Source organism: Indicator indicator, chromosome 15, assembly GCF_027791375.1.
Source record: "Indicator indicator isolate 239-I01 chromosome 15, UM_Iind_1.1, whole genome shotgun sequence".
Lineage (NCBI taxonomy): Eukaryota > Metazoa > Chordata > Aves > Piciformes > Indicatoridae > Indicator > Indicator indicator.
The window spans coordinates 24,871,076-24,941,301 of record NC_072024.1 but is presented as its reverse complement, the minus strand read 5'-3'; the positions used below and the strand labels follow the sequence as shown (position 1 = coordinate 24,941,301).

The 70,226-nt window shown below is 48.9% G+C and overlaps 2 protein-coding genes across 2 annotated transcripts; one reads left to right on the top strand and one right to left on the bottom strand.

Moving 5' to 3' along the window:
• Window positions 1-6,084: 6,084 nt before the first annotated feature.
• On the top strand, window positions 6,085-22,570 carry CARD19 (caspase recruitment domain family member 19). The gene is made up of 7 exons (XM_054387237.1): window positions 6,085-6,205; window positions 6,259-6,489; window positions 12,348-12,490; window positions 14,191-14,344; window positions 18,457-18,516; window positions 20,634-20,705; window positions 22,313-22,570. The coding sequence occupies exons 1-7, from the start codon at window positions 6,085-6,087 to the stop codon at window positions 22,423-22,425; spliced, it is 894 nt and encodes a 297-aa protein (XP_054243212.1). The 3' UTR covers window positions 22,426-22,570.
• A 21,237-nt stretch (window positions 22,571-43,807) lies between these two features.
• NINJ1 (ninjurin 1) lies at window positions 43,808-64,022 on the bottom strand. Its single transcript, XM_054387519.1, has 3 exons — window positions 63,951-64,022; window positions 49,597-49,831; window positions 43,808-43,962 (listed from the first exon to the last, which is right to left on the bottom strand). Exons 1-3 carry the CDS (start codon window positions 64,020-64,022, stop codon window positions 43,808-43,810), a joined length of 462 nt encoding a protein of 153 aa, XP_054243494.1.
• Between the last annotated feature and the right edge of the window lie 6,204 nt (window positions 64,023-70,226).

Sequence of the window (70,226 nt, the reverse complement as noted above, 5' to 3'; positions counted from 1 at the left end):
AAGTACAGCTGGTGTAGAGCTGAGCAGAAGCAGCTTCTTCCCTGCATCTCTGGTGCACTGTGTCTCTGTGTGTCTGTGTGTGTCTCTCTGTGTCTGTGTGTGTCTCTCTGTGTCTCTCTGTGTGTCTGTGCGTGTCTCTGTGTGTCTGTGTGTGCTTGTGTGTGTCTGTGTGTCTCTCTGTCTCCCTGTGTGTCTGTGTGTGTCTCTGTGTGTCTCCCTGTGTGTCTCTGTGTGTCTCTCTGTGGGTCTGTGTGTCTCTCCGTGTGTCTGTGTGTGGCTGTGTGTGTCTGTGTGTGCTTGTGTGTGTCTGTGTGTCTCTCTGTCTCTCCGTGTGTCTGTGTGTGCTTGTGTGTGTCTGTGTGTGTCTCTCTGTGTGTCTGTGCACGTCTCTGTGTGTCTGTGTGTGCTTGTGTGTGTCTCTGTGTGTCTCCCTGTGTGTCTCTGTGTGTCTCTCTGTGGGTCTGTGTGTCTCTCTGTGGGTCTGTGTGTCTCTCTCTGTGTCTCTGTGTGTCTGTGTGTGTCTCTGTATGTTTGTGTGTGCAGACTGCCTGTGTGTTTCAAGGTCAAGGTTAAATGGAAATGCTCACAGCAGTGCTTCCCACTTGCAGTAGGTTGTCTCTATAGCCTGGCGCTTGCAGTGGTTTCTGATCCATGCCCAGACGCTGGCCCTTCACTCCTGAAGCCCATGGGTGACATGCTAGCAGCACACCATCCTTTCATAGATTCACAAGGTTGGAAGGGACCTCAGGGATCATCTAGCCCAGCCTTTCTGTCCTTCTTGGCCCATGGTGGTCAGGTGAGGCCCTGAGCTGGCAGGGTGATGACTGCCATGTGAGGACACTGGAGACAAAGAGACTTTGTTCTCCCCTTAGAGCTCTGATAAATGTCAGTTTGCCAAATCTGTCACATATTTAGTTACACACCCACTTCCACACCCATGAGGATGCTCTAAAGCTCTAAAGGCTTTATTTTCTTCCTGCCCTCAAAGAATTAAAATGTTTTAATTATTTTAGGACAAAAGGGGGAAAAAAAGTAGTATTTTTTTCTTGTGTGTATAGTTTGATTATTATTTTGCAGCTCAGATATTGAGCTAAGAGTGGGTTTGAACCTGTATGTGAAGCTGACTGTTCCTTATGTTATGTACAACTTAACAGCCAACACAGTCACTTTACCAGGAAGATTTATGATCCACCTACAAGGCCTATTCTATCTGCTACCCTCTCCATTGTGCCAGCACAAGAAGCATACAACTTTTATATTATTTGCCTCATCTTCTTGTTTTACTAATCCCACCACCATTTCCAAGGATAGAGTACAGTACAGCAGAACCAGGGGGTGTGCCATTCACTCATGCATTGAATACAAGAAGTTAAAACTGCCCAGGGATTTCCACACCTGTGCATGCTCCAGGCTGTGATTTCACCCAGGTCAGCTCTGTTGATATCTAACAATCAGGAATACAGAGCTGAGAACTTGCAGCACAGCTTCTGCCTTTGTGTTTGGAGTCAGAGAAGTGTTTTGCTTCATCTCCTTCTTCCTTTCTAAGAAATAAAGGGTGATTATTCCAACAGCAATGGTATGAATCAGACTGAAAATTACCCATTCCATATAAAAGCCATCCTAGGAATTATTAGCAGAAAAGAAAAGAAAAAGATCCATAATAAACATCTTGGTTTTCAGAGCTGATGACACATGGCATCTAAACTCACCAGCAGGCTGTGGTTGGCTCCTGGAGCTCAGGCAGCCCTGTGTTGGCACTTCCAGCTCTTAGCTTGGACATCCCTGCATTGGTACTGCCAGCTGTGTGCCCCACCAGCCCCACATTGGCACTGCCAGCTCTGAGCTCAGGCAGCCCTTTATTGGCACTGCCGGCTCTGAGCTCGGGCAGCCCTGCATTGGCACTGCCGGCTCTGAGCTCAGGCAGCCCTTTATTGGCACTGCCGGCTCTGAGCTCGGGCAGCCCTGCATTGGCACTGCCAGATGTGTGCCCCGCCAGCCCCGCGTTGGCACTGCCCGCTCTGAGCTCAGGCAGCCGTGACTCGCATCCCCGGCAGGCCTCTGCTCGCTGCGCACAGCCGGACTCGCACCTCCCAGGGTACTTTCGCTTCTCCAAGTTGGGAGTGACCTCTGCTCCTGCAGGCAAGGAGGACCGCAGCGCAGCTGCCCCGCACGGTGCGCGGCACGGCCCCGTGAAGCCTATGGATGATGCTGTATCGGACATGTAAGTGTTTGGAACGGGAAACTCGAGGAGATGGGAAACTCGGGACGGGAATGCTCGGGTAAATTGCAGGGACACAAGCCTGGAGCCGCCGGCCCGGGCAGCGACTCTGACGGGAGTGGCCAGCCGCTTGCTGCCTTCCCTCTGTGTTTGTCCTTTTTACAGTCTGTTGTTATAAATGATTAGCTAAAAGTTGCTGAAGGGAGCTTAGTGTGTAAGCTGAGCTTTGAAGAAGTATCTCATTGTATTGTCCTAAACACAAAGAGAGACTTTGTTAACGTGACTGCCTGCACCATCTGGATTTAATTTGTTCTTAAAGAGATCCAGCCCTCTTCAGCGGTGGGAAAATCAGAACCCGTATTGTGTTTTAACAATTAGAGAAAACACTGCATGCCGATGCTGTCAGGACAAGGCTAATATTTAGTAAACCAAATAATTCACGCAAATAAACAAATCGGTCGGGTTAGCAGCGGGGAACAGCAATGGCTTTTGAGATCAGCTAACCAGGAAATGCAGCTGCTGCCCTTCAGGCGCTGGGAAAGAAACCACAGCTGAGCAGTGCACTCCGCTCAGGAGGCAGCAATCCGACATGAATCACAGTTTCGGAAACGAGCTGGGCTCTGCCGATGCCCCCAGCCGCCGCCAGCAGAAAGCGAGGGCTTCTCCCAGTGCTGCCCAGTCTGTGAGCCCTGCAGAAGCAGCGTTACTGGCCGCAAAGGCTCCACAGCGCCGTGTCACAGAGCTCAACGCCGTTAACGAGCATGTGTGCTGCGCTCTTTGACTGTCACGGATCGCACCGTGGGAGGGGATCTGGTGGCCCAGCTCCATCCGTGTGTGTGCTTCCCCGGGGACGTGTCCCATGCATGCAGAGGAGTGTCCGTCTCCATTGCGACTCCCCAAGGAGTCTTCCAAGGCAAGACTGACAGTGATATGACTGTAGAAGTCCTGCATTCCATGGGCATGAGTAGGAGATCTATTTAACTCTTCATTCTTGTATCATTATCTGAGTCTGTAGGACAAAAATACGCCCAGGCTGTGTGGCACTGTACACCACTGCATTCCTGAATGATTGCATTCCACTTCCACTTCACTCGCAGTGCCTGGAAACAGGCTGCTGAAAAAGTGTAAGATTTTTATCAGAGACTTCCATCTGAGTGACATTAAGACAACCAGGTTGCAGTGTTGTGGTTTAGATTTGGGTAGTGATTCCACGAAAACTTATTAGCAGAGCACAAAACCAAGTGGCCATAAATCCAAATCCTCAGCATGCTGTACTGCTGCTGCTTCTTAGTACCAGTACTTAGTACACCTGTGCTGTAATATTTTAATATACATATGAAATAATCTTAAAAAGATATGAATGAAAGGAGTTATGAAACAACAATTTCCTTTCCACAAGGTGCCTGTTTCTGTCACTGCCATACATTGCCAAAAATCACTGGGGTGCAGGCACGATCAGGGTCTCTATGTGCAATAATTTTTAAATCTCTGTTCATGCTGTTCATAAAATCTGGATTCTGGAGGTTAAATGGAGGAAACTCAGGATGTTTATTCATCTTCCCAAGGACAAGCACTGTAAACGTGACAGCATTTGGTAGTACTGAAAATATTTCAGTTAGGATTTTTTTTCCTCTCGTTCTTACACTTCCTAGAGATTAAAGAAGCTGCTTTCATCTCCAGTATGGAGGTACAGACCAGCATTTTCCAGGGTAAATATTGAGATGGAGGTGTTTCATTTGTTAATGGAATGCAAATGATCTTAGAGCAGTTCTGACTTCACTGAAAGGGCTCTCAGACATTAGAACAGGCTGCTCAGGACAGTGCTGGAGTCACCATCCTTGGGGGTGTTCAAGTGCCCTGTGGACCTGGTGCTTAGGGACATGGTTTGGTGTTGACCCTTCAGTGCTGGGTCGAAGGTTGGACTGGATGAACTTAGAGGTCTCTTCCAACCAGATACATTCTGTGATTCTGGCTGTGCTCACCAGGAAGGTCTCTGTGATGAGCTCCTCAGAGCCATGGCACTGGGGTGTGCAATGTGGCACTGGGATGGAATGCTGCTCTCTTTGGAGAGCGATGCTAGGCTAGAAACTCCATCCTCACAGGGAAGGTCAGACAGCAAAACCAGAGGTGAGAGTATGCAGTTATCCAGGAGAAAGCTTCAGGACTGTGTGGCTAGCCCTGCTAGCCCAGATGCTCCACCAGGACATGCTGGAAATGCTCTGTATGTCCCAAACACCATCTCTGGGGTTGTGCTGGGTATGACACTTCCCCTGTGGTACCAGGAAGTGCAAACTTCCAGCAAATATTCTTTTCACTTTGTTTTAAACTCATAGGCTAGCTGTAGCCCTGTCTCACAAGAGGGTGTACAGTGTGTATCCAAGACCAAAGTCCTTGCTAAATCTGTTTCTGCCTCCTGTTTGGGAATTTGTGCTTCACATGTCCTGGCCTTCAGTGGGGACACATTGAATGCCAGCTTCAGTGCTACAAGTTCCTGAGACGCCACACTAACCCAGAGCAAGGGCCTGGATGTTTTAACCATGATGGTTACCCAGTCCCTGTTTAACCAGTCACAGTATATTAGTATAGCTTTTCTGTGTCCTTGAGTTAAGATGGCACAGAGGCAAACCAGAGCAAACCATTCAGGATCTTGTGGACTAGTGGTCGTCCATGCCCTGAGCTCAGGACTTGCTACTTAAGCACACTTTTAATACAAGGTGTCTGTGCAAGGGCAGTTGGGTTGCTGAAGCCTTTAACCTATCAGACTGGAGGTCACTCTTCTTTCTGTGATTTTAATTCCTCTTCAGTATAAACACTTTCTTCCTGATGTCAGCACCTTGTGTCTTTGCCATACTAGAAATCTGCCTTTCCTAATACATTCAAGATTGTGCAGTAAGGACCTTCCAGCCCTAGACTAATCACAACCAACAAAGCCAAGGTTCAGCCTTGCACCTCAGCAGCACTTACACCTAAGAGGGCACATTGTCCTCCATGCCTGAGTAATTTCATGTTGATGAAATTTTGTGCAAATGGGAGATTGAGAAAGTGTAGATTCCCTTGTACTTCTTTCTTCATGGAGTTATTATATATGAGGAGACCTTCTTGTGGCCTTCCAGTATCCGAAACAGGTTGCCCAGGGAGGTGGTGGAAGCCTCATCCCTGGAGGTTTTTGCAGCCAGGCTGGATGTGCCTCTGAGCAACCTGCTCTAGTGTGAGGTGTCCCTGCCCATGGCAGGGGGGTTGGAACTAGATGATCCTTGAGGTCCCTTTCAGCCCTGACAATTCTGTGAATCTATGATTCTATCCCAATTAATCCAATGCATCACTGCAAGCCTGGCTGAGGAAGAGGAGCCATGCCTGCTCCTTGGACTCCAGAAGCCACCTGCCAAATTTGCCATGCACCTTGCAAGTGCATTTGAGCAAACATGTGCAGTGCTGTGGCAGGAGAAGAAAGCATACATTGCATAGGGACGTGAGGAAATATAACCAGGGAATTCTGAAAAGTTAAATTACTTGTGGCAAAGTACACTGTGGCATTACCAGTGGAAGCATGGCATGGCAGTGACCTGTTTCATACCCCACAGCTGTCCCCTTTCAAACTGCAGGAGGCCCTGAAGGGCCAGGCCAATGTCACGGCTCTATGAGGGCGTTCGCGTCTCCAAAGCTGTCAAGGCGAGAGCAGAGCCACGAGCCGCGGTGCGGAAGCAGGTGAAGCGGCCCCGGGCGCGCCGCTTCCCTTCGCCGCCTCCAGCAGCGCCTCCTCCGCGCCCGGGAGGCGGTGCTCGGCGGACCGCACCGCCCCGGCCCCCGCCCGGCCGCCGTCCCCAGCAGGAAGGCCCGCAGCCAGCCGGCGGCCGGGTAGGGCCGCCATGGCCGGTGAGTGCAGGGTGCGGAGAGTACCAGGGCGGCAGGGAGAGCCCCGAGGCACCGCCAGCGGGGCCGCCTCAGGCAGGAGGCGGCAGCGCTTCGCGCTGATCTCCGTGGCGGCAGGCGCTGGGGCGCTGCCGCGCGTTGCGCAAGGGCGGGTGTTTTGGTACGTTCAGCGTCACGTACTCGGGCCGCGGCCAGCGCGGCTGCTGTGAGGGGATTTAACTGCGGGAGCCGTGCCTCGGTGCTGGGTTTTGCGGTGGCCGTACTGTGGGTGGCAGCGCGGCGCCACTCCGGTGTCAGGGAGCGGACAGTGCCCGGCCGTGCTGCCTCCAGCTTCAGCGCCGGCTCTGGGCAGCGCTGCAACTGGGCCTTGCGGTTCAGGACGCGGCGGCGGGTTTTGCGGAGTTCGGGGTTGTGTGACCCTCCTGAAGGCAGGAGTGTAATGTGAGTGCTTTGAGGTGCTGTGCCAGACCTTGACGCACTGCCCGCGTGTTATGTGGCAGCGAAACGAAGTCGGCTGCTTCTGTCCAGTATCCATCTTCCGCTCCTTAAGGTCCTGCCTCCTGCACCAGTGGTGCGCGCAGCGTGCCTGACCACCGATGGGCCGTGGTGTCTTAGCCGGCCTAGAAAACTTGCAGAGCTGGGAATGTCTCTGCACAAATGTTACACTCCAGCGGCAAAAGCATTTTAGTAGCTGAGCACTGTTTTATTATTTGCTGTGTTCTGTTTTTCAAACATATTTCAGCTAGAGATGAAATATTTTACAGCTACCTGAAAGGAGGATGTAGTGAGGTGGGGGTCTGCCTCATTGCCCAAGTAACAAGCAAGAGGAAATAGCCTCAAGTTGCATCAGGGAAGGGTTAGGTTGGATGTTAGGAAAAAATAATTCTCCAAAAGGGTTGTCAAGCCCTGAAACAGGCTGCCCAGGGCACTAATGGAGGCATCATCCCTGAAGGATGTACAGATGTGCTGAGGGACATGGTTTAGTAGTGACTTGGCAAGTGTATTTCACCTCTGTATTGCCATGTCCATCCCAGAGGAGCAAACCAGTTGCTCATCATCAGGGGTGCCTCTGGTAACCTGTGCAATCTGATCATCTCAGACCAGTTCTCTGCAGCCAGATTTCATCTTAAATCCTCAGAATCCCTGTTTTAGGCTCTTCAAAGAGAAAAGCCAGAAACTGTGTTACACTAAGGTTTTGTTGAGACTCTTTCATCTGTTTCCTGAGATTTGCATGGACTTACATAGATGTCAGATCAGATGTCATTGGGGATTTGCTTGTCAGCTGGCCTTTAAGAAGCTCATTCAGGAGTTTTACAGGAAGCTGAGGCTTGTGTTTGTGTTGTACAGCAGATATCATTGAGGTTTCTGGAATGGGTGTTTGCAAATCATGTGTGTTGTCATGGAGCAAGCCAGAGAGAGGTGTTGGGGTTTGTGTCTGCAGTATTCAACCTTATCTACTTGTGATGATCCTGCCTGTTTGCTTGGTAAATTGAAGGAGGCTTTAGGGTTAGGAGAAAACAAATAAAAGATGAAGCCATAAAAAAGATGGGGTGGTGTCAGAGACAGTATCAAGAGTCCTTACATCAACATAGGTGGAGTTACTAATGGGCAGGTCTGCCTGCCTGACTTAAGGTGTTGGCAGTATTGATGCTCCCAGGGCCTAGGTCTGTATGAGGGCAATTGCAGTGTGCTGAGGAGGGGCTGATCACAGCCCACGAATTTGAACTGCAGCCCAATTTGTTAATTTGCTATGATAAACATGAGGTGGCAATGCCAACCCCAGCCTAAAGTGGCAGGCCTCTAGGGCCATGTGGTTTTATCCAGAAGGGCAGTGAAAGCAGATCACTGAGGATTGTATGCTGGGGAGGCTGCAAGAAGCAAAACCCTGCTTGATAGTCCTTGTATAGAAAAAGAGATGGGGGCTTTTATGCTAACAATAACTAAGTAATTACAAAGGGATTTCTGACAGCTGCTGTAGCCTGGCTGTTGTGCTTTGTGGTGTCAATGTGCTGGTGACTGGTGATGCCCTTCAGGGACCAGATGCCCCGGCACAGGCATTTGAAGCAGAGTGCCAGCAGCACAGCACTCACCTGACTGCTGCCAAGGTCTGGCATACCAGTGCCTAGGTTAGGAGTTGTCTTTGACAAAGTCTCTGTGAACACACTCTGCTGGTGAGTTAGGAAGGGTGGCTCTGTCACCCTTGACGGTTTCCTGCAGGTGCTGTGGAAGGCAGTCTGGCACCTTATGCCTGCATGCAGTCAGATTTTTTTATGAGCCTTGTTGCTCCAAAAGCAGAACACATTTCCGCAGCCTTAAAATCCCAGCACTTAGTGTAATGGCTGGGTCGTTCTGCAGCTTTTGCCAGCAACTGAATTGCCCATCTGGAAGGAAGAACAGCATTATATGAAGGGTTGCAATGGAAGTGATATTCATCTGCAAGCAAAAAATGATGAGTGTTGCTTTGTTACTGTCATTTGCTGCTTACACACTGGTCAGCAATCATTTCATGTATTTTATTCTCTATTTTATTTTCTCTCTGGCTACACATAACCACTCATCTCTTGCCTTTCTTTGATACCTCTTAATTCCACCTGCCCTTCCTTCCATTCCATGCACCCAGCCAAGGGCATGCTCTGTGTGTCGCTGTGCTGTGCTTTGTGCCAGAGGCTTTTTGTGCTCTGGAGGAGAGAAGGAAGCGGTTTGTGTGTGGTGTGTCATGGGTTTAGAGCAGTGCTAAGTCAATACCATGAAATCATGAGTCATGTTTTCCTCTCAGCCATGTTTTCAAAGACAATTCTGGAGCTTCCCATCAGGCTCTTTGACAAGTTTGCATTTCCTGTGAGTAAGGAAACATTGAGCTTTGTTTAAGCATCCCTTAGATTGGCTTCAGTGAGTGGTAGCCAATCTCAGCTGTCCTTGCTGCCTCTCTTAAGGGAGGCTCAGCTCAGTCCACTGCCAGCCCTCCGTCCATGTTGAAAGCCTGAAGACTCCTCCTTTGGAGCTCCATGCCTGAGCAAACCTGAGGCTGGGTCCAAAGCCTGTGGACAGGATTAAGCCCAGTGAGTTGGATGTTCTGGTGGAGGAGAAGGTGTAACTGCAGGAACATCAAATTACATATTCAGAGCTAGGTGCAATCCTCCTGCCGTCTGAGGGTGTTAAAATGCCTGTCACTGGCATGCCTGTGCTGCTAGCTCTGCTGAACTGATCCAGTCCCCAGTTTTGCTGCTCTGAACTTTCTAGGCCAAGCACTGGCTAGCAACAGGACGGTTCTTTAGTGCTGGGGTGACTCCTGCTTAAAAGCAAAATCCTCTTGGCATAAAGGTTTTCTGTTTTCCTTACAATAACTGCCATCTCTTTGATGCAGTCAGATAAAAGGTGGATATGCAAAATGCCCCAACCAACCACTCCCCAAATTCTCAAGGCCTGGCAGCACCTGAGCAGCCTTGCTGCAGTTGTGAAATACCTGCTTTGGGGTTTCTGTTATTTCAAAAGGTAAATAATTAGAGTGTTCAATATTAAGAAGCTGCTGCTCCTGAACAATGATTATAAAACCTCAGAGCAAGGACATGTTTGCCTCCCTGTAACTGGGCCATGACTGGCAGTGTGTGCAAGCAAGTGTGTGCTGTGACCAAGCTGCCAGAGCCCCTGTGGCAAGCTAGGCACTGGAGCATTGTGTGGTGGCTTCACATGCACGTGTGCTTGCCAGATAGCCTTATCGCTCCAGGGCAGGGTGCCACCTTCCAGCTGCTAGGATTGGTGAGGCTTTGTTTGTTGACTTGCTTTGCATTTAGTAGTTGGAGTACAATTCTGCACTGGGAGTGGGGAGGTTTCACTTCACTTCACCAGAAGCGTGAAGTCAGTTCCTTGTGTGGTTTGGGCAGAGGCTTCTCAGAGTTAAGAGGCAAACCAAAAGATTTTGGAAGAGAGAGGTGAGATAGTGAGAGTTACATCTGCTGTGCTTTTATTTGAGGTAGTGTTGAGCTTGATAACTGCTTTTCAGGAAATTGTAAACCTTACGCTCCATCCTAAATACTGACTTGGAGCCATTTGGAGGAGGTGACAAGTACAGGAAGTGAAAGTCTGTGAGGATGGGGAGGAAGCAGGCTGTGCCCTGGGTGCTTCTGAAAAATGGAGCTGGTGATGAAGCATCCTGTAGGTGCCTGAGCCAGGCTTACAAGCTGTCCTTGGCAGGCACAGGCTATCTAGCAGCAGCCAGAGAGGGCAGGAGTCTCGTGTCCTTCTCTTCTCCTGCCCTTTGGCTTAGATGGAAGCAAAGACAACATCCCTGGAATGTCACAGAGGCTGACACCCTGTGACACAGTGTGCCAGCAGAGAGCCTGTGCTCAGAGTGGTGATGGTAAGGGAAGAGTACCCTGAGGAGGTAGAGTCCTCCTGACTGCTCAGAAAGTGATCTTGGCTTAAATGGGATCAGCTGGTCACAGTTAACTTCACTGGTGTAAGTGCTGCTGATAGACCTCTCTCTGCCTGCTTGTCTGCACAGGATTGGCAGTGACAGTCAGGAAGGAGGGCAGGAGGCGACACTCTCAGCCTTGTATTGCCCTTTGTATGCTGACTCTGCTGGATCCTCGTCGGCTGTTAGCCCTTGCTGTGGTTCATTGTTTGAATGCCACAGTGGTATTTGAAGTTTAATTGCTCTTCTAGTTGTAAGACCCCAGTCTAATGCATGTTTGGTGTAAGTTTGCAGAAGGTACAGAATTGTTGGTGACATTGAAGAGTCACTACAGATCATGTAGCTGAGGCAGAAGAAGGAGCAGGATGCTGCAGGGAGTGACATTTGGTTCCCCAAAAAAGTATTTGCATGAACAACTTCATAGTCTCCGGGTCCTTGCCTCAGCCTTTTCTGCATGCTAATGAGTTCCTCTGAAGAGAAGTTTGGTCTCAGCCCTGAATCAGAGCATGTGGAGCTTCCTGCAACAAGAGGGAGGTGCACAGTGAGTGTGGCAGCGCCCTGTGTTTATGATAGTGCACTAAAAATCTGCCCTGACAGGGAGCTCTGGAAAAGGCAGGCAGTACAAACACGTGGGACTCAGATGGTGTAGAAATGTAACTGAAACACTCTTGTGCCTGTAGGCTCACAGTTCTCTGTGCACTATCTCAGGTTGGAAAGGACCTCAGAGATCAACCCCGCTGCCATGGGCAGGAACACCTCTCAACTATCCCAGGCTGCTCAAGGCCTCATTCAACCTGGGTGGTTGGGTTGAAATACCCCCAGGGAGGAGGCATCCACAACCTCTCTGGGCAACCTGTGCCAGAGTCTCACCACCATCCTACTGAAGAATTTCTTCCTCAGCTCCAGTCTAACCCTGCTCTCCCTCAGCTTCAAACCATTCCCCCTTGGCCTGTCTCTAGATACCCTCATGAAAAGTCCCTCTGCAACCTTCCTGCAGGATCCCTTCAGGTACTGGAAGCCAGCTTTAAGGTCCCTGTGGAACCTTCTCCTCTCCAGGCTGAACACCCCCAGCTCCCTCAGCCTGTCACAGCAGAGTTGTTCCAGCCCTTGGATCATCTTTGTGGCCTCCTCTGGACTCACTCCAGCAGTTCTGTGTCCTTGTGCTGGGGACAGCAGAACTGTCCACACTTCAATAGATGTGTGACCCTAGTCATGAACTAGAAGGAACAAGGGCTGTGCAGAGGGGCTGTGTGTCATGGCTTCATCCTTTTCTCTGAATTGCAGGGCATAAAGGGCTGATGGCTCTGTTTTTTCTGGTAGCTAAACCACCATCACACCTATGCATTTCCTTTAAATGGGGAATGTGCTGCTGCTGTTCTGTGTTTGTTTTCTGTGCTGCTAGGGTATAAAGTACTGGCACATGAACACTTACTTCAGACATGGCCATAGACATTCTCTTCTCTAGATCTGATAAGAGCACAGTCACCCTGCAGCCAGCCTGTGCCCAGATCTTAATCCAGGGACTTGAGAAGCATCTCAAGGGAAGGCTTAAACTCCATCATCTGACTAGATGATGATACAAAATTAATCTTCAATAGTTGATTAAATGCCCATCAGTGCCTGACATCTAAATAGAGCCTGGGAGGAGACAGACAGCAGAGTTCAGATGTCTGTACCTTCAAGTGATGGTCTCTGAAAACACGTCTGTGTTGTGTTTCCCTAACAGCTTTCTAAGGTGAGGTGGTGGTGGTGGTGATTCTGAGCTCTTTCAGTGCTGCTAGGAGACTGAGCATGCCAATGAAGGAGTGGTTTGCTAGCTGCTGGCTGAGGTTGGTTGTGTCTCTGCAGATCAGTCGTACTGGCAGCGGCTGCAGCACGACAAGGACTTCATTACAAGCAGCAGCCGACTGAATGAGCAAGTGGTGGATAAAATTATTCTGCAGCTCAACAGAGTCTACCCCCAAATCCTTACCAATGCAGAAGCAGAAAAGGTAACTTGATGAATTTTTTTGCTCTTATCTCTGAGTGTTGCATTGCTTTTGTAGGTCAGTAGCTCAGCTGACCTCTTCCTTGTTTGACTCTCAGTGCCACATGCAGCCAGTCTTCCTTCCTCAGCTCAGACTTGCTGAACAGCTGCTATCTGAGATCTCATGTCAGAGGAGAGGTCACAGGGCTGGCGCATTCTCTGCCAAGTGGTCCTGGGAGAGGGCACTTTCTTCAGCAGCAGCAGCCTAATGCCAGGGCCCCTGCCATGACGTTGGATGCTGCTCATGAGGAGCTCGCTATCTTGTAACCATCGTGTCACAGGACTGCCCTCGGTGCCTGACCAAATGCCCTGCATGCCAGCCTGGCTGTGCAGTGTCATGTCAGATGCATCTGGCTGTGCCCACAGAACCACCTACATTAGCTTCATCAGGGTTAGTTGCTGCTTGGTGTGATTGCTAACTCTGAGTATTGGTAGAGGAGGGAGGTGTTGGTCCCACCACTAAGTGTGGAGCTGTGGGAAATGGATGGAATTAGTAACATCTTCCAGTGGTGCTGCTGTGTCTGGAGCCAGGCTGCCCTCCCTGGCATGAAGCTGTTTTTAGGGAGAAAGATGTTTTTAATTTGTGCAAAGTTAAAAGCTTCTCAGATCCTACTTCTAACAGCTGGAACTTGGCCTCTGCAGCCTTCATTGTCTGCACAAGTCTCAGGGCTTTGGCATAGCAGTATTTGAACATTAGGAAAAATAGGGCTAAATAATCAAACTCCATGGGAATAGAGAGTGTTTTGGTGTTGTAGAGCAGTACTAGATCATCAGCTGAGCCAGTCTAGTCAGTTCCTGGCTGGTGATGTGTGGACACTCACAGTTAAAGACCATCTCGCTCCCTCAAGAGCTTCAAAATAAATGCAGAGGGAATCCATGAAATGTATCTTGTGACTTCTGCACTTGGCAGACAGAAATTAAATGCTTCTGCAGAGGTCCAGACAAGTTCCTGTCAGCACTGTTGGTTATGAAGCTTGCAGTCTCAGCTACTGGATAGTAGACCTCGTGGGAATTGGTCAGAGGAAGGAGTGCTGGATAAGGTGTGCTGCATTCCTGTTCCCCTTGGAGCAAGAATTGATCCTATGCAAGTGCAGTACAAAGGTTATCTACTGTGCTGCTCTGCAGTGCTTTGCTGAGAATGGCTTTGGATGTTTTCCAGAGCAGCTGAGATCACTTTGATGTGTCCTTTCCTTTCCTTGATAAGGTTTCCTAATATTCCTTACATCTTGGACTGCAGAGAAAAAGTCCTTCCTTCTGCAGCTGCTTGCACCCAGTGATGAGAATCTGTCCCTGTGCACTGGGTTTGCAGCAGCTCACTGTGCTGGAAACAATGAAACACTAACCTTGGGGTGATGAGCACTGCAGTGCTGCAACTTAAGACCAGCAGTCTAAACTACTTTTTGAGGTGATCATTACCAGGCAACTAAGGGAAAACTTAGAAACATAACACTGTGTAGAGCTAAGCATCTTGAAGACTGCTGTGTAATGCATGTGTGTCCTTTTTAGGTTTCCCTCTGGTTTGTTTGGTTTGGGTTTTTTTGGGGCCTCTCTTTTACCAAATATAAATCAGGTTCCTATCTTCATTCCCTGGTGTACTGTGAAGTGATATAAAACTGACCTCCAGCTGTTGTGATCTCTCTTCTGATGTATGCTTTTCTCTTACAGTTCAGGAATCCAAAGGCATCACTCCATACCAGACTTTCAGATCTGATAAAGCACCTTCAAAAGAAAGGGGATAGGCACTGTCAAGAGTTTTACAGGGCTTTGCAGATCAATGCTGAAGAGCTGTATAATGACCTGCCAAGCAGGAAGATCTTGAGTAAGTGGATTTGTAAGCTAAGTTGTGAATTTCTGCATGGGTGTATTACAGAACCTCATTCTGAATGACATTTAGGCTGTTTAAATAGTTTTTGGGGTATCCCTTAATTCATTCTGACTGGAATTTCCCCAAAGCCATCAAGGGCTTTAAGTTTAGGTTTAAGTGCAACGTGGAAGAGAGCAATATAACTGATGTGAAGTAAAGTTTCTCTTTCCATAACCATTGCTTATTACTGCCTTGCTTTTTTCCTCTAAGTTTATCCTGACTTGCAGCACATAAGGACATTACAAGCCTCCAACTGGTGAAGCTTAAGACTCTGGTGGCCCAAAAACTTGGCTTTTCTTCAGCCCTCCTTGTGTCTAACTAAACGTGAAGCAAACATTGCTAGGCCCTTGCAATGATGAGCTGCTATATTAATCCCACAGGACTTGTTCTGTGCAGCTGACAGACCTCTCAGTGTCCTCAAAGCTGCCCCCCAAACACACATGTCTGTGTTTCAGAGGGATTGAGGCTCAGACAGATTGGATTCTATGTTGCAAAGGAGCTGATTTCTGTAGGGAGATTTCTGATTTCTGTCAGCCTGGGATGATGCATATTGTGTGCTGGAGTTCAAGGGGTTTTTGTTGGTTTGGGTTTTTTTCCTATCTAATGAAGTGGAGTAAAGAACAATGGTGCCAAATGGGTGGGAAATACACTTGGGCATCCTGCATACTGAAGGGACTTGAGGAGCTTGAGGGAAAGTTGTCACATTTAGGTTAATGAAGATGCAAAGGGACTGCAGTTTAAGGAATCCTTATGAAGTATCTAGCAGCACTAGTGTTTCACCTGTCAGTTGATTTCTAGTTGGAAGATACTCCACAGTTAGAGGCCAGGGGAAATTCTGAATGTGCCCATAAAGTCTAGTGAGGTTCAAACCATAGGTGCATAGCCCTCTTTTATCTCTACAATGAAAATGGTGTGTTACATGGTGATTACCTTTGAAGATACTGCACTTTCTAGATCTGTTTCATCTTTGCATTTGAAGGTTTGTGTCTGCCCAGCACAGACACATACTGGTGGAAGACTGCACCATTTGTCTGCCTGCACAGGGAGATTCAACCTTACCCCAGGTCTCAACAACCATAGCCATTTCCTCCTGAAATGGGAAAGTCTGGGCCCATCTCTGCCTCAGGATCTCAGATGAGCACAGATCCCAATTGATTGAGCATGGCAGCAGCTTGAAGGCAATGCTTTTGATCCGATATTCACCTTGCAGAAGTCCTGCCCTTTGGGGAAACAAGCTCTTGAGTCAAATAGTCTTAGATCTATTGGATTTACTCAGCTAGAGCTCAAAGCAACAGGTTTTTCTGTCAGGCTAACTAGAAGGCAGCAGACAGCCTTTATTAAGAGCAACTTAAGAAGTCTTAGTGTAGTCACTTAGAATAAAATGTCAAGAATCTATGATGGTTTCAGAGTTTCAGCTCTGTTAATGCTCAGGAACATCATGTACAGGCATCTTACTGAAAAGGTATTTCAACAGCCACAGTAGCCAAGGCTGGACTGCATCCCACACAGACAGAGTCTGCACAGGGGGTATGTCCAAGTTCAGTGGCACACTTGGACAAGCATAGCTGTGACCAAGCTCATCCACAGCCATCAAACTTCCCTTGGAAGGTGTGCAGATGCTGCCCAGATGAGCTTTCAGGCTGTCTTGTGCTGTTGTCATGCCTGGGCAGATCAGCTGAAAGGAAACTGATGCAGGGCTTCACTTTCAGCTGGAGCATAAACATGCACCTGGTTTTGTGAGCGTTTTTACTCAGGCAGCCACATGAGTAGTCAGGGTTGGTGCTTCTCATGTTCAGACTGTGCATGACAAGCACATGCACTAGGAGTGCATCCCAGAAAAAAAACAAAGCTCTTTGGGGTGGCCCAAAATTGTTGTTGCATTATGTGAAGGGACTCTTAAAGTCATTAAATTCTCTCTATCTTTGTTACCATCCTCAGAATGATAATGATTTAGGTAAGTTCAAATACTATCACATGGTGAGATTCTGCACCTTCCCTAAGGTGACCTGAGCAGGTCATGAGTTAATGGGACAGTTGTGTTTATCTTGGCTGCTTCTTGTGAGTTCTGTAACTAAGGCAGATGCCTGCATTCTGGATTGAATACAGATCTGTGCAGCATTGGAAGCAAAAACCACAAGTAATTTTATCCTTCAGGAAAAGCTTCCTTTTCAGTAAGAAGTGAATTTGAACATTTTGCATGTTACAAGGCATTATCCTTCCCGCCTCTAACATGTACAGTTTTGATGTTACTCACAGCAGTAGTTGTTAAATTTGTCAGGTTTAGCAGAGAGCATTTACAGAACTAGCATTAGAGTTTGTAGGTGTGAGGAAGAATGAGACTCCTGAGATGAGGCCTTTGTTCTAAGTGCAGGTAGAACTGAAACAAGCAATGTTCTAAACACCTGGAGAGATTCCTGGGGAGGACACTGAGGAACTGTGGCCAGCACAGAGTTCTGTAATAGATGACATGCTGCTGTACATAGGAAAAATGATGCAGAGGAAGTCCTTTCAAAGAAAGAAACAGCTTAAAAATTTGTGTTAGACCAAAATGTCTTTGCTTCAAGTATAACATTGCAAGTGAAATGTTCGGCAGTATCTGGAATTCCCACTAGAGGGTGGGTAAGGCACATGCACCCACAACTTCAGAGCTGTTAAAGCTGAGCAGGAGCTTCCAGGTGACTCTAAATGTTCTTCTCTCAACACTGACTTACAATCACAGAATGGTCTGGTTTGGAAGGGACCTCCAAAGGTCATCCAGTCCAACCCCTTCTGCAGTGAGCAGGGACATCCTCAACTAGATCAGGCTGCCCAGACCTAGACTGGAAAGGTAAAGGATCATCTTGAGTCCCACACTGTCTTAGCACAAGTGCAGAGATTTTGCTGTGCTCCCTCATGCAGTGTGAGGATTGCTTGGCTGGAACACATAGGGAGAACATTCCTCAAAGAAGGCAGGAGCTGTAAATTTGGCATTGATACAGAGCACACTATGGAGGCTTTGCAGCAGCCCTTCCTGCTTCAGTGGCTCTCCAGCTTTGCAGCAAAGTGCCTCAGATATTTCTGTTCTGTCCCCCCATGGAGAGAGACCTGTTGAGCGTGGGACAGGGACGTTCATCCTCACAGCAGGTGCCCATTGCTGACTTGGTATGCAGGGCAGTTTGCCAAGCACCTCCCCTAGCTCCAGTTTGTCTTCTAGAAGAAGCAAATCAGTTGAAACCAGTCTCAAAGTCTTCCCTATTGACAGCCAAATTTGAAGCTCTCACTTTTTATATTTTTAAGATTTTTATTCTTTTTTTTTTTTTTTTTTTTTTAAAAAAAAATTAAAAAGTTTGGCCACAGAGAGGTTTGGCTAAAAGAGCTGGTTTGCAGATTCATGATGCATTAAAGACAAGACATTTCTGGTGACAACTTAGTGTTGCACACATGCTCTGCAATGTTATCCCTGTGGCTGTATGACAAAGGCACCTCTGAAAGAGCTGCCCAAGGCAGACACAGCTTTATGGTTGCTAACACTCTTAAGTTCCATTTGCAGAAGGAGAGGAAAGCATGATTTGCACCAAATGTTAGCATGTAGTGCCTACAGACTTTGAAAGCAGCTCTTTAGCTGAGACCAGAACTGAGCTAAATAATCTGTGCCAAGCAGTTTGTCCCAAGTGCTTCATCTGCTGGATGCACTCAGGCACAGAGATGTGCTCAAGAACAGCACTAAATGACATTCCAGAGGTGTTTCCCCATTAGAACATAGCTTAAAAATGGGTTTGGGTTATTACAGTGAACATTTCTGGCATTATGGAAGGCTTAGCTCCTGCTTTCCTCGCTCAGGAAGCAGAAGTGCTGTTGCTCCTGTGGTTAGTGCTTCACCTGGCCAGAGCTGCTGCAGCTAGCTAGAGCTGCATTCAGATTGTGTGCCCATGTCTTTGGGTCAGCACATATCCAGCTGTGACTAGAGTGAAGGGGGTCAAACTGGATATTTTCCTGAAATGAGTTGTTCTGCAGCGTTTTGCAGGTGCTGGTTGTGTTTGATTGCTTGAGCTGAGCACTAACTCTCCATGTGTTGCTTTTGTTTCTAGAAGCCGCAGACTCTGCAGAGATAGCCACTGACAAGGAGAAATATATGCTAAATGACAGGGGTAAATAAATGCACTCAGTCTCACTGGATGGAATGGCTTTGCAGATGATGATGCAATTTATTTTATCATGTAATTTGCATTTCATGTAACAAATTGTTTTATGATGTCTTTACTGTCACAAGTTAAGTGGAATTAATGGAGGGAAGCATAGTGCGTTGGCATGGGGGAGAGCAGTGCCAGGAGAGGCAGGAGGCTGTAGAGTTTAATCAGCACTTACAGTGGGGTTTCTTACTTGCACTGTGACAGCTAAACTCTTCATTTCCTATTTATTTCTTTGACACTTAGAATCACAGAATGGGCTGGGCTGGAAGGGACCTCCAAAGCTCATCCAGCCCAACCCCCCTGCACTCAGCAGGGACATCCTCCACTAGATCAGGTTGCCCAAAGCCCTGTCCAGCCTCACCTTGAATGTCTCCAGGGATGGGGCCTCAACCACCTCCCTGGGCAACCTGTTCCAGTGTTCCACCACCCTCATGATGCAGAACTTGTTCCTCACATCCAATCTCAGTCTGCTCTGCTCTAGTTTGAAGCCATTGCCAGTGGTCCTGTCACTGCAGGCCTTTCTAAATATCCTCTCTGCAGCCTTCTTGTAGGCCTCTTCAGGTACTGGGAGACTGCTGTTAAGTCTCCCCTTGAACAGTAAGATCTGCTCAGTGGCTGCTGCTGTCATTTTGCACAAGGCCATCGATGTTTTTATATAACTTTCAAATTTTTACTCTTTTTTTTAAGCTTTCGATTTAACACAAACCATTTGAAAGTAAGGACAGAAAGGAAGATGAGCAAGGGAGAGCTTCAGTATATTTTCCTGAGGAAAACATGTTAATTTTTTTTCTCTTCCCCTCTGCTCAGTGCCTGGATTAGAGGCAAAAGTTGTCTTCACTGGAAGATCTTTTGAAAAGGGATTGTGGATCTGAAGGAAAGCTGAGGGGTTTTCAAAGTTCCTGATGAACAGTTTTATCATTTAAGTTGATTTGATCTTTTATTTAGAACTTTGGATATAATTATGAAAGAAAAAAGCACTTTCTATCAGCCATGACCTTTTGCCAGTTTTCCCCTGAGAGAAGTCTGAAACAAGGAGTAGAAACAGCTGAGCTCAGTCTGTGCTTTTGCCTCTGTTTGGAATATTGACCCAAATTGCTGGCTGGATTTTTCACGTCGCCCTTGTGAAAGCAGCATAGCAGTACAGGAAGAACAGAGAAAGCACTGGGAAGTAAGGAAATGAAATAATTTCTGTCCTTACTGATGATGATGGCCTCAAATTGCAGATTGTCTGGCTGCTGGCCACCCTTGTTGGTAGATTACAGCTTGAGGGGCAACCAAGTCCTTGCTCTTTCGCTGTTTCTCTGATGTCAGCTGCACTCATTTGTTAGCCTGCAGCACATCTGCCCTTAAATTGACAGGGACAGTTTAATTGTAGCTATAGCCCTACTGAAGTAGTAAAAAGAAATGGAATATAAGAGAATGAAGAAGAAGATAGAAATCTTGATGAGGTTTTGTCTGTGGCTCAGTATGAATCAGAAAGGTTAACTGAGCAGCAGCATTACACTGCCTGTGATTCCAGGCAGGCACCAGAGGGAAATGTTTCCAGTGGGAGATGGGTTCTAGGAATGCATAGAGCCCTGCACTTCAACTTCCAGCAGAACTGCAAACAAGAGTATTGGCTTTTGTCATCAAAGTGGAATTCCTGGAGCCCTCTGTAGGGAAAACCTCATGTGGTGCACTGCTAGCCACAGGCAGTGCATTGACCCAGTGGGGGCTGCTCATGGAGTGAAATGCTGCACTGTGTGGTGAGGTCCCAGGGGTCTGGTTACTCTTTTGTTGTAGTATTTAAAGGGAGTTTTGCAGAAAGTTACAGAGTGAGGAAGAAACACCTAAGGAACCTTGCACTTTTCACAAGATACAGCTGGTGAGAAGAGGTGGACAGGTGGCAAAGCAACTGTAGTAAGAGTTAATTACAGTATAGTAAATGTGCTTCATAGCACATTTTTGTCAATGTGTTAGTGTCATCTGAATACACTTTATGATGCATATTAATAGCAATTGATGATTGAGCTGAGTTGGACTGCTGCTGCTCTGCTGTGTCTTCATGGCTCTCTCTCCTTTCTGGTTTTCCTCAGGCCCGGTGTTTTTCCTGGCATGTTTCAGCGTGGCTGCAGGATTTGCCTTGCTCTGGTACTGCTGTCACTCAGGTAATCTGTACCCAGCTTGCCCTCCTGGTTGCCTCACTGGAGCCCCTGGGCCTGCCGTGGTCAGAGGGTGGAGCTGGCCCAGGTGCCACCCTTCATTAAGGAGGGCACGCAGGGGGTGCCAGACATGCCGAGGGGTGAATGAGGGATGTGTGCTGCGCAGGATGCCACACACAGGGAGCTTGGTAGGCAGCAGTCATGTGAGCTCCTGTTGCTATAGCAATGGGTCAAGATTCCCAGCAGCCATGAGACAGACCCAGACCTTCTGACTTCCACAGCCCGTGGGAGCTGGTTGAAGTATGGCCACAGCCAGGGCTGGAGGACGCTGTCTCTGCTTGCTGAGGCCAGCCAGTCATAGCTGCTACTTCTGTTGCTGGCCCTGGGTATTAGCTCTCTCTGGCAGCTGAAAGGCTCAGCAAGCAGCAGAGCAGAGCTCCTGCTCCTCTTCACAGTCCTGCCTTGTGCTCACCCAGCACTGCAGAAAGTGTGTTGATATGTCCACATGGACTCACAGTGAAGCAGTGAGTCAGTGCTAGTGGGAGAGATCCAGGGGGAGAGAAGAGCTGATTCAGAGCTGTCACTTTCTCTCAAGTCTTTGCATGGTGCTGTGGGCAGTGCCAGTCTTCATGCCATAGATGGGGAGCAGAATCCAAACTCAGTTTGGTTTGGTGCCTTCCACTCCTCATTCCCCAGTCACAGTTGGATGTTCTTTACATGTTTTTCCCCAGAGCTGTAGGCTACAGCCACACCAGTTCCTGGTCATTTCAGGTGATGTGGGGGTCTGGGCTGTATTACCTCTCGCTCCCAGATCAAAGTCTCTCAACTGGACTGTCCATGAACTGAAGCTTTAAGGCTAGAAGGGAACCACTAGGTCTCCAAGGCTGTGTTCCCTTAGCTGCCATCACTTCCCTTCATCAGTTCAGTCACCAGCAGTTAACAGAAGCGTTTTCAGAAAAGCACTCGGGGACTGATAGCAAATCCCACAGAGAATCCATCACTTCCCAGATCCCAGCCATTTGTCCACAGTGTTAGTAACATGTGTCTCATTCTCAGCTGGGACTGGTTTTACCTCCAGCCTATCATTTCTGTTAGGCCCCTTAGGCCCTTGTTTCTTTGCCAGTTTTGTCCTCATGGAAGTTCTTATGCCTCAAGTCAGCTCTGGTTTTATTCCTGCTGAAAATACCAACTAATCTCCTCAAGTTTGTTTTGTTTTTTTTTTTTTTCCAAGTGTCTTTTTTTCTAGTCTTTGAGGCTCTTTCCTGTGCCTCTGCACAGTAAGAGTATCTCAATGCCCTGTGTCTAATAGGGCCACCTGACCTGGATGCAGGGGTCTGGATTTGCCCCACCTGGCACTGTGCTGTGTGTGCAGCTGTCCCCTGGCCTGACTCAATCATGTCCTCTTCACGTGCCTGCTCTTGGAGCAGCGAGTGATGGTTATCCTGTCTTGGCAGCTGGGTTACACAGTGCTGAGGAATATGGTCTTTCCTCTGTGGGCTTTTTTTTTCTTTCATTTCTTTCATTTTTACCTCTTGCAGATGCTGCTTACTTCCCAGAGTGAAACCTAACCACGTTCACTTTCTCTTGTTCCTCTCACCTTCATTCTGCTCTAGATACCAAAGTCCCAGGACGAGCCCGGAGAATCTTTGGCTTTGCTCCCATTATCCTGGGAAGACATGTTAGAAGTATTTGCATGTTGTATTTGGAGGACCTGGCAGGAGATTAAGGAGGAGCTGCTTGTTGGCTTGGCTGAGCTGCCACAGGGAGACAGCAGGGCATGACCAGTAGCCTGCCACACTCATACCAAAGATGTTCGTACCTGGCTCCATCAGGAACTGTGCTGCCTTAAGTTGCATGCAGAACTCCAGCTGTGTGAGTCCTGCTGAGGGCTGCAGGCCCTCTATTTTTGTACATGCTGATTTTAATGTATTTATCATGTGGGTAGAATGTGTTTTTAATACAGACTTTAAAAGGATACCCTATGATCATGGGTCTAAGCCACATTTGCCTGTCTGTTTTATACTGGAATGAAGGAGCTCAGCTGTGTAAAGAATGCTAGCCTGCCTTTTGTCATAATGCCTTTAAGAAAAGCACTTAAGCTCCCCTTCCCCCCACTCAAAGCCTTACTAAGAAATGGATCTCTATCTCAGGGCTGTTTGCTCAGAGCCTTTATAGCTTCTGTGTGAGCTCAGGTGGGCACTGGCACCTATGAAGTTTATCAGTGCCAGTTGCCTTTGTGTATGCCTTGTACTTGCCATGGTTTCTGATTGTCCTGTTTGTGCCTCATCCCCACCTGCCTTCTTCGCGTTCACACTCAGCTGTTGGCTGTGCTTTGAATGTGCTAGAGCTGGTTCCCAGCCCACAGAGGGTCCTATGGACTGGAATGCCTGATCTGAAGCACTTGAAACTACCAAGAAGTTTTTTCAGATTGCCTTAGCTTTTCTTTTTCCACTCAAGTGTTTTGCAGTCTTTATATGTAAGAAACTGAAGTCATCCAAAGTGTTTTTCTGGCCAAATAAGTATCTATGTACTTGAAGAGCTCGAGGCTGTTGGTGATGTTTTTATTCTGAGAGCTGAAACCTGAAGAACTTGCAGAAACCATTGTCAGACTAATTCTTGAGGGAGACGCAGGGAGTCAGCTTGGGGTTTCTTAACTTTATGAACCTAACCTGAGTCCTGCCTAGCCGAGTAGAAATGACTTTCCTCCTCCAGAGGGCAGGGGCAGTAGTTCTGAAGTGGTTGTGAGACATTGCATTTTCGATGGAGAGTTCTTCAGTTGCCTGCTCAAGAGCCTGAGGAACCTGGGGAGACCACATCCCTGTACATGAGGAGAATGATGCTTTGTGGCTCTTTGTTCCCTGAGGAGATGTCCATGTCAAATCAACTGGCACCTGAATGAAAGTTGCAGCTACATCATGAGTTATCATCTGGAGGATCCCATGTGAACATCTAAGTCATTTGCAGTGGTTTTCTCAAAGTTGGTTAGACTGACAATTGTCTTCCAGCTTTAAATGTTATTCATGCTATAAAAAATGTCATTGTCTTGCCCAAGGCAGATCATCTTGTGATAACTGTATGGCCTTTCAGAACAACATTCACTTGATCATAGAACTGTTTTGGTTGGAAAAGATCTTTAAGATCATTGAGACCAACCATTATTCAACTATGCCAAGTCTGGTGCCAAGGCATGTCCCTCAGAACCACATCTCTGCCACTTTGAAACACCTCCAGGCATGGGGATTCAACCAGCTCCCTGGGCAGCCTGTGCCAGTCTTTGAGAACCCTTTGAGAAGAAGGATTTTCTTCTATTGTTCAACCTAAACCTCCCCTGGTGCAGCTTGAGGCCATTTCCTCTCATCCTGTCAGTTGTTACTTGGGAGAAGAGGCCAACCCCCACCTGGCTCCAGCCTCCTTGCAGGGAGTTGTAGAGAATGAGGCCTAGCAAGCATATGGTGCTGTGGAGGAGTTGAGTACAGAGCCAGATGTTCAAACAGAAGATCTAAAGAGTATTTGAGGGAAACATCTTGAGAGAGAGGACCCTGAGAAATATTTTTACTGATGGCATTGGAGGAACATGAGCTAAGGCCATGTAGAGGTAGCCACAGTCTCAGGTCAGATGTGAAGAACAGGAAGGAGGCTGCTTACCTGCCTACATCAGGCTGCCCAGGTCTCTCACAGGCTGGACTCAGCAGGATCTGTTCTGCTCTTGGCAGGGCTGGGCTGGGCTGGCTGTTTGTGCAGGGCTGCAGCCACTCCTTGGAAGCACTCAGCAAAGGCAGTAGTATGCAGGGAGATGCACCCTGAGAGCAGCAGCAGGCCAGGGGCCATGCAACACTTCCTAGCCTGGCTGCTGCGGTACAGAATGTGGGACGAGACAAATGCCAGGTAACAAAATCCCACCCAGCAGAGCAGCTGATCCATACTGCTCCCTGCCTCTGCCCCTGCAGCTTTTGCGTCTCTTGGGTCTCAGCTCAGGGATTCTTAGCAGGAAGAAGATGGTGACAGAGCTGAGCATGGCTCCTGCAGCTGGCTCACCAGGAGGCTCTGCTGCCCTTGTTATGCAGCAATCTGCTGCTGCTGTTGTTGCCTTCCATCTCGGGAAGTGCTTTAATGACGTTCTGTTGTTTTCACTCTCCCTTGCCTTGTGTTTAAGGTGACCACAGGCTGGGTTTTAACTCTAGCAAGCCAGCTCTGATTTACAACATTTGAAGGGAAGTGTTTCTTTCCTCACTGCTGCTTACCTGCTATGGCAGCCTCTTTTTATGGGACTAGAAAAAATACCTCTGGAATCTTACGTCTTTGCCTTGGAGCCAATTCTGAAACCTCATTAGAGGACCATCTTACACAGAAATAAAAAGGTCAAGTAATCAGGACAGCTACCTCCCAGTCTGAAGCAGAAGGAGAGGCCTGGCTGCTACTAGCAGGTTGTGCTCAGACTGTCCAGCATGCTGCCCTTGGAAGGACAGACTGAACTGTCACTGAAACCCACCAAAGTCACTGGTGCCTTCTTTAACCTGGAGATGGGATTCTGCTATACCTGTGGGTTGAAGGAGGCCTTGCAGTGCCAGGAGCCCTCTGGGGTCCATAAAACTGCCCCAGGAGCACACTGGCTGTACAGCAGGACTTGGTCCTCTGAGTTGCTTAAGCTCAGTGGCTTGCTTGAGCCTTGAAACCCATATGGAATAGGGAAGTTTACTAAAGGCTGTGGCTATATTTCTTCCCTTTCTGAGGATGCTTGAGATGAGGATGCTTGTCAAGAGTGAAGAAATAAACAACAGGATGAGCTATCTGCTGGCTTAGTGCTGGGAGGAAAGAAGAAAAATGAATCTTGGTTCATCCCAGTGGTGTTAGTTGAAGGGCCTGACAGCAAAGAATGGAAAATACTCTGTTCCTTTATCTGTGTTAGTTTTTAATCTAAGAAGTAAAAGTGAGGCTAGCTGTAGAATTGGCATGTGCAGAGGTTGGGAGACATCCTTTTCCTTGGAGGACTTTTCTTTCAGGAGCAAACACCAAGGCTGAATGCATTTCTCCGCAAGCACATCTGTGCAGCACATGCAGACAAAGTGCTAATCCCACCTTCAGTTCTTTGGAGGAAGCCTGGAATGGAATTGTGTGAGTGGGGTCCTTTGAGGCAAGCAGTGTTACCTACTTGGAAAGAGGTCAAGCATGGTCCTGGATGAGTCTGTCCGACTGCAGAGTCCCAGCTTCCCTGTCAAGTGAAGAATAGTTTGCTGCTGAAACTGTGCTGGTGTTTAGGAATGTGCTTTACTTTGTGTGCAGGGAAGTTGTCCTGGCTGTGTAAAGTTCAGTAGGTGGTTAGATGTGTAGAGGGTACAGGCTGTTCTTGTGGATGCTGTGGTTCTGGTGCTGCAGCCAGTGAACACACAGGAGCTGATAAAAAGCAGCTCCTGTGGAAGAGGTCTAATGTTTGCCTTTCCCTACCGTGTAAGCAGGATGGTGCCTTCAGCAGGGTTTTGTTCTAAGGAGCCAAATGGCTGCTGCCTGAGTGATGCTGTCCTGGAGTGCTGACCCCTGGAAGGCGATGGGGCAGGAGAAGCTGTGGTCTTTGTGGTTATCCGGCGGGGTTCCCCTGTTAGCTTAGGCCTTGCTCTGCTCCCACACGGAGCTGCTGCCGTTCCTCGCCGGGACCTGCACTCAGCGCTGCGCAGCTCCTGCCGGAACCCTGCGGGGAAGGAGCAGGAGCGGCTCCGCGCTGCTGGACACCTCCTGCCTACCCAGGAGCTATCAGCTTTCCCCTTTGCTTTCGTGAGGAGTGGGCTCTTCGCTTTGAAGTCAAGCTGACAGGCCCCTGGCTTGGCGGTGGCCGCAGGGAGGGGAGCCGGCTCCTGTGCCAGGCCCTGTGCAGCGACAGCTCTGACCATCAATCGCGGGACCCCACCCCCGGCCGGGCTGCCGTCTGAAAGCACTTTGCTGAAGTGCTTGCGCTGCACGCCGCTGGTGATTGACCCTGGGGCACGCTGGGCTGCTTCCTAGCTGCGGGCTGGAGCGTGCAGCGCTGCTGAGGCTAAGCTTCTGTTTTGTTTCTCTCATGTGCTGTTGTTTTCCCCACATACTGTAATAAACTGAAAAGATGCTTGGTCCCAGCTGTGGCTGCGTGTCACTGCTGTGTGTGCACAGGGGTTGCTCCAGAGAGATGCCCTGCCCCAGCCCTGCATTCAGCGCTGCTGTCGTGCTAACCAGCACAAATATTTTGCTGTGCTTCCCAGGCCCTGTGTTTTGTAATAATTTCTCATAATGTCTGTTGTCTGGAATTCTGTAGAAATTAATGATTTTTTTTTTTAATGGAGTGAAGCTGACAGTTATATTGAAGTAAACATCTGTACTGAGAAACAATGCCACTGTTCTTGTAGTTACTGCTTTTCATTTCCTTCCAGAAGTGCTGCTCAGCCTGTCTGCCGGCTGACTCCTTCCTGGGTTCTGCTCCCTGCTGGTTACATTTTTGGTTTGGGTATTTGTGGCAACATTTTAAACATTTTCATCTGCTTTCACAGAACCACAGAATGGCTCAGGTTGGAAGGGACCCCAGAGATCATCTGCTCCAATCTCCCTACCATAGGCAGGGACACCTCTCAACTAGATTCAGCTGCTCAAGGCCTCATCCAGCCTGGTCTTGAACACCCCCAGGGAGGAGGCAGCCATTGCCTCCCTGGGCAGCCTGTTCTAGAGTCTCACCACCCTCACACTGAAGAACTTCTTCCTAAGATCCAGTCTAACCCTGCTCTGCCCCAGCTTCATCCTGGCCTTGAACACCCCCAGGGAGGGGGCTTCTTTTCCTGTTTATTCTGCTCAAGTTCTTTAGTGATCTGAAGTTAAACAGGACACAGTGGTACAAGGTCTGTGTCATTGTCCATCAGGATGTGTGTGACAGGCTTACGCCTGCTTGGTCTGAGGTGACTTTGACACCAGACTGATAGAGGATTACTTTGACCATCCAAAACCAGACTACAGGTGAGAAAAACATACAGACAAAGGGGGACTTGCTGGCCTGGGGACTTGCTGACCCAGGTGCTGCTATGGGCAGTGCTGAGGATCCTTCCAAAGCAATCTGTTGCTGGAGTAGGAGAAGCACAGCCTGGGATGCATCCCCTGCTGCAATGCCTTCTATGGTGGCCAAGAGGAACCCCAGAGTTCCTGTAGCACATGGAATGCTGTTATAGAGGAGCTGGTCAGTGCCAGTGGAGGATGATCTGTTCGGGTAGCTGTTGATCAGCCAGAAGGATCTTTTGCCCTCTCCTCAAGTGTCTTTGCCTGATGAGTTGGAATGAGAGTTGCCCCCTGCCCCTTTGTCCTGCTGCTATGTAGCTCTTTGCAGAGAGAGGGAAGGAGCAGTTTTATTACCCTGAGGACATGCTTGCATCTGTGCTGAGCGGAGTGCCCAGACTGCAGCAGTCTTGTGCCAGGAGAAGGGAGTGGTGCAGAGCTTTTTTCCATGGACATCACCAAGATTCTGATGTGAGTGAAAAACAACTCCTTGTCACAGAAAACATCCAGTTGGAAGAGACCTCCAGGCTCATCCAGTCCAACCCTCCACCCAGCACTGCAGGGTCAACACTAAACCATGTCCCTAAGTACCAGCTCCACAGCTGCTTGAACACCCCCAAGGATGGGGACTCCAGCACTGCCCTGGGCAGAACATTCCAATGTCTGAGAACCCTTCCAGTGCAGGAATATTTCCTAACATCCAGCCTGAACCTCCCCTGGTGCAGCTTGGAACCATTTCCTCTGCTCCTGTCCCTTGCCACCAAGGAGCAGAGGCTGTCCCCTCCTCACTCCAACTTCCCTTCAGGGAGCTGTAGAGTTTCCCCTCATTTAAGCTACAAAACCAGTTTGGGGGAGGGATGATTTTTATTATAGCTTCAACTCATCCACTTCACAGGGACCTGTTCAATGCAAATACAAAAGCAATGGGTGGCTGGAGACGAGTGACAGGCAGCAGCATTGCTCAATTCAGTGTAGCTGCTTTGGCATCAGAGAGCATCTCAGGTGAATCCTGACCTGCCCTTTCTATTTTGGAATACAGGGCACAAGAAAAAGCTTTCTGCCATGCTGCTGTTGGTAAATCTTTAATAGCTCTGTGCCTGGTAAAACACAAACCTTGCAGCTTCACTGTGCTTTGTGAGCTGCTTGCTGGGGGAGTCAAGACACCAGCATCTGGAGCACCACAGCACCAGAGGCCTGACAAGTGACTGCAAGATGTGTGCTCATGGCACGACTCACGGCGAGTCCTCTGTTCTCACTAGCAGAATATTTCATCACATTCGGGTGGGTTTTGTTTCCTGTTCTTTCAAGCCTCAGTTTTAGCTCCCTAGGGGTTTCACAATGCCCAAGCCCCACAGCCCCTGTCCAAAGGCTGCCCCATGCTGTCTCCAGCAACAGCCTCGGGGAGCAGCGCTGCCCTGTCCCTGCAGCAGCCACAGCTCTGCGGTGACACCGGGGGAGGGACCTGGGATTATTTTCCACTGCCCTTACTGGCCAAGGCATTTTCAGTTTTCTAGCAGATACTGAGAACAGGATGCCCCTGGCCCCTCCCAGCCTGTAGGGCTTGTGCACAGGTGTGTTACACTTTGCTCTGTGGAGAGCAGAAACCCACTGAGACTGAGATTCCCAAATCTGCCCTGGGCTGAGACACAGGCTGGAAATCTCTGGAAGAGATGTGGCTCCTTGCCTGCATGGCTGCCTGGGAGAGCTCAGGCCTCTGTCCCTCTCCCACCCCTCCCGTGTCCTGGGGTGATTTTTCCACTTGACTGGCTGGTTCAGCGCTGGGTTGTGAAGGTTCCCAAGCACAAGCTGGATTCAGGGTGTTTTAGAGAGGGAGAAGGGGCAAGAACCCTGCACTCTCTATCCTCCCTATTCCAGCCTGGGGCTTGTCCTGGCTTGGCAAAATCCACAGATGTGAAAACCAAAGGCCTGCTCCCCACCCCTTTGTCCTGGCAGACAAGCAGCAGGAGGGCACAGTACTGCCTGGCCCCTGCTGTGCTGTGGTGCAGTCACCCCAGGCTGGGGCTTGGGATGCTGGCACAGGGAGCAAGGGGTGGCATAAGAGGTGCAGTGCCAGGCTGGGATAACCAGGAGTGACTGGCTCTAATCTCACTGCACACCAGCAGTGCAAAATCCAGAGCTCATCACTACGTTCAAATGCAAAATTGCACTCATGGACACAGGCTCAAAGGCTCTGCTGGGTGCTTCTGGTCTCCAAATGAGCACCTTCAGGCCCTCCTGGTAGCTTTTGCTCTCTGCCCCATGCCTTCCAGAAGCTGGCCAAGTTGCTGAATGCCTTCTTTGCCTCACTCCTAAGAGCAGCCCTCAGGAACCTCAGTCTCTAGAAGCAAGGGAGCAGAACTGGAGAGATGTGGACATTCTGCTGGTCAGACAGGACAGGGTTAGAGATCTCCTATACCATCTGAAGACACACAAATCCATGGGGCCTGATGGGATGCATCCACGAGTGCTGAGAGAGCTGCTGATACTGCTGCTGAACCTCTCTCCATCATCTTTGAAAAGTCCTGGAGAACAGGAGAGGTGCCTGGGGACTGGGAGAAAGCAAATGTCACTCCAGTCTTCTAAAAAGGCAAGAAGGAGGACCCAGGCAAGTACAGAGCAGTCAGCTTCACCTCCATCCTGGAAAGATGATGGAGCAGCTCATCCTGGAGGTCATCTCTAACCACATGGAAGACAAGAAGGTTATCAGGAGTAGCTGACATGGATTTACCAAGGGGAAATCTTACCTAACTAACCTGATAGCCTTCTATGAAGTTATGCCCAAGTGGGTAGATGAGGGCAGAGCAGTGGGTGTCATATATCTTGACTTCAGTAAAGCTTTTGATACAGTCTTTCCTGATAGAAAAGCTCAGGAGATGTGGCATAGATGGTTGGTCAGTGAGGTGGATTGCAAACTGGCTCCACAACAGAGTTCAGAGGGTTGTCATCAATGGCACAGAGTCAGCTTGGAGGCCTGGGGCCAGTGGTGTCCCCCAGGGATCAGTACTGGCTCCAGTTTTGTTCAATATCTTGAATTAACAACCTGTCTGAGGGCATTGAGTGCACCCTCAGCAATTCACTGATGATACAAACTGGGGGGTGGCTGACACCCCTCAGGCTGTGCTGCCATCCAGCATGACCTGGACAGCCTGAGAGCTGAGTGCAGGCAAACCTCATGGAGTTCAATAAGGACAAGTGCAGGGTCCTGCAGCTGGGGAGGAACAACAGCAGGCACCAGGACAGGTTAGAGGCTGCCCTGCTGGAGAGCAGCTCTGCAGAGAAAGACCTTGGAGTGCTGGTGGGCAGCAAGTTCTGCATGGGACAGCAATGTGCCCTTGTGGCCAAGAGAGCCAATGGGATCCTGGGGTGCAGCAAGAAAAGTGTGGCCAGCAGGGCTACAGAGGCTCTTTTCCTCCTCTCCTCTGCCCTGCTGAGACCACACCTGCAATACTGTGTCCAGTTTGGGGCTCCCCAGTTCAAGAGAGACAGAGACCTGCTGGAGAGAGTCCAAGGGAGAGCCAGGAGGATGCTTAGGGGACTTGAGCATCTGCCCTGGGAAGAGAGACTGAGAGCCCTGGGGCTGTTTAGTGTGGAGAAGAGAAGGCTGAGAGGGATCTGATCAATGTCTATCAATAGCTGAGGGGTGGGGGTCAAGGGGAGGGGGCCAGGCTCTTTTGGGTGGTTCACAGTGATAAGGAACAATGGATACAAACTGGAACATAGAAGATTTCACCTCAACATGAGGAGAAAGTTCTTTACTGTGTGGGTGACAGAGCCCTGGAACAGGCTGCCCAGGGGGGTTGTGGAGTCTCCTTCTCTGGAGCCTTTCCAAACCCACCTGGATGCATTCCTGTGCAGACTGCCCTGGGTGATGCTGCTCTGGCAGGGGGGTTGGACCTGATGATCTCTGGAGGTCCCTTCCAGCCTCTGATATACTGTGAGACTGTGGTGGACTAAGAGCCTACAGAAGTCTTGTCCTGGCACTGTGCACATGGGGCTGCACCAGCTTCTGAATTTCTCACCTGGAGGGTTTATAAGGTAAGTACAGGAACTTTTTTTCCCACCCTTAATTCATGCCCCTCCCTATGCCTGCTTTGCTTCAGATTCATGCCATTCTGTGGTTGCTCAGCAGGGTGCAGTTAGAGCCTCCAGAAATGAGAAGAGGCTCATGCTTCACGCTGAGGTCCCACGTGTGCTACTTGGGGCTGGATCAGTCACCCTGATTTATCACTGCTGCTCTTTGCAGCCTTGGAAGAACTCAATCCTGCCAGGAGATGGGAAGATAGTTTACAGCAGGCAGGAACCAAACACAAAGTTCAGGTGTTACAGGTTAAATGACAGCAAAAAATAATCATTAATACTAATAACTGGGACAGCAATGTTCCATGGGAGAGTCACCAGGGTGTCTTCAGGGTATTCCCAGGCATGGAGATCTGTGGGGCACAGCTGGAACTTGACTAGCATGGAGTTGCTAAGAAAGCCAAGTAGGGAGGGAATTCCTCCTTGAGAGCTGGATAACATTATTGCCCTGGGTGAGTCTAGGCAGGCCCTGACTCTGGCAGGATGAACAGGAAGCCTCCTTACTCCATCCCACCCTGTCTGTGCAGGTGAGGGACACTCGAACTGAACAACAGTGGCATCAAAATGCTGACATCTCTGTTTGATAATCACAGCGCCTTTGGGGTGTGATGGCACAGCCAGGGTGGCTGTGGGACTTTCAAACCTGGCAGCACAAAGACCTCTTGCAGAGCAAGAAGAACACTGCCCCAGACCGTGGCTTGCTCTCTCCTGCTCCAGTTGGTGCACTTCAGTTCGGTTTTGTTGGGTCACGTTCCCAGGATCTGAATCTCCACGAGAGAGCCATGGGGAGGCCTGAGGGAAGCAGGCACTCCTTCCTCCCTGCTGCTCCCCCTGGCATGTCTGATGAATCACCTTCTGACACAGAAAAAGACAAATCCCATTTCATGCTCAGGATTTGTAGCTGTCTCCCTCTGCAGCTTCCACGACACCACCACCAATGTGGACTGAGCCCATTTCCAACTCCTTGATGCCTGAAATCCACCGTAATGTGGGATACTGATAAGCCAGATTTAGTGATTCTCAAAGGTGTTTGGCACTGATGAAAGTGGTTGGCAAGGTTTCAGCAGTTCTGGTGTGGCACTCTGTACCACAGCACCAGACTGACCACTTGCTCCCGACTCATTGAAATCTCTGCTTGTAAGAAGGGGCTGGCAGCTGCCTCTGAGCTGAAATGTTGGGAAATGGGGGAGGAGCAGGAGTGGAAAGCAGTGCAGGAGGCTGGGAGAAAAATGAATCAGAGCTTTTGCTGTCTGCATTGCTGACAAAGCCCAACTTGTCTAATGAGCAGGCACTGGAAAGTGTCTGCTCCTGGCTGCGGAGCTGTGGCAGTCTCCTTGGGAAGGCAGCCAGGGTATCAAATAGTTCTGAAAATGGAATAATCCAAGGAAGATTTGGGAGTGTGTGTGTGTGTGCAACAACCACGAGACCAGGGCTTCAGGAAACGCTGAAGGAGGAAAGTGAGTCTACCTGTTAGAGTCATAGACTCACAGAACCACAGAATGGTCTGGGCTGGAAGGGACCTCCAAAGCTCATCCAGCCCAACCCCCCTGCAGTCAGCAGGGACATCCTCCACTAGATCAGGTTGCCCAGAGCCTTGTCCAGCCTCACCTTCAATATCTCCAGGCATGGGGCCTCAACCACCTCCCTGGGAAACCTGTTCCCGTGTCTCACCACCCTCACAGTAAAGAATTTGTTCCTCACATCCAATCTCAATCTGCTCTGCTCTAGTTTGAAGCCATTGTCCCTGGTCCTGTCCCTGCAGCCCTTTGCACAGTCTCACCCCCTTCAGGTCCTGGCAGGCTGCTCTGAGGTCTCCCTGGAGCCTTCTCTTCTGCAGGCTGAACACCCCCAGCTCCCTCAGCCTGTCCTCAGAGCAGAGCTGCTCCAAACCCTGATCAATTCTGTGGCCCTCCTCTGGACCTGCTCCATCAAGTGCATGTCATTCCTGTACTGAGGGCTCCAGAGGTGTCATGGTTTAAGTTGTTAAACTAGCATGGGAGGTTGGCTAATCATTGGTAATAGATAGACTTCCAAAGATTTTCTGTGTCTCCTACTGTTCACCACAACATGTCCTGCAGTGGGCTGTAGATAGGCTCCCAATGTCACAGCCAAGGGCCATTAGAACAGCGAGGCCAAGGCCGAGTCTGCGCATTCACTACACAGAAATTAACTCAGTCGGTGTGAGGATGTGAAATTCCTCCCTGCAGCAGCAGCAGCCTTTCAGTACCACATTTTTCATGCCAGTCTTTCTGCTGTGCCTGTCCCAGTGCCTACAGCCAGCATTTGCTGCCTGGCACAGCCAAGAGCCACCTGCTAACAGTGTCAGCTCCTGCCCTGGGGGCTCTTCCACTGCTGTTGAATGTGTTCAGATGTCAGGATGTGCATAATGGGGCAGGGTGGGGGTGGGGTAGGGGTGTAAGGGTAAAACTTTGGCCACAGCTGGCAACTCACCTTGCAGGGTTTGGGCTTAGTCCTGATGAAAACTCTGTTCTGAGAGCCTGCCATGGTCATGCAGCTATTACTCTCTTCTTCCTCAAATGCTTTCACTCATTTAGCTTCATTTATTTCTTGCTCTGATAATGACTTGCCTTAGCTTTTGGCTCTAGCCCAGCCATGCTGATCACCTGTGAATGTCAAAGGGCTGCAGCAAAACACCTGCATAGCACTAGGGTGGACAGGGCCCTACCTTTGAGGAGCTGCCATGGCTCCTGTCCTGCTCCCTATCTATTCCAGATGTAAAGAAGGGACCTCTCCTTGTTCCAGACTGCTCCTCACAAAGGCAGCTTTTTGAGATAAAGGTGGTGGGAAGTTGGACCACAGCAAATCTTCTTTTCATGCTTTGAGGGGGCAGTCAGCTGGGGAGAGTCAGCTTGAGCTTCGTCCCAAAACAGAGTTCTCGAGGCTTTGATCTGTTTTTCAAGCCTTATGACCATGGTGCCTTGTGCTGCTGTGTGGGAATCAGTGAAAAGTGACTAAATTCACTAAAATCAGTGCTGCTGGGATGTTCTGTCAGGAAGGGGAACACCAGCTCATTTCCCATCACTGTGGGAGGTCACCTCCAAGATCCATGCTGCTCCCTGTCTGAGCACAGCGGTGGTGTGGGGCCCCACAGCACATGAACTTCACGTGAAGGTGGTGACATCTGTGTGTACTTAAGGGACAGCTGCCATGGCTGTGTCGACTCCAAAACACACCAGTCACAAGCAGCTCCCCCTGGCTGCTATCTGGGGTACCAGTTGTTTCCACTCACTCTAAGGGAAGTGCAGGCTCTCCACTCTCCTCCTGCAGCAGCCTCGGTGTAGCATTGATAACACCAAAGGGTTGTTTTAAGCACTACCCAGCCCTGCTTCTGCTCTGCTGGATCATTTCCCTACTGACAGGCAGTGTGGCAAGGCTGCTGGGAGCATTCAGAAGCTCTGGGTTTATTATTTATTAATTTCTTAATGAGAGTGGAGGGGCCGTGGGTTGTGCCATGCAAGGCTGGCAGGCTCCAGCTCTTCCAAATGGACACTGTTTGTATATGGCCCACAAACCACCTCTCTCAAAGCTCTCATTTAGGAGCAATGTGGCTTTTTGCTGTATGCAAACAACTACAGAGAAAGAAATCCTGCTTGCCTTTCAGCCTCACTGCTTCTGGACCCTCCACACTCCCCACAGCTTGATGGGAGACTCCAGGATTTGTTTCCAAGGAGCGGGGCGTTCACACCTGCAGGTTATCAGAGATATGAGTTGCACTAGGAAAGCAGATCATCAGTATCCTTCTGATCCCACTGCCCTGCAGTAAGGAAATTCACTTCCAACAGAGCCTGGTCTCCTGTGGTTTGACAAAATTACAGTGCAGAGCAAGGGCCAGCTCCTGACATTGCTTTGGAGGGTTTATTTTAAACCAAACTGTAAAGTGGTGCATAAATTGGTACCAGGTAGCACTGCCTGAGGCAGAAACCTTAGAATGGCAACAGCCCTGGTGAGCTAGGGAATAAGCAGAGCTTGGCATTTGGGTTCTGTCCCTCATGTCAGTGACTCTTTTGAAAGCAGCTGAGTGATCAGGATTACCAAGTTTCTGATCCCAACAAAGAAAGAGCATCCAAGCTTGCAGGGTCACACCTAGTGGCAAGGTGTGCCCTGGACCAAGGAGATGAGCACAGAGCACCAGCACCTCTGGTTCAGGGCAGTGTGCCCAGTCACCCAGTACCTACAGCAAAGTGTGACTGGCAGGGCTCACTGAGACTTAAAGGAAGACATAGAACCATAGAATCACAGAAGGGTTTTGGCTGGAAGAGGCCTTTCAGATCATCCAGTCTGACCACTACCCCAGCACTGCCAGCTCACCACTAAGCCCTCAGCACCACATCTACAAGGCATCTCAATCCCTCCAGGAATGGGGACCCACCAGTGACCTGGGCAGCCTGTTCCAGGGCTTGGCAACCCTTTTGGGGAAGAAACTGTTCGTCATGTCCAACCTCAACCTCCCCTGGTGCAACCTGAGGCCATTTCCTCTTGCCCTATCACTTGTTACTGGGAGACATGGCAGAGAGCAGGATAAAGCATTTGTTAGAATAAATGGCATGCCCAAACCCTCCCACGTGGTAGGTAAGGGCAGAAGAACAGTAACCTGCTTTGTGCTTTCTAGTTCAGCTCATTTTATGTAATACTCAGCTGCAGAATAAGTTTCAAGCAGTGACCTGATTCAGAAGATAAATACTTTAAAAGTCAGTTCACAGGATCCCAGGCTCACAGGATGTTGGAAAGGATCTCTGGAGATCTTCCAGTCCAACCCCCTGCCAGAGCAGGGCTATAGGATCCAGCACAGGTCACACAGGAACACATCCAGACAGGGCTGCAAAGGCTCCAGAGAAGGAGACTCCACAACCTCTCTGGGCAGCCTGTTCCAGTGATGTGGGACCCTTACAGTCAAGAAGTTCTTCCTCATATTGAGGTGGAACCTCATGTGCTGCAGTTTCCATCCATTGCCCTTTGTCCTATCCCAGGGCACAAGTGAGCAGAGGCTGTCCCTGTCCCTCCCTGTACTTTCCTGACCCCCAGCTCTCAGATCTTGATAGGCATTGATCAGATCCCTCTCAGTCTTCTCCTCTCCAGACTAAACAGCCCCAGGGCTCTCAGTCTCTATTCACCAGGCAGTGCTCCAGTCCCTTCAGCATCCCTGCAGCCCTCCCTTGGACTCTCTCCAGCAGATCCCTGTCCCTCTTGAACTGGGGAGCCCAGACCTGGATGCAGTGTTCCTCATCAGAGCAGAGTAGAGGGGGAGGAGAACCTCCCTGGATCTGCTGGCCACACTCTGCTGAATGCACCCCAATATAGTTGTTGTCACCTGCTCAAGTATAGCTTACACTGAGAATTTCAGCTGAGGCAGCCCTGGGTGCTGAAGGGAGTCAGGAGGAGCAGAGCAGCCCTGTGCAATCCCTGCTCTGCCCAGCAGCTTACGAACCAAGCAAAGGGCTGACCTGGCATCAACTGCCTGCTCAGACAGCCCCCCACAGCTCCTCTCTCTTCACCACTGATGGCCTCCTCTGAAGTGAAATGTTTGCCTACAACCAACAACTCCGCAAGAGGACAGCAAAGCAAAGGAGCATTTCAACCAATGCATCGTTTGCCACCCCTAGGAGCCCTTCACTGGCACTTGAACAAGCACCTGAGTGAAAGGAGCAACAAACATGGGATTAAAGTAGCTGTGCTCAACACCAGCATGCAGAGGCTTTTGTCTGCCACACAAGACGTGGTATCTGAAGGCTGCAGAGACTGAAGACACAGCCTGGGTGCAGGTCTCACTGGGTCACAACAGAACAGCTGGTAAGAAGCAGCACTCCTTGATTTCAAGCACACATCCAGCTGCATGCTGAGTACCGCTGCTGCCCAGCGAGGACAGCCTGGTGCTCACACGAGGGCTTTCAGAACCAGAGGAAGGAAACAGACTCTGAAGATGCCAGGAACTGTTGTGTGCTTCACTCACACTTGCAGCAGCTCAGGAGGCAGGAGGATTCCTGGGGATACTTGTTGTGAGCCTAGCTCTGCCAGATGCCAGGCGAGCAGCCATTGACCTCCTTAACGCAGATCCCACAGGCAGCTCTTGGCACCCAGCTTTGTGCTGCAAGTGTGAAGTCCTTTTCCTTTCTCTCCAGTGTCTTGCCAGGTTGAACCTGGAGTGCCAGCTTGAACCTGGAGCAGACTGGTTGCCTGGTGAGTGTCCCCTACCCTGCTGCCCTGGATCCAGTCAGTTCCACCAGCTGCTCCAGATGGGATCCACAAGCCCTGGCAGTTTCTGCTGGACAGCAGCTCAGCAGGAGCCATGCTGTGGGAGTGGCTATTCCATTTTCCAGGAGAAACCTACTGTGACAGCTTGTTTGCTTGAGTGAGCTGCAAAGTGATGGTCCAATAGAAAGGGGAACACAATGGGAACAGACCTGTTACGTCTGTGCTGCACCTGCCTCTGACTGCTTCCAAGTTTTTCAGAGCACAACAAACTTAATCAGGCTCATGAGTGAGGGCTCATAAGAAAGGGCTGGAAAGGGATGGAAAATTCCACTTGAAATAGGGCAGGCTCCCCACCAAGTGTAAGGATGGCAAACACCAGCAGAGCCGCTTGGCATCTGCCAAGGGGAGCAGGGCCACGCCAAAAACAGAGAGGACTGCTGGATAGGTGCTAGAAACACCTTTCTTTCTTATGTCTTGCTTAAAAAAGATGCAAATCTGGCAATGAAAAATAGATGATAATGGCACTTCCAGCCCAGGCGGCCAATGGCACCCTGGGCTGCATCCAAAGCCAGAGGTAGAGAGAGGGATCCTACCCCTCTGCTCTGCTCTGGGGAGACCTCACCTGCAGTGCTGTGTACAGCTCTGGAGCCCTCACAGGAAGGAGAGGGTCCAGAGGAGGCCATGAAAATGATCAGGGGGTTGGAGCAGCTCTGCTATGAGGACAGGCTGAGGGAGCTGGGGGTGTTCAGCCTGCAGAAGAGAAGGCTGCAGGCAGACCTCAGAGCAGCCTGCCAGGACCTGAAGGGGCTACAAGAAGGCTGCAGAGAGACTGTTTGCAAAGGGCTGCAGGGACAGGACCAGGGACAATGGCTTCAAACTAGAGCAGAGCAGATTGAGATTGGATGTGAGGAACAAGTTCTGCACCAGGAGGGTGGTGGAACACTGGAACAGGTTGCCCAGGGAGGTGGTTGAGACCCCATCCCTAGAGATCTTCAAGGTGAGGCTGGACAGGGCTCTGGGCAACCTGATCTAGTTGGGGAGGTCCCTGCTGACTGCAGGGGGGTTGGACTGGATGAGCTTTGGAGGTCCCTTTCAACCCAGACCATTCTGTGACTCTGTGCCCTGTGCCTAAGTCAAAAGGAATTGTCTTTTGCACAGGTAATGCATTTAGGACAGCACACAGCAGTGACTCCAGGTGTCTAGCTTAGGTACCAAGTTTCCTTACAGAAGAAAGGTAGCTGCCTCCAGAGAACCTCTAGACTGCACAGTCAAATACTGCAGTGGGTAGGAAAGTGAAAGGTAACAAAACCAGCACTTTCAAGAATCTCACCCAAAGTGCTGCCCAGTGTCAAGCCACAGCTAAATTTCATGCTTGGAAGGGCTCTGCCTACACTCACCTTTTTCCTTCAGGAAAGAGGTCTTGAATGTTTTCAGCACTGCTGTTGGGCCAGTCAGTTCACTGCAGCACCAAAACTGGGCTAGTAGAAGTACAAAGGGATTGTGCAATGTCTTACAGCTCAGCTGGCACCATCTGGCAAGAAGGGGCTCTTCACAGTGTTTGTGTTGGAGATTCTCTGCTCTCCATAAGCTGTCTGCTGGTTTGTTACAGATAAATAAGATGTGCTGAGAAGCTCATTCAGAACTTGTGCTGAGCACCACACACACAGCTAACACTCCTGCTTGCCGCTGGTTCAACACATGGGAAGGTGGAAATAAGGCAACAACAGACAAACTGGAAAAGAAATAAGATATCTATTCCATTACTAAGCACACAAGTTCCTGCTTTGGTTCCTGTTAGCTGTTCTTACAGAACATGTGAATGAAGCTGTGGTACATCAATGGGCCTTGAGACATGTCTCAAGAGAAAGAGGATTAATGCACTTTGTACATGGGAGGAGACAGGTGGGAGCCAAGGTCATGTTAAAACGTGCAAGGGAGCATTTAAAACTCATTGGTAAGGAAATGGATTAATACAAATCTGCATCTACAAGTAAGCACACTCCAGAAAATCAGGGGGTTTCTGGCTGCAGATGTGATGCTTTGGACACAAACTGACTAACATGTTTTTAGTGTAGAGATTTTTACAGCCTACACCAGCACTAGCAACAGTGTGCTTAGAAAAATGTGTCAGTCCCTGAGCCAGCAGGTAAGAACCTAGAAGGTATTTATAGCTCTATACATATCTCAAAATAAAACCTCAACAATCAGTTACCTCTCTAGCCATAAACTCACAGGAGTGACACAACTGCAGCCATCAACCTGGAGAAGAGGCAAAGCTCCAGAGGCAAAACCTTCTCTCCGTTTGCAACGTGGAGTGCTGACAGGCACGCAGTACCAGCACAGCAGGCAAGGTCCACCCTGGACCCTCCACTTTTCCAGTTGGACCTACAAGAGGTGGTGCTTCTAACAGGGTTTCCAGACATCCATGATGCACAGAACACAAAACACAGCAGTTCTGAGCAACAAACTCTCAGCAGCTGGGTTGTTTGTGTGCAAAGGAGAAGAAATGTTAGGTGTGGGCCACCAGAGATGAAGGACCAGGACCCATGAGTGCTGTGAGCACCACTGCACAAGAGGCAGTCTGCTGTTTCTCTTTGTCTCACCTTGGCTTTAGCAGGGGGGGAACAAAGCAGAACCCAAGGCACAGCTGCTTGTACACTGCACAGAAGAGCACTGCTGTGCTATGGAGCACAGAGCTCTGGTGCCAAGCAAATGAAACAGAGGATGTGGTGCCCATGCCAGAACAGAGGCCTGACCTTGCTTACCACCAAGGAAACGCCAAAGGGCCTGGGAAATGGGAAGCCCTGTCAAGTGCCACCAGTTGATAATGCTTTGTTTGATGAGCTTATGCCACTTCTCTGAAAAACAGAGAACTGAAGTGCCAATATTCCAGAAAAAGCAGTGTCCTTGAGCCAAACCAAACCCTTCCTTAGATGCCAAACAGCTCAAATGCTAACACCCAGAAAAAGTGTAGGTACACAGATGTGTTGGCTGTTGGAAACTTGAGTTTTGCTCAGTATGTCCAGCTTCTTCAGATTATTTTTCTCCTCACTGTGTCCAATCATAACCGGCTTCAGTGCAAATGGCATCTAGAAGGAATGCTTCAGGTCTCTGAAATACAAAGCAAAGACATTGAGCTGTTAGTGACACAGGCAAATGACAAAACTGCCTTAAAGAAAGAACTAAGTTCTCTTTGGAAGAGTGCAGAACAGAACGGGTGAAGCCAGGAAATGTGGGCCCTTCACTTCTTTTAGGGCTCTGAGGACACTGTGGCTTCAGACTGAAGAAGGGTTTTCAGTCAGGGAGCTCTTCAGTGTGAGCAGCATGATGGCAGGATCACACAGCTGCTGAGTTTGTACAGATGTCAACTGGCCCTAAACAGCCTTTGGTCTTACCTCTACCTGAGGCTACATAACCCATCTCCTGGTCTCCTTTACTGAGGCACTCCAAGGTCACTACACCACATTCAGCAGCAGACATCAATGCTGTGTATGTCAGCAAACTGGCTGTGCACAGCTACATGTGAGCTGCATGAGCTCCCACCATGCACTAGGCAGAACTGTGCTTCCTGCTCTCCTGATGATCTCAGAGCAGTCACATGTGAACTGGTTCCTCATTTAAGACCCAACTTTCTAACTAGGGATTTCACTATCCCAGCCATAACTGGGCCACAAAACCCTCTGGGTGGACAGCTCATGGAGAGCTCCAACACAAACACTGTGAAGAGCCCCTTCTTGCCAGCTGTGCAGCTAAGCTATAAGACACTGCACAAAAGCACTGATGTTTCCACAGCACTTGCCCACACCTGGGTGTGAAGGAAGGGGAAAGTAAACACAGTCTGTGGGCAGGTGAGGGGAACTTGCACTTTATGTGTTTAAAGATCCAATGCACAGTAACACTGAGAGGACAGCCTGGACACTTGAGTGCTGTCCAGAGCTGAACTGGGTTGTAACACACAAAACACAGCCTCTGAAGTTTGCAACAGCTGTAAGGTTCTACAGAACACCTCAGGATGGAGTTCTGCTGCAGAGAAACACAATTTTCCCCCAAACACTGCAGAAACAACATCTTCTAAGAGGCAGCAAAAGACCAAATCGGGAGCAGAGCTGGCAGTGGTCCTGGGGAGGTCCTGTGTCAGGCACCTGACTGGAGAACATGGTACTAACAGAAAGAGCAGCTGAGATGTGGCTGAGCTCACCCATCCAGTACCCAGGTAAAGCAAGCTGCTGGAGAGGAGCTGACTTCCCCATATACCATTCTGTTAAGTGACTAACTGTTTTGGGATTGGATTGCCAACAGCTGGGACTCTGGTGTGCCACCTTCCCCATGGTTTCCATTTCTTGATGCCTGTTTCAGATTCTTGTCTCTGCCTCTGTGTTTCTTTTTCATAGAATCATAGAATTGTTAGGGTTGGAAGGGACCTCAAGGATCATTTAGTCCCAACCTCCTGCCATGAGCAGGGACACCTGGCACTAAATCCTGTGAAGACAGCTCCCATTCCACTATTCTCTCACTCAGTTCTTCTGGTCTTGCCAGTGCAGTTTTGTGGTTAGTGTTCCAGTATGAATAGGTACTGCTGAGATGGACTTTCTAACTGTAATTCTGGTAATACCTCAGATCATCTACATGTTCTTTGCTGCTAAATATTTATTAGTTCATTTGTAGAGGCAATGACCAGAAAATACAATAAAACTTGTTTCACTGTCTGAATTTCCCAGGTTGTGGTTAGAGCAGATGATTCTCTCTGCAACTGCACTCTCTGCAATAAATCCATTTAATTCTTCACCTTCCCAGTAATTTGTTGTACTGCTTTCCCCCCAGGCTGTTCAGGAGTAGTGAGATGATGCTGCTGAGCCATTCATCTTCAGCTCAGGGATTTAAAGGCCTGGCATCTTCTTTCTCATCTAGAAGTGAGCTCAAACTAGTAACATCACATGCATGCACAGCCAGCACACCATGGCTGGCCAGAAAAGGAGGTAATTTCTTCTGCAGCAGGTTTCCACAAGGTGTTTTGAGATCTGGAAGACAAAGAGCCAGAGCAATGCTGGCACAACCAGACTTAGCAGTGCTGGTTTAGAGGCAGATGTGGGCCTACAGTGCTTCTTGGGCTACCAGCTCACAGCTGAAGTTTGTCTCCTGCCAGATTGTCCAGCATAGCTATGATGCTAGGAGAATATCCATCTTGATTCCCACAATTCCTACATTTATACTTCTGTGTAAGTAAATAACCAACTTTAAAATGCAGGTAGAACAAACAATACTCTGAATGACCTCATGTGCCAAGTGAAGGGACAGTGCCTACCTCTGCAGGCTGAGGCTCCCACAGGCCAAAAGCCCTGCAGCCTGGGAGGACAGCAAAGCCACAGTACCTGCACAGGTACTGAAGGGCTCTGGTGATGTCTGGCATTGTAGGATGGACTTCATAGCCATGTGTATAAAGGTTCAGAACAGACTGGATGCTGCATACTGCAAACCATTCTTGAAAAAGGAAGAGGCATTTGGAGGGAGCTGAACAGTGCTACTTCCCTTCTTGGCTTAGTCAGCCCTGAGGAAAGGGAGTGGCTAAAGCAGAAGGACAACCCTGACATGTGCAAGGGGCCCCAGAGGAAGAGACTCTGCCATTACCTTTTGGACTCTACATGCACAAAATACACTGCAGTAACTTAGCAGTTCCTAGCAGTTTCTGCTTTTGCAGTGGCCTGAGGTATCCTCATTCACCTGCAAAGGCTGGAACTGTCCAGCTGAGCCCTGCTGTGCACTACCTGTGTGTATGCTGTGCCCTGCTACCTCATGGTGCAGGCAGACCACTCACCTGGTGCTTACTGACTCGAGGCTGACTCAGCAGCTGGCTTCTGCACTCCAAAGGCAGTGATAAAAATATTCACAACTACGATAATAAATACAAGTCCAGTTGCAAGGTTGTTGAGGAAATCCAGCTTCCCATGCTTTGCAGGGTTGTTGAGGTCATATCTTACTTCAAAGAGAAAGGGAGAAAAAAACCTGTAATTAGATGTGTACTTCAAAATCCAGAATGAAAGTCTTTTCTACTCATGTAGTTAAGCTATGGAGCATACTTAAAAGGGTAGTAAGATCCTGCAGTGTCAGGAAAAGTGCTAAGGACAAGCTCTGTAAGCACAGGCAGCCTGCTGGCTTCCAGTAATTAGCATCTAATCTCTGTGGATGCACATGGAAGGCTACACCAACAGAATCAGAAATCTTCTCAGTTCTTGAGCTTTTGGAATTTACTTTGTTGCCACTCTAAACTTTTAAAAATATCTCAGTCTTGAGCAAATGAAGCCTGAAGCCCTGACAAGATGGAATTAAGTTAAGTTTCCTATGAGTTAAAAGGCTGCAAGTTCCTTGCAGACACTAAATGTCTTTACCAGTGCTGGGTTTTGTTTGTCCTGCTGCCCTTCCTCAGCTGTGCTCCCTGCCCCTACACTGGTTCTGGTTTTAGAGAGCAAGGGCACTGCATCTATTCACCAGAGGAAGATTCCAAAGCAGTGTAGCTGCAGTTCCTTCTAGAGACTGCATCAGCTGTGTAAACATTTCCTTTTGTTTCTTACAGTTCTTTGGTTGAACTGCTAATGGGATCGAGGGAGGCACATGCAAGGAAGATAGCATTCATTTAGTTCAGGCTTTGACTCCAGGGCTTGTGAAAACACATCATTGACTCACAGTGGGCTGATAACAGACTTGATGATAAAGTGCTTGTACAGGATGGTGAGAGGTCTGAGGGCACTTGCCTGGCATCACGTAGGTGGCCAAAGTTTTCCTGTGTGTCTGCAGTAAGGGCTCTGCAGTCAGCCCCTCTGCTGGATTTCTTTGCTGCTGGTGGATGAGAGCTGATCAGTTCCAGAGTGTGCTTTGACAATGGTTTTGTCTACCGAGGCTCCTAGGTCTCAAACGCATGGATCACTGGGGCTTGTGCAGGCACGTCAGGATGTGAGCTAAAGTTCATACCTGACAGGCTTTTATAGCAATATCAACCAAGCTTTGAGCTCCTTCAGCCAGGCACACACACAGGTGTGCAGCTTACAGCTCTGCTGCATCAGGTATGTTGTCATTTGCTTCCAACACACTGACCCTGGCAACGCTGCAGCTCTGAACCACAGAACCAAGCCCCACTTGCTTGTCGAAGCAGTTAAGCAGAAGTGGTGGAAAGCACACTCATGATGCTGAAGTACTAAAAGCCAGGTTCATTTGTTGTCCCTAATTAGGAAGTCTAATGATGTTTTGGTTTCAAGCAGTTCTGGGCAGCTGTTCAAGTCCTGTTTGCTAAAGCAGTACAGCCAAGCACCACAGGGCAGTCAAAGCACTGAAGAACAGCGTGGGGGAACTATCTGCAAAGCTTAAGCTACTGCACACCTGTATAGGCATGAAATAATTTAAGCTCAGCAGTACTTAACCCTGAACATGAATTTATCCATGTCTGCAAACCACCTGAAGGAAGGAGGATGCCTGCATCCCAACAGCACCTGGCAGGACCCTAATACTGCTGTGTGAATGAAGTGGAACTGATGGTAACCACCACAGCTTCACCAAGGGCAAACCCTGCCTGGTGAACTTGGCAGCTTTCTGTGGTGGTATTGCAGCATCCATGGATAAGGGAAGGGCAACTGAGGGCATCAGCCTGGGCTTGTGTAAAGTGTTTGACACTGTCCCACATCACATCCTGGGCACCAAACTGGAAAAGCATGGACTGGAGGGGTGGCCACTGGCTGGATAAGGACTTGGCTGGATGGCTGCACTCAGAGAGGTACAGACAGTGCCTCAGTGTCCCAGTGGAAACCAGTGACAAGTGGCATCCCTCAGGGGTTGGTACTGGCACCAGTGCTGTGTCAGTGACAGGTGCATTGAGACACCCTCAGCAAGTCTGCAGATGACACCAAGCTGTGTGGCCAGGCTGACATGCTGGAGGGAAGGGATCCATCCAGAGGGATCTGGACAGGCTGGAGAGGTGAGCCCAAGCCAACCTCTTGAAGTTCAACGAGGCCAAGTGCAAGGTACTGCACCTGGGGCAGGGCAATCCCAAGCACCAATCCAAGGCTGGGCAAGGAGTGCCTCAAGAGCAGCCTTGAGGGGCAGGCCTTGGGGGTGTCCACTGGTGACAAACCCCCCAGGAGCCAGCAATGGTCCCTGGCAGCCCAGAGCCAGCTGTGTGCTGAGCTGCATCCAGAGCAGGGAGAGCAGCAGCACAGGGAGGGGATTCTGCCCTCTGCTCTGCTCTGCTCAGACCCCACCTGCAGCACTGCCTCCAGCTCTGGGGACCCCAGCACAAGAAGGACCTGGAGCTGCTGGAGAGATTCAAGAAGGGACCACAAAGATGGCTGGAGAATCTCTGCTATGGGGACAGGCTGAGAGAGTTGGAGCTGTTCATTCCAGAGAAGAGAAGGCTCCTGGGAGACCTTAGAGCAGCCTTCCAGTACCTGAAGGGGTTGCAGGAGAGCTGGGCAGGGACTTTTGACAAGGACTGGGAGTGACAGGACAAGAGGACAATGGCTTTGAGGTGGAAGAGGGGAGAATGAGACTGGAGATGAGGAAGAGATTCTTTAGAGTGAGGGTGGGGAGACACTGGAACAGGTTGCCCAGGGAGGTTGTGGCTGCCTCCTCCCTGGAGGTGTTCAAGGCCAGGCTGGATGTGGCCTTGAGCAACCTGGGCTGGTGGGAGGTGTCCCTGCCTATAGTAGGGGGGGTTGGAACTGGATGATGTTTAAGGTCCCTTCCAACTAAAACCATTCTATGACTCTATGAATAATTAATCCTGAAATCTGGAAGAAAAACATTTCAGATGGTTGGTTTAAAAAGGCCATAATGGCCTCGTGCTTTGAGAGTTAAAAGAAGTGACACTTCCAGAGCTGTCCCTTTGTCCAAAGAGGGGTCAGAGAGGACAGGGATTGGTTGTCAGTGCTCTAAATTTTGAAGCAGAATTGCAGTAGTTCTGTCTTTGTGATTACAGTTCTTCAAATGAGGGTGTTTGTGAAAAGGCTCTTGAGACCAGCCATGAAGTATCTGAGTACAGTGGCATTAGATTACCGATTTCATGCCACTCAAACCACTTCCAGACACTCTTTGCTTTTCTTCCAAAAACTTGAGATTACCAAACCATTTTCAAGGACAAGTTTGCTGAACATTTTTTAAAAGGGTTTTTTTAATCCCTAAAGAGAGAACTGCTCTCCCTTAAGAGAACTGTGAGAACTGGTGGCTTCTGGGATAAAACTCTAAGGAAACTGGATGGTTGCAAAGAGTTTTGTTTGGACTTGTGAGAGCTTGTGAGAGAATTTTGTGGCTGGACAGAGAGTTAAACTGTTCCTGCAGGCCCAGACTACCAAAAGCACACTGTGAAAAGCAAGTCCTTGCTGTGATCCCTGTTTCTTTGTACCTTCACATCCTGACTCTCGTCTCCAGTGCTTCTGACCAGTCTCAATCTGCTCTTCTCTACTTTGAAGCCATTGTCCCTGGTCCTGTCCCTGCAGGCCTTTGCAAACAGTCTCTCTGCATCCTTCTTGTAGTCCCCTTCAGGTACTGGGAGGCTCCTCTTCTCCAGGCTGAGAAGGCAGAGGATGTAGGCCACATGTGTGCAACCAATCCAGCAATACTGAAAATACTTAACTTTTAGTGGTGAGCACTGGTTCTTGTGCCTACCTGCACTATACCCACTCACACTGCATAGCTGTTTTCAGGAACAGCAAAGACACTGCACTGAACTTGTAGGAATGTGAGGGTCTGTGGTTCAACAGAGCCACAAAGGGAAGAGTAGGGAAGGCAGGGAGCAGGGCACCAGTTCCACAGCTGACTCATTAAATGTGCCCAAAGCACAATTCCTGTCTGAACTCACCCCCTTGAATTGATTTCTAGCACAAGTTAGAGCTGTTTCTTTGGAAGAAAGCAGACCTCAAGACAATCTGTTTGTAGGCCTGTTCTCCCCTATCCTCTGCCATGTCCATGTTTGACTGCAGTCCCAGCACACAGATAATATCTTCTCAGGGTGAAATCTTGCTCCATGTAGCCTATTTTGCTTTTTGTCTTTAATTTCAGATTAATACAGGTTTGAAAATTAACAGTGTCAAGTACAATTCTACCATTCTCCACCTGTAGGTTTAATATGCTTGGAACAACTTCCTAAATTTCCAGCTAAGTGGGTTTTTAATTATTGTCAAGCTTTTGCTATCAAACCTTTGATTTCATTGCAGAAACACAAACAAAATGAAGACAAGCTGCCATGCCAGCATGAAGATGGACAGTGTGCTCAGGTCCTAGCTAAGAAAGACAATGGCCTCCTGGCTTGGCTCAGAAGCAGGGTGGGCAGCAGGGACAGGAGGTGACCATCCCCCTGTGCTCAGCTCTGGGGAGGCCACACCTCAAGTGCTGTGTTCAGCTCTGGGCCCTCACTGCAGGAAGGACACTGAGGAGCTGGAGCCTGTCCAGAGAAGGGCAATGAGGCTGGAGAAGGGTCTGGAGCCATCTGGGCTAGAGGACAGGCTGAGGGAGCTGGGGGTGTTCAGGCTGGAGAAGAGGAGGCTGAGGGAGACCTCATTGCTCTCTACAGCTCCCTAAGGGAGGCTGGAGTGAGGAGGGGACAGCCTCTTCTATCTGGTTGCAGGACCAGAGGCAATGGTTCCAAGCTGCACCAGGGGAGGCTCAGGCTGGATGCTAGCAAATATTTCTGCACTGGAAGGCCTCTCAAACATTGGAACAGGCTGCCCAGGGCAGTGCTGGAGTCCCCATCCCTGGGGGTGTTCCAGTAGCCTGTGAAACTGTGCTTAGGGACATGGTTTAGTGCTGACCCTGCAGTGCAGGGGTTAGACTGAATGAGCCTGGAGGTCTCTTCCAACTGGATGTATTCTGTGATTCTGTGATTTCAACTTCTGACTTCTGTTTTGGAGTTGTAGATTCACAATGTATTCTTACAGTATGAATTATGATATGCCTGATATGGACAAACACATTTCAGTCATAAGATTAAGTTTCAGCACTTGCCAGAAATGCTGTTATGAAACTGGGCAGGCTATGTGATTCTGTGTAGCCTATTAATGCTTCTTTTACTGTATTTCATCATTTTCCTTCCTCCTCAGGCCTTCTCAGAAGAAAAATAAACTCATTTGTCCAGAGTATGAACAAGGAAGTTGATCAAAACTGCACATTCCTCACAAAGCTGCCCTTACTCCTTCAGTTACAGTATGGCTGTGGTCATAAGAGAAAACATCAATTTTGAGATAATGACTTTCCAATGTAATCCACAGATTCATAGACTGCATTGGGTTGGAAGGGACCCTCAAAGGTCTTTTCCAATCCCCCTGCAGTCAGCTGGGACACCTCCAACTAGATTAGGCTGTCCAGGGACACATTGAGTCTGACCTGGAACGTCTCCAGGGACAGGGCCTCAACGACTTCCCCGGGTAACCTGTTCCAGTGTCTCACCACCCTCATTGTGCAGAACTTCCTGCTGATGTCCAAACAAAATCTCCCCTGCTCCAGTTTCAAACCACCGACCCTTTAATAGCTGTAAAAAACAAGTGGGCAGTCTACATACCATCCTATATACCAACTGCCAGGCTGCATCTGGTAAGAACAATACATGCCCATGGTTCATGCTGTTGCTACATACCAAGGAATATCAGGAGCACTCCCACCATAATTTGCAGTGTGAGGGACAGGCTGATAAGCACAATAAGTGGGATGTAGAAGGAAAAGGAAGGTCCTTGCTCCATCACAGCTTTCAGCTGGGATGCATTGGCCATCAGCAGGGCAATGTCCAGCATGCTCTCCGCAGCGCTCTTCTTGTTTGCATAGTGGTTGATGTTCATAGGGCTGCTCCTCTGAAACCACCTCGATGTTCTGTGCTGAAACAGGCAGAGAGGAAAAGATTATCCACAGCTTCTCTAGCTGATGGAGTGAGTGAGAGGTCCCCTGGCCCAGCTACTGATAGCTGTCATCACACTGATAGAGCAGCAGTATGAGGTGACCTGTACCTGCTCTGGTTGGGAAGCTCTCCCCATATCTCCAAAGCTCCTCTTACGAGTCAGAGAACCACCCTGCTTCTCAGAGCTTTTTCTCCCCACTTTTCTATTTCTTTCTGGTTTTGTCTTTTTTTTTTTTTTTCCTGCTGCTTGGTATTTACTGGATCTTGGATTTCTTTTGTTGCTGATGCATTTTTTGCACCCACCACCCCTTCTTCACCTGTAGACAGAGAAAGGCAAGGAAGACAAGACCCAGACCCTGCTGGGCTCCAGGCCCTGGTGCTGGAGCCACCCACCCCCATGGAGAGCCAGCCGCCAGCCCTGCACTTGGCTGCGGAGGGCACCAGGAAGTAGCAAGCCCCATCGACATCACCTCCCTTGCCCACCCCAGGAGAGAGGGGTTCAGCTCCCAGGAGCAGTGTTTTGTGGGGCCATGGGTTAAGGAGCAGCTGTGTAGAGATCCCATCCCTAATATATAGTTGGGCTCAATGATCTTAAAGCATTTTCCAACCAAAATGATTCTGCACCTATTTCACTGCTCCCACTGTCCTCCATGTGACAGGAGAGCAGTGACCAGTGCCTGCACTGCTCTCAGTGTGAGGGCCCAGCTTGAGCAGCCAGTGTGCTTCTATCCTGGGAAAAGGAGAGAGGGAAAAAGCTGGAAAGTTTGCACTGAGGCAAGCTGGGACAGAAAGCCCACTGTAAAATACTGAAGCAAACAACAGCTTGTTGTACCCAAGTGACTGCTAAAGGCACACTAAAAAACACAATTATTTATTACATTCACCCTCTGTCACCACACAGCTGCATCACTCCTTCATTACTCATGGGTCTTATTTTGAGGATTTATGTTTGAGCTTTGCTTGACCTCCTTCCCTGCTGCTTCTTGCTCAGCCAGGCCACTGCCAGCTCCATGCACACACTGAACTGGTTTTCTGCTTCACTGCTGTGTGTCTGGGGCTGCCAAGCACTGCCCACTTATGAGGGAAACTTTTTTCCATTTTTGCAGCAGCAGCAGCTGGGGTTTTGATTGAAATTCCACTGCAAATAAACAGGAAAAGAAAACCCAGCTGCAGGGCAAACCCAGAGCTAAGTAAAGCCAGAGGGATGAGTAGAAGGAGTGTTTCCTGATGACGAGTCAGGCAACCCACCTTGAAACGGGACAGTCCTCTCCCAGAGGCACCTGTCTCACCATGCAACTGGGTTAGACTGAGCTGCCCAACTCTTGCCTGCCAAAGGTTAGGAACCTCACAGAATGGTCTGGGTTGGAAGGGACCTCTGAACCTCATCCACTCCAACCTGCAATCAGCAGGCACATCCTCCACTAGATCAGGTTGCCCAGAGCCTTGGTCCAGCCTCACCTTCAATGCTTCCAGGCATGGGGCCTCAACCACCTCCCTGGGCAACCTGTTCCAGTGTTCCACCACCCTCATGGGGCAGAACTTGTTCCTCACATCCAATCTCAATCTGCTCTGCTCTAGTTTGAAGCCATTGCCCCTGGTCCTGTCCCTGAAGGCCTTTGCAGACAGTGTCTCTGCAGCCTTCTTGTAGCTCCCTTCAAGTACAAGGCTGCTATTAGGTCTCCCTGGCGTCTTCTCTCAGCCTGTCCTAGAGCAGAGGGGTGCAACCCCTGGACCTCATGCTCACTGCTCTGACTTGCAGACTTTATTTTCAAAAATAATACACAAATCTGTTAAGAGTAAGCTCATTCTAGCTGACTTCTTTAAACTTGCTTCTCAGAGACCTTTTCAGTGCCAGGAAATACTAGCAGCAAAGTCTCTCTTGGAAGGGTATTTCAAACACAGAAACACCTCTGACTCCTCTCTTCAGCAGCACTATCAAATTTCCAACTCCCAAGCCAGGTTTGCCACCTCCAGGCTTAAGTGTCCTTTCAAACAGAGCAGATATTGATGCATCTGGCAAACACATCACCAGTTTTTCCAGGGCATTCAAATACCAAACTTGACCTATTTTCACCAGACACCTTGTAATCAAGCACAACCTAAATATGTCCCTGAGATACCACCATCATGGGGCAGCAGCAAGAGAAGCCAGCCATGGAATCATAGCTTCATGCAGATGGCTGCTGCACCAACACTGAGCTCCCAGGAACCAAATGGCTCTGAGACAGAGACTGACTTTTGCCAGGAAGTCCTGGAAGTCATCTCTAACCACAAGGAAGTAAAGAGGGTTATATCAGGAGTAGTCAACAAGGGAGATCTTGCTTGACTAATCTGATAGCCTTCTATGAAACCATGACCAAATGGGTAGACAAGGGCAGAGCTGTGAATGTCATCTTTCTTGACTTCAGTAAAGCTTTTGATACAGTCTCCCATAACATCCTCATAGAAAAGCTCAGGAGATGTGGCATAGATGGTTGGTCATTGAGGTGGATTGCAAACTGGCTCCACAACAGAGTTCAGAGGGTTGTCATCAATGGCACAGAGTCAGCTTGGAGGCCTGGGGCCAGTGGTGTCCCCCAGGGATCAGTACTGGCTCCAGTTTTGTTCAATATCTTGAATTAACAACCTGGCTGAGGGCATTGAGTGCACCCTCAGCAATTCACTGATGATACAAACTGGGGGGTGAAGGAATTGATTTAGGGACCAGAACCCCAGACACTGTCTTACTGATAGAAGGAGATGCTTTAACCCTGATGGGTGGCAAACCCTGGGAACAGAGCACAGCTAGAAGGAAAACACAGACAGGTCGGCTCCCTAGAGGCCACTGTGACCTAAGGGAGTTATGCAGGAACCTGATCACAAGAACAAAGCAAAGCTTAGGACAGAATTATGGAATCCCTTTATCTCTTGCTTGACGGTTGCTTAAGCCTTCTGAAAAATATATGCGTTCGTGTGATACTTTCTCTCTGTAGCCAATCATGAATTTACAACTGTGGTATGGACATACCAATGACCAATTACAAGCTGCCTTCTGACATTATGTTAACCTATATAAAGAAAAAGCTTTGTGCAATAAATCGACACTTGGCTTGCATCAGGCCTCGTCCCGTCTCTCACATCACAGCAGGGAGGTGGCTGACACTCCTCAGGCTGTGCTGCCATCCAGCATGACCTGGACAGCCTGAGAGCTGAGTGCAGGCAAACCTCATGGAGTTCAATAAGGACAAGTGCAGGGTCCTGCAGCTGGGGAGGAATAACAGCAGGCACCAGGACAGGTTAGAGGCTGCCCTGCCTGAGTGCAGCTCCACAGAGAAAGACCTTGGAGTGCTGGTGGGCAGCAAGTTCTGCACAGGACAGCAATGTGCCCTTGTGGCCAAGAGTGCCAAAGGGATCCTGGAGGGGGCATCAAGAAAAGTGTGGCCAGCAGGGCTACGGACGCTCTTTTCCTCCTCTCCTCTGCCCTGCTGAGACCACAGCTGCAATACTGTGTCCAGTTTTGTGCTCCCCAGTTCAAAAGAGACAGAGACCTGCTGGAGAGAGTCCAAGGGAGAGCCACAAGGATGATTTGGGGACTGGAGCATCTCACCTGTGAAGAGAGACTGAGAGCCCTGGGGCTGTTTAGTCTGGAGAAGAGAAGGCTGAGAGAGGATCTGATCAATGTCTATCAATAGCTGAGGGGTGGGGGTCAAGGGGAGGGGGCCAGGCTCTGTTTGGGGGTGCACAGTGATAAGCCAAAGAACAACGGATACAAACTGGAACATAGAAGGTTTCACCTCAACATGAGGAGAAACTTCTTTACTGTGAGGGTGCTGGAGCCCTGGAACAGGCTGCCCAGAAAGGTTACGGAGTCTCCTCTGGAGACTTTCCAAACCCTTCTGGATCACCCTGTGTGATCTGCCCTGGGTGATCCTACTTTTGGCGGGGGGTGGGGGGGTGGACTCACTGATCTCTGGAGGTCCCTTCCAACCTCTAACATTCTGTGATTCTGTGATACTCATCTGGTTTTGGTCCAGATCCCACAATCTACAAATGCAGTTTGGCTGGGGAACCTGCCCAACATTTGTCACCTTTTCTCTTGCTAAGGAGAGCCTCCTCTTCTCACACTCGTGCCCCGTGAAGCCACTGTGGTTGTGATGCTTCAGAACATCCACAGCACACCATCCACCACAAGCACTAAGAGCACAGGTGTGGGGCTCCACTTCCTTACAGAAAGCAGCATGGAATATATGCTGGCAGTAGTAAGGAGAAAATTCAGACTGACATTTGACATTTGCATTATTTATTGTACAGCAGAAAGCCAAATACATATTGAGCCCTTGGATATCAAATGGCAGTGGAAGAGAGGATGTGGACATATGTGTCTAAACAGAAGAGTTCAAATCATGGGAATGAATTTAAACCAAACTCTTCTCAGTAGACTGTAGCACTAATGTCATCTATTTTGTCACAAGTTCAGAATAGAGGAAGTGTTTTCCTGTGTCAAGTAGCTATTTAACTCCTTCCTGCCAAAATACTGACTTGGAAATATCTACGAGGCTGCACTGTGTGACACAGGTAGGCAAAACCTACACAAGAAGCTGACTCAGTTCTGAATCCTGCTGGAAGGGGACTGCAGTGAAAACATGACAACAACCAGTTTTTTTGTTTTCACTTGCTGTAGGACTCTGATGATGTCTGACATGCCTATTTTATCTTTTTTTAACTCCACAAAAGAGTAAATATTCTTGGCTACATCTTCCTTTCAGTTACATCACAAAATCACAGAATGTTAGGGGTTAGAAGTGACCTCAGATCATCCAGTCCAACCCCCCTGCCAGAGCAGGAGCACTTGCACTAGGTGACTCCACGATATAAGGCAGTTTCTACAGACACAACAGAACATGACCCTTTGCTTTTCCTTTGCTGCACTTCTAGAGCTTTGCTGTTGGCTCATTTCTGTCTGGTTAAGGTGCAGGTGGAAATAGCAGGCTACAATGTTTGAACTGTGGTGGAAGCAAAGCTTTGAAGGCACCTCTTGAACTCCAATAAACAGAGAAGACTTTTCAATTAGGGTGCTGCTAAGACAACCAAAGGCAAAACTTCTTATTGCTGGAACAACAACTCAGCTATTTACTTTATTTACTCAGCTATTTACATTAGATTCTAAAAAACGGAATTTTACTCTCTTGAGAGGCTTTCAGCTACCACTGCTGAAAGCAGACCAGTTTAGAATCAGAACTGGGCATATGGAGAACTGAAACAGCAGTTCTGATGCACAGAGATTTTTCTCAGCCTGGGATCTTGCCTTCTGCCAGGAAGACAAACATGTAATGATGAAAGCCCCAGAAACAATCACTTCCCATCTCCCGATTGAGAAATAGAGCCTCTCAACTTACACTGGAAAACCATAAAACAAAAAAAAAGCAGCAAATTAGCCTTGCCTTCTAGAAGCAAAAAGTCTTGAGACAAGCACAGCTGGTAGGACGTCAGCAGTTTTTGAGACCAGACTATGTGTTACACAGCAATATATAGACAGGCAATGAAAGGAGAGCTGTTGCCTTAACCTCGGGATAATGACAGTTATGCACAACAGTAATTATGTGGGAGCTTTGTTATGTGGCTCTATGGCTTCAGGGAGATTCCAAGCATGCAGCAACATGTGTAGCCTGCAGCACCAAACTGTGGTGCACACCTCAGGGCTGTGCAGAGAGAAAGTGAAACTCCTGCCCATTCCCTAGCACCAGGGAAATAAGGCTCTGCCTGCAGGTGCCACTTGGCAAGAGGACACTGCACTCCACATGATCTGCTTCAGCCTCAATGGAATCAGAACACCTCACGAGACACTTCCAATATTCAAACCACTCAGCACAGACACATAACCTCTTCAGGTCACATCACTAAACGAGTCTGTGGGAAAACAGCACAAGCATTAAGAGCTGCTTGCAGCTGGAACTGCTGCCTCTGGCTGCCCCTAGCTTCAGGGACTGCCTGACCAATCTCTGAGCAGAAGAGGCCTCTGTGCCAGCCCATGGGCAGTTATGAACAGCAGAGGAGTGGAAAGCCTCCCCTCTTGCTCCACCTGTAACTGGAAGGAGGCCCAGCAGCACAGCAGCAGAGGTTGTTTGCTCGCCCAGAGCACTGCAGTTTGCAAGGATAAAGCTAAGATGCTGCATCAGAAGCTGGCACTTTTTTGCTTCTCCAAGACCAAAGCTTCACACTCTGAATGGTCTTGGATACATGCAGCCCTACTTAGAGCTCTGCGCAGACCTTGCTGCTGCTTTGCCTCAGCTGTCACTTTAGCAGCATGCTCAGGAGAACTGAGTCCCTCTCAAGTACAGAAAGGATTTCTTCAGTACACTCATTAAAAGATAAATTAAAGCAGGACTGAGGCACATGTCCTTAGATGCTGAGTTACAGGAATCACACCCAAGAGCCACCCAGTGATTCAAGTGGAAGGAAACAGCACTGGAAAGGGAAACTTCTGAAGACAAATAATAAATTCTCTTTTCTAAATACAGTAACTTGTTCTAGTAAGGATTTCTGCTGCTGCCACAGCACTAAATCACTACTTGTGACAAAACTTATGTGGCTGTTTGTTCCACAGCGTATTTATCAAACACTGGTGACTCTTGAAGCAGTTGTTCAACAGAGCATTTATCAAACACTAATGACTTCTGAAGCAGTAAAATGCTGGAGGCCTCACTGAAAAAAGAAGGAAAGACCAAGAATAACTTTTGTTTTCCTGTCCAGCTTGACCTCCTCAAGTTTCCCCAAATCAGACCAGTCAGGCTGTCCAAGGTGGGGCTTCCAACATGCCAGCCATTTCCAACCCACAGAGAAGCAAACCCCAGGTGGAAATGATGCCTGTTCTGCATTTGGATTTAGAACTTGGTTGTTTGCTGTCCTCACTCTGCCTTATGAACACAGAAGGAAGGAAATAATTTGGAGTTCGAGTGCAAAAAAAAGTTTTCAGGTTTCATTTCTTCTCTTTTGGTATGTTCCTAGGTACTTCAATCAGCTTCTCAAACATCTCCCACTGTATATATATATACATATTTATTCCCCTAAAGGATTGTTTAGAGCCAGAAACAAAAGTCCCATAAAAATTGTGAAAGACAAACATTGCCTGAAGCAGCAGGACATTGAAATTTCCAAGCTACGAGTCAGATCTGCCCTGAGGACTTTAATTTAGTGCTCTTGTAAGGAAGTTAACAGCTACTTGAGTAGCATGAGAGTAGTTGCCGGGTTTCCCTTAAATCCCACTAGAAAAACAGTATTTCAGAGTTAGCAAAGCAAGCTCCTAGTTTGCCACATGAACACTTAGAACCAGAAACTGCACAGTCTGAGCCAGAAGCACAGTTTAGTTTGGATTTAGTTTGGATTGGCAATCTGCAATTGCAGGTCCCTCCTATCAGCTGGGCCTGCAGGACCCAGAGGTCAACATGCTTTGTTTGTCAGGACCAGAGTGTCACACCTGGGTTCTGAACACACACACACACACACACACACACACAGAGAGACTGATTTCAGTACTGGTACAACACTAGCACTGAACACTTTCATGGTGTTCTAAGGGGCAGAATGCCTTTACTAAACACAGGAGACAGTTTTGTATGGGATAATTAGGAGAAGAATGCTGATTGCTCTATCATAGATCCATAGAATCATAGAATCAGTCAGGGTTGGAAGGGACCACAAGGATCATCCAGTTCCAACCCCCCTGCCATGGGCAAGGACACCTCACACTACAGCAGGCTGGCCAGAGCCTCATCCAGCCTGGCCTTAAACACCTCCAGGGATGGAGCCTCAACCACCTCCCTGCACAACCCATTCCAGGCTCTCACTGCTCTCATGGGGAAGAACTTCTTCCTCATGTCCAGCCTGAATCTCCCCACTTCCAGCTTTATTCCATCCTCCCTAATCCTATCACTACCTGATATCTTAAAAAGTTCCTTCCCAGCCTTCTTGTAGCCCCCTTCAGATACTGGAAGGCCACAAGAAGGTCTCCTGGGAGCCTTCTCCTCTCCAGACTGAACAACCCCAACTCTCTCAGTCTGTCTCCATAGCAGAGCAGCTCCAGCCCTCTGCTCATCCTGGTGGCCCTTCTCTGGACACCTTCCAGCATGTCCATATCCCTCTTGTAATAGAGGCTCCAGAACTGGACACAGTACTCCAGGTGGGGTCTCACCAGAGCTGAGCAGAGGGGGAGAATCCCCTCCCTGGCCCTGCTGGCCACACTTCTCTTGCTGCAGCCCAGGCTCTGCTTGGCTCTCTGGGCTGCAAGTGCACATTGACAGCTCCTGTTGAGCTTCTCCTCCCCCAGTACCCCCAAGTCCCTCTCCTCAGGGCTGTTTTCCAGCCAGTCACTGACCAGCCTGGATTTGTGCTTGGGATTGCCTCGACCCAGATGCAGGACCCTGCACTTGGTCTTGTTGAACCTCATGAGGTTGGCTTGTGTCCACCTCTCCAGCCTGTCCAGGTCCCTCTGGATGGATCCCTTCCCTCCAGCCTGTCTGCTGCACCACACAGCTTGGTGTCAGCAGCAAACCTGCTGAGGGTGCACTCAATGCCTCTGTCCATGGCACCAACAAAGATGTTGAACAAGCCTGGTCCCAGGACTGATCCCTGAGGGACTGCACTTGTCCCTGGCCTCCACTGGGACATGGAGCCATTGACAGCCACTCTCTGGGTGCAGCCATCAAGCCAGTTCTTTACCCACTGAATGTTCCACCCATCAAACCCATGTGTCACCAGTTTGGAGACCAGGATGTGGTGTGGGACAGTGTGGAAGGCTTTGCTCAGGTCCAGGTCAATGACATCAGTTGCTCTCCCCTCATCTATTAATGTTGTGATCTGTTCATAGAAGGCCACCAGGTTTGTCAGGCAGGACTTGCCCTTGGTAAACCCATGCTGACTGTACCCAATCACCTCTTCACTATTCTTCTGTCTCAGTAGTGCCTCCAGGAGGATCTGCTCCATGATCTTGCCAGGCACAGAGGTGAGACTGCCTGGCCTGGAGTTCCCTGGTTCCATGAAACGGTTTGGGTTGGAAGGGACCTTAAGGATCATTTTAGTACCTCCCTCCTGCCATGGCCAGGGGCACCTCCTACTAGACCAGGTTACTCAAAACTTCATCCAGCCTGGCCTTGAACACTTCCCAGGCTTGGAGCCTGCACAACTTCCCTGAGCAACCTGTTCCAGTGCCTCACTGCCCTTCTCATGGGACAGATTTTCCTTCTAATGTCTCATTTAAATCCATCTTCTTCAAAGTTTGAGGCCATCACCCTTTGTCACAGAATCACAGAAAACATCCGGTTGGAAGAGGCCTCCCAGCACCCCCAGTCCAACCCTCCACCCAGGTTAGGGTCAACACTAAACCATGTCCCTAAGCACCAGCTCCACAGCTGCTTGAACGCCTCCAGGGATGGGGACTCCAGCACTGCCCTGAGAAGAACATTCCAATGTCTGAGAGCCCTTCCAGTGCAGAAATATTTCCTAGCATCCAGCCTGAACCTCCTCTGGGGCAGCTTGGAACCATTGCCTCTGCTCCTGTCCCTTGCCACCAAGGAGCAGAGGCTGTCCCCTCCTCACTCCAACCTCCCTTCAGGGAGCTGCAGAGAGCATTGAGGTCTCCCTCAGCCTCCTCTTCTCCAGCCTCAACACCCCCAGCTCCTCCAGCTGCTCCTCACAGGCTGTGTGCTTCAGTCCTGTCAATACATGCCTTTGGGAAAGGTAAACATGTATTTCAAATGAGTTGTGCTTCTGATTACTAACATCTTCCTTAAGCTGTCAGGAGGTTCCTTGCCCTTGAATACATTTCCCCTAAGGACTCTGAAATGGTCTTCACAATCTGTGGCCTAGAGCTTTCTTTCTATTTTAGGTCAGTGACTACTGCAACTGTATGGCACCCTTCAGACATTCTCAACAGCCAAACAACCCTGATTCAGCATGAGACCAGACAAGCTCATTGATCAAGATGACCTCTGGGTTTCTAATGTCATGGAGTGAGCTTCCTTTGTGATGTCATGGAGCAAGCTTCCTGAAATTCTTATGTTTAGGGACAGTCCTAGTTTTCAAATAACGGAATCTTGCTACACCAAGGGAGGCTGTGTAAACAAAAGGCCTGAGTCACACTGGTCTTACTGGACTGTGCTTTACTGTGTTTCACAATTGTCTTTCTAATCAAAACTGTTAAAAAGATGCTAAAAAGCATTTTTGTTTGGAAAGGATTTTTCTAAGGCTTTGAATTATTTACCTTAATTAAGAAAATCCCTGCCTGGCAAACTTTTCCAGATGTTTTAGTAGCAATCTCATGTTCAGGAAAAATTCCAGTTAGAACATAAAAGAGAATGGTCTGGCATAAAAGGACAGGACTAAAGCAGAACACAACTTTTATCTTTTTCTAAGCTCAACCCTACAGTTACAGAATTGAATGAGTAACTATAAAATTACTTAATAATTCTCCTAGATGTGGAATTTCTGTCCACATCTCCACCGCACACGGAAAACAACAGGCCCCTTGTGGTCACTCCGAAATCAGACTTCCCCTCTACCTCACAGATCTTGCTGATGTAAAAAACCAGGGAAAACAGGCTGCAAAGAAAGAAATACTCTTCTAATACAAATATTTTAAGCTCTATCAGTTCTGAAATGGATGGTTAGATCCTTTGCACATCTCCTCAGAAGATATTTTTCCCCCCAGTAAAACACTAGATCACTTGTTCAGCACTGACTCAGAGAGGAAAAATCCTGCACCTGGACTGAGTAATCAGTTACATTCCCTGTAGGAATGTGACTCTGTCCATCCAAGTACAACCTAACCCTAACTAGGGTATGAAATTTCTGCAGTCACATATTCAGACAGTATGGATGCAGGCAATTAAAAAACATACAAAAATAAAAAAAAAAAGGAAAAACTCAGCCTGTGTTTCTATTTCATAATCAGCATCAATTTTCTAGCATCTTTAGAAGCTTAAGAGGACTCACTCTTCATACACACAGAAAATGCAAGAAAAAAAGAGAGGAAAAAAAGAGAAGTGGTAACTATGCTGGTTCCTGAAAATGGAAATGTTAGCACAGCCATGCTAGCTCAGGGCAGAGAACTGATTTTCTAGAGCTATGCTGCTTCCAGGACCAAGTCAGAACATTTTTACTCATTAACTGACTTTAAAACAATCAGCACATCTGGTGACCTTGGGAAATGAAGCAGTAACTTAAATTTGTTCACACAGCTATTTAAATAGAAGCTTTCTCTTACATTACTATTGCTCATTCCAATGATTTGGTCTTATGCTATTAAGTTTTTAAGGCCAGGATGGCTGTGGCTCTGGGCAACCTGATCTAGTGGGAGGTGTCCCTGCCCATGGCAGGGGGATTTGAACTGGATGATCTTTGAGGTCCCTTCCAACCCTGACAATTCTATGGTTCTATACTAATTCTCCCAGGATGACTGTAGGCTGCCCATTTTGCCTTGGTAAAGCACTGTTTGGTTATTCTAGCTACTTAAAGAACAGTCAGACAAAACCTTACCAATATTTGGAGCAGACCAAATACTCCAAGTTCAGTTTGATGCAAGTGGTTCTTTAGAACATGCCATTTAGTTCTATATGCAGTACAATCATTTCAAGTTCCAACAAATCCAAACTTTGCCACTTGCAGCACAATGTCAAGAAACTGCCATGTCCCAAAATTCCTTATGTATCAACACAACACCTTGAATACATTTTTAATAATGACCTGAGGCCTTGAGCAGCCAAATCTATCTGAGAGGTGTCCCTGCCCATGGCAAGGGGGTTGGATTAGGTGATCGCTGAGGTTCCTTCCAACCAAAGCTATTCTGTGACTGTAATAGAAGCCAACTATTCCAGAGCTGTTCTTTTCTACTCTCCAAGTTGGTTCACCTTTTCCATAGCTCTTTAACTCTTTCAACTAGCATTTCCTGTTATCTTAGAAAAATCAAACCAGATTTTAGAACATGTGAAACTGTTTCCATATGGACCATGAACACAGAAAGCAAACAGAAGTCTATAAAAAAACAGTTACTCTGGTATTTGTATGAACAGATCTTTTGCAGCAGCAGCCAGACACTGCTGTCAATGGAATTGTTCACATTAGTCAGCGAGGTGTGCCCTGTATTAGAAACAAGGCATTTCTTGTGTCTAAAGTCTTGACAGCTGCTAAAAAAAGTTATCCAAATTCATGAAGTAATTAAAATACAGCACATTGACCATTGATTCAGAATTGCAGTGGGATTAACTAGTCTTCTTTTTCAATTAGTGTGCTTTGAATGCTTTGTAGGTAAGACAACTCTACCTTGGCTCTACTTTCACCTTGGCTCTTCTGTAAGAGAAGGCAGCACCCTGTTGCTGAAGATGTGCAAGAGAATCTGTTTTGAGGAGAGGGCAGATTCTAGGATGGGTAGCAAGCAAACCAGGGTGCTCCAAGTTAGGATGCCTGCTAGTATTCCTAAAAGCTGACACTTTGGCACTTTTGACTCCAGTACTGAAGCATTAGGCAGCCGTCAGCCTCTCCAGGTTTAGCTGGCTGCTGTTTGGTTAGTTGGTCAGAGTTTTTGAGCTATCTCCCATTCACATAGTGTTTTTTATGTCCCCATTTGTTTTACCTCACATATACTTATTTTTGGTTGGGGGTTTTTGTTGGTAGTTGGGTTGGGGTTTTTGTGAGAAAATGAAAACAAATGTCTGTAAAACTCTGTCAAGGGCTACTCTATACATAGAATACAACACAGTAATGCATCTTGCTGCTGATTCTTTATATGACACTCACACAGAACTTGCGGTTCCTATGGGAAAGGTCTAACAAAATGATTGCAACTGAAGATGAAGTGAAACAGGAAAGCTGCAGAAAAACTCTTGGGGCAGACCAAGTTAAAATAAAAAATAAACCCCCATGACTAGTACTTGTGATGCAATCACAACTCTGTGTTAATAAAAACCCCAGAAGATTGCTGAGAAACCAGTGGCTCTACAGGAAACCCCTTCAGGCCCCCAGTTTGACCTGCATATCCTTGATTCTCTTTCAGTACTTTCCAGGATTTATTAAAACCAGACATTTTTTTTCTTGGTACGATATTCATAACTACAAGGGTTTGCCAGGAAGGGAGGGAGGAAGGACGGACCTGCTGCACAGACAGTCCAGGTTGCCTGTAACCAGAAAGTTCGACCTGTGATGCAGGGGGTGGTTTAGTACAACTGCTTCTATGTGGCAGAGCCTTAGCTCGGAACAGGAGCAGCTTTCTGGAGTTTAGTCCTTTCCAAAACAACTTTTTACCAGTCTGGCTTTTCAGATAAGTGGTGTGCTTGGAAAACATCCTTTAGGTGTAACTAAAATATTGGATTAAATGCCTTCCAGTGAAGATCTCTGGTTATGTTTTGACTACATGGAGTAGTAAAAACTTGGGCATTTCTCCTCTTGTTCTTATTTGGATTAATGTATGGAAAAAAACCCAAACCAACCAAAAAACAAATAAACAAACAACCCCCCAAAAAACAACAACAAAACAAAGACACAGGCCTAGCCCTTTCAGTAATTCATCCTAATTTTGTGCTCATTTATCTCCTGAGTAACTTTCCCATCCTCTTCCAAGTCATCTGGGTGGAAAAACTCTCCCAGGCCAGCGTGGGGTCATCATCTGATGATCCTTGGACTGACTTATGTAGTAACTAAGGGGCCGTCGTGCCAAGGGCCGAGTTGGATTTTCTTTTCCTTTCTCTTTGGCCTGTCTTTGCAGTGACACAAAAGGGGCTGCAGGCAGCGGCATCTCTACAAAGCCAGTGTTCAATTAATGGCAGACGAGTGAAAAAAGCATCAAGGAGAGGTACCGACTACTGGACAGCGGCAGCTGTCAGCGCACCGGCCCTGCCCGGAGCGGGCGGGCTTCGTGGGGCCACCTGCCGCGGCCCGGGCCGCGATGGGCACGGAGGTGACAGACGGGCTCGGGGCCGCCCCGGTCCCCCGCGCCTGCCTGGCCGCCGCTGCGAGAGCCGCCTCCTCCCGGGCCGCTCCCCGCCGCGCTCCGCCGGCTCCTCACGCCCCGCTGCCGCCCGCCATGTCCGGGCGCCGCCCCGCTGCCGCCCGCCGCGCCCCGCAGCCGGCCCTACCCGTTCGACCACCCCCGGCTCCTCGCCGTCCGCCCGCCCGTTCAGCTCGTGAGTCTCGCTGCCGGAGTCCATGGCGCCGCAGGGGAGGCCGGCGCGGCCTCGGGCCGGGCCCCGGCCCCGACTGCCCGAGTGGAGTCCTTCCTTGCCGCCCGGGCCGGGCTCGGCGGGTCAGAAGCTGGGAGGGCTGCCGGGCACCGAGAGAAAGTTTGCAGCGCGGCAGCCACTGCCCGAGCTGGCGCGCCCCGCGGGCCCGTCCTTCCCTCTGCTCGCACACACCGCCCCCCGCCTCTGCTCGCACACACCGCCCCCGGGGCCGCCTTTCCCGCCCGCCCCCGGGAGGTCCCCGCCTGGCAGCGCAGAGCCGGGGCAGGATTCTCGAGCCGGGTGGAGCCTGGGCCAGCGGCAGCGGCCTCCTCCTGCCGAGGGCTTGGGCTGCGGGGTCGCTCCCTCAGCTCCTGTTGAGAGCGCGGTCGGGCGTGGCGGGGGCACCTGAGCGGCTGCCTCGCACCGACGTCTTGGGTTTGAGACCAAATGCCAGTGCGGGCCGAGAATTGCAGCTTGGGCCGTTATAGGCAGTGTAGGGAATTGGTGCCCTATGCAAATGTTTCACTTTAGACAGCTCTATTCTGACGAAAGCTTAAGGTTTGGGGTTTAAGAGTGCTCTTCTCTGTGGGTTTTGGTTTTCAGTTTCATTATCCTTTTCACTCCTTTTCTCACCTGTACCACAGCGAAGTACACACATAAAAACCATTAACATGCAGATCTGCTGGTGACAGAACATCAAAGGAACACTGGGATGCAGCAACATCAGGGGAACACTGGGACGCATAGAAACAAGACAAATGGCAATGTGAGAGCGGTAAAGTCAGAAGTATGAAACAGAGAAAAATAAACGAGGTTTTAACATCTTAATGTTACAAGCGAACCTTTTGCTACTTAAATTTGACAGTGAGACTGAGAAATGAAAAGATGTGTTTTATATGCCACATGTAATCTCTTTTAAGGCCAGCAGAACTGCTCAGCTGGCTGAAAATGTCCTTCAGTGGTTGTTCAAGGAGCCCATTCCTGTGTGGTGTCCAAACTACATGTTCCTCAGGTTAACTCCCTTGGAATCTTCTACCTTAGGAACTGTATTTCTTGCTCCAAACAGAATTAATATTCTATTTACAGAACAAACATACAGAATGCAAATATAAATGAATATAAACTGAATTTCCATAGAAAGGTGTAAAGGGCTTTTGCTGGCCCTCATGTGAACAGAGATGATGTGGAAGCATTGCTACCAATTCCATTATCACCAAGACATGGTCCTTATGTAAGCAGCTCCTGTGGAGGGGAGCCCCAGTTTTATTGCTTAATTCAATAAACACAAAGCTGTGGGACCTGCAATCATAAACAGGTTGCAAGAGGGACACTGCTGAATCATAGAATCATGGAATGGCTTAGATTGGAGAGGATGTTAGACATCATCTACTCCAACCTCAACTAGACTTGTTTTCTCAAGGCCTCATCCACCCTGGCCTTGAACACCCCCAGGGAGGAGGCAGTCACAACCTCTCTGGGCAACCTGTGCCAGAATCTCACCACCCTTCTACTGAAGAACTTCTTCCTCAGCTCCAGCCTAATCCTGCTCTCCCTCAGCTTCAAACCATTTCCCCTTGTCCTGTCTCAGACACCCTCAGGAAAAGTCCCTCTGCAGCCTTCCTGCAGGATCCCTTCAGGTACTAGCAGGCAGCTCTAAGGTCCCCCTGGAGTCTTCTCCTCTCCAGGCTGAACACCCCCAGCTCCCTCAGCCTGGCCTCAAGCAGAGCTGCTCCAGCCCTTGGATCATCTTTGTGGACTCAGCAGCTCTGTGTCCTTCTTCTGCTGGGGACACCAGAACTGGAGGCAGGATTGGAGGTGAGATCTCCGCAGAGCCAAGGGGCAGAATTCCCTTTCCTGCCCTGCTGCCCACACTCCTCTGGCTGCAGCTCAGCACACAGCTGCCTGCTGGGCTGCATGAGGGCGCTGCTGGCTCCTGGGGAGCTGCTCAGCACCCAACACCCCCAAGTCTCTTCAGAGCTATTCTCAACTGACTCTGCACTCAGCCTGGGGCTGACACACATCCAAGACCCTGACTTGTTGACCTCATGCAGCTGCCACTGGCCCACTTCTCAAGCCTGTCAACATCCTTCTAGATGGATCCCTGCCCTCAGGTGAGTCCAGAGGACCACACAGCTTGGTGTCATCCACAAACTTGCTGAGGGTGCACTGAATGAAGGTCTAGACACTTGGCTGTCCTCACCTTATAGCCACTGTGTTTGGGAATGAGCTGTTTGCCTGAGGCTCAGCAAGAGGCACCTGTCTGCAGGGAGTTCACTTCAGCAGGTCCTCCCCACGGGGACTAGTCAGATGAGCTCTTGGGCTGCAGTGTAGCTATGAAGGGGGTGTGCCTGGAAATGCAGCTGAGGCTCAGGGCTTGTGACACATCAGGTAAGAATCTCTCTCATAAACCCTGTACCACAGGGCTGCAGCTTAGTCCCTGCAGCCAGTGGGCATTGCCTCTCTGGCATGCAATAGCTACTGAGCATATGTGGGAGTCAAATTGTGGCAACCACCTTAGAATTTTATGAATCTCTGTGATTATTTAGTCCTTTGGAGTTTCTTCTGGGTTTGATGGAAATTCACATTCCCATTGGCATTAAGCTGCACAAAGTGTAGCTGACTTGTAGGGTGACTGAATCCATTTTTTGTAGTCCACAGAGAAGCAGATGGATAACCAGATGTGCCAAGCATAGGGCTTAATTTAGGCTTCAATTTTTAATCTTGAAGGTCACCAAAGATTGCATTTCACCATACTCGGAAGTGTGTTGAACTGATCATTAACTTTCATCTCATGAAAACCCCTTGGACAGAGTTCACACTGGAAGTGACTCTCTTCACAAACTGCTCAGCAAACACTTAATTAATTAAGCATGATATAAAATCCTCATCTTGATTCCTACTGGCCTTCTCTGTCTCTTTTTAGTATACTGGGCTAGGAAACCCCCCTCATTTTTTAGAGAGAGAAATAAGATTTCATTGTTATAGCCCACAGAAAATAGAACTCATATATGACGAGAGCAAAGATGTATTTGCATCTCCTGTTCTGCTGCTGAGGAGAGCACTCAGTGAAAGGAGGGGAATGGATGGAAGCTGAATTGTGTTGTCAAAGGCTAAGCACAGCAAGAGCTGAAGCAAAGCCCTAAAGCACACAATGTTGTCAGCTGGGAACAAGTCTGATGTTTGCAAAAGCACAATGCTTGCCTGAATCTGGGGGCTGTAGTGGCTGAGCCTCAGAAACGCACTCAGCTAGATGTTGTGGAGGAGTGTGTCTGACACGGATGTATAAGCAAGTCAAGATTTATTAATGACGTGAGATAAAGCACTCAGTGCAACAAAGGATGTAGTAAAACATTGGCTTCATTACAGGTTTGAGGATGACTTAAATTTCCCCCCTCCAGTTCAGAGTAAATACTCTCAAGGCATCAGTATTTCTCACTGGGCAGGAGCTGAGTCTCCAGGAGTTGGTCTCACTCAGGCCATGTGTCAGCTTTGCCAGCAGATGTTCCTGATGTGTCCCAGCTCAGGGGAGATGCTGGATGCAGCCTGCTGCGATCCAGGAGAGCTCGCAGGGTCTCATTTGGGATCACTATTGGTGGGGTTGGCCATAACTGACTCTTGGCAGGCACTTTACCATTTCAGCCTGACTGGAATGCTGATGCATTCTGGTTTGGGCACGCCCAGGCCTTGCTGGACTTTAAGGTTCTGGTATCTTCAACTGCCCAGAACCTGCTGGCTCTTGGGGTCCTGGTTCTGCCCCTCTGGGCTATGACCCAAGTGGAAGTGTACCAGGTTGTGTGAGGCTCAATAAAGAGGAGTATTGATGTGCAGCGAGGTGGCACTTCACCACTCTGGTCCATTGCAGGAGGTAATTGTCCTTATTGTCCCTGGAGAGCAGGGGAGGCAGGAGCAGTGTACTTTCAGGGAGGGCCTCACCGCTCTGGTGCACACCTGGCACAAGTGCTGTGTGGCTCAGGGAGAGGAGTCACAGCCTGTACCACGCAGCCCATGAGTGAGGGGAATCATACCACCACTTAATTTAACAGTCCTTAAATGTGTGTGAACTGTAGCTGCCACAGTGTCTGAACCCCAAGCAGAGCTGGTCAGGGTGGTGGTTGGGGCCCCATGCCTGGAGATATTGAAGGTGAGGCTGGACAGGGCTCTGGGCAACCTGATCTAGTTGAGGATGTCTGTGCTGACTGCAGAGGGGTTGGACTGTGTGACCTTGGGAGGTCCCTTCCAAACCAGACCATTCTGTGATTGTTATCCTCTCTGGCTTCAAGAGTCCAGCTCTTATCAGTATTCAGAGATATTGATAAACTTCTGGGTTGTCCCTTTTGCAGCTTCTGTAGCTCTTTTGGCGCTTGCAAAGGCTTGATTCACTCTAGTTGAAAACATTCTGCCCTCAATCCAAAAAATTAGAGATCTGCTCCCTCCTAAACACTGAGGAGTTTAGTTAGTCTCTCTGCTAACTCACCTTTGTACTGCACAGTCACATGCCAGAGAGATCTGTGAGCAGAGGACCTGTTGTACGTCATGTTGGGAATGGCTGTAGTTTCAGTGGAACTGAGCCTGTGAAATGGCCTGTGAGCCAGGGCTCACCCACAGTCTGAAACTGTCAATCCTCTGTTACAACTTTATATTCTGCTTATCAGCCCTGTATAATTTTTTTTCCATCCATATTTTTTCCTCTTTCCAGCCTTTGACTTAGTTCTGCTGGGTGAATCTTTTCTGCTTATGAACATGACCTTGTGCTCCCTATAGCAAAATAAGTGCAGACTCAAGCTGGTTGCAGGAGAGGTAATAGATTGGTGATGTGCTTCATCTGCAGCCACATGAGGCAACAAGACAATAGTGTGTGGTAGGTCATCCCTGCTTGTGTGTGAATTTGAGCAGTCAGTATAAAATGAGAACTCTAGAAGTGTTATCACATGCACCTGGGCTGGAACAATCCTCACTGTCAATACAGGCGGGGGGATGAGGTAGAAATCAACCCTGAGGAAAAGGACTTGGGGGTGCTGGTGGGAGAGAAGCTGGATAGGAGCCAGCAATGGGCACTGGCAGCTCAGAAGGCCAATGGCAGCCTGGGCTGCATCCAAAGCAGCATTGTCAGAGGTGGAGAGAGAGGATCCTGCCCTCTGCTCTGCTGAGATCTCACCTGCAGTGCTGTGTCCAGATCTGGAGCCCTCAATACAGGAAGGACATGGACCTGATGGAGAGGGTCCAGAGGAGGACCACAGAAATGATCAGGGGGTTGGAGCAGCTCTGCTCTAGGGACAAGCTGAAGGAGCTGGGGGTGTTCAGCTTGGAGGAGAGAAGGCTCCAAGCGGACCTCATAGTGAAAGGGTACTGAAGGGGGCTACAAGAAGGCTGCAGAGAGACTGTTTGCAAAGGCCTACAGGGACAGGACCAGGGACAATGGCTTCAAACTAGAGCAGAGCAGATTGAGATTGGATGTGAGGAACAAGTTCTGCCCCATGAGGGTAGTGGAACACTGGAACAGGTTGCCCAGGGAGATGCTTGAGGCCCATCTCTGGAGATATTGAAGGTGAGGCTGAACAGGGCTGTGGGCAACCTGATGTAGTGGAGGATGTCTCTGCTGACTGCAGGGAGGTTGGACTGGATGAGCTTTGAGCTTTCGAGGTCCCTTCCAACCCAGACCATTCTGTGATTCTATGTCAGGATTTTTGTGTTATGCAGAGCAGATACTGGAGGGTGCAGTGAAGGTCCTTGAGACCACTGTTAACAACAGTTTGGGTGGAAATACTAAAGACAAGCCCATTGCATCTTTGCATCTTAGACCTGAGATGAATTTACAGTCTGTGTTAGACTCTCAAGCCATTAATCATTTTAATGGACATGTAAGCTTGCAGCCAGTCTCCTCCTGGGCTGCAGCAAAAGCAGTGTGGGCAGCAGGTGGAGAGAGGAGATTCTGCCCTTCTGCTGCACTCTGCTGAGAACCTCCTGCAGTGCTGGGGCCAGCCCTGGAGTCCTCAGCACAGCAGGGACAGGACAGAGGTTTTGGTTTTGTTTGTTTTGGGCAGAAGTGAACATGTGTTGTATCATTGACACTACTTGCAGCAAAAGCATATTAGTTTGTGCTCTTTCTTCCTCTTTTGTTTCCTCCTGTTGTTCTCTCAAGCCTTGCATTATGCCCTGCAGAAAATCATGTTGCGGCAGAGCCAGAGGAGGCCA

Bases quoted from the DNA above. Each gene is read 5' to 3' on its own strand.
- NINJ1 (XM_054387519.1), bottom strand. From the start codon at position 64,022: ATGGACTCCGGCAGCGAGACTCACGAGCTGAACGGGCGGGCGGACGGC. The intron at 49,832-63,950 runs GTAGGGCCGGCT...TGCCTGTTTCAG, and splicing joins AGCCGGGGGTGGTCGAACGG to CACAGAACATCGAGGTGGTT. The intron at 43,963-49,596 runs GTATGTAGCAAC...TTCTCTTTGAAG, and splicing joins AGTGCTCCTGATATTCCTTG to TAAGATATGACCTCAACAAC.
- CARD19 (XM_054387237.1), top strand. From the start codon at position 6,085: ATGGCCGGTGAGTGCAGGGTGCGGAGAGTACCAGGGCGGCAGGGAGAG. The intron at 6,490-12,347 runs GTTCGGGGTTGT...GTGTCTCTGCAG, and splicing joins GCGGCGGCGGGTTTTGCGGA to ATCAGTCGTACTGGCAGCGG. The intron at 20,706-22,312 runs GTAATCTGTACC...ATTCTGCTCTAG, and splicing joins CTGGTACTGCTGTCACTCAG to ATACCAAAGTCCCAGGACGA.